This window comes from Jatropha curcas, chromosome 1, assembly GCF_041381405.1.
Source record: "Jatropha curcas cultivar XTBG-Jc1 chromosome 1, XTBG_Jcur_1.0, whole genome shotgun sequence".
NCBI classification, from domain to species: domain Eukaryota; kingdom Viridiplantae; phylum Streptophyta; class Magnoliopsida; order Malpighiales; family Euphorbiaceae; genus Jatropha; species Jatropha curcas.
In genome coordinates this window covers 26,657,940-26,720,834 of record NC_143151.1, presented here as the reverse complement: position 1 = coordinate 26,720,834, position 62,895 = coordinate 26,657,940, and the positions used below count along the sequence as shown (strand labels likewise).

The 62,895-nt window shown below is 32.2% G+C and overlaps 3 protein-coding genes across 7 annotated transcripts; 1 reads left to right on the top strand and 2 right to left on the bottom strand.

Annotated features, from left to right (window-relative positions):
- The first annotated feature begins 10,730 nt into the window (after positions 1 to 10,730).
- LOC105641758 (Pathogenesis-related thaumatin superfamily protein) lies at positions 10,731 to 13,173 on the top strand. The gene is made up of 3 exons (XM_012226354.4): positions 10,731 to 11,159; positions 11,265 to 11,934; positions 12,576 to 13,173. Exons 1-3 carry the CDS (start codon positions 11,102 to 11,104, stop codon positions 12,886 to 12,888), a joined length of 1,041 nt encoding a protein of 346 aa, XP_012081744.1. The 5' UTR covers positions 10,731 to 11,101; the 3' UTR covers positions 12,889 to 13,173.
- A 3,103-nt stretch (positions 13,174 to 16,276) lies between these two features.
- LOC105641759 (Glycosyl hydrolase family 10 protein) lies at positions 16,277 to 19,542 on the bottom strand. Of its 2 annotated transcripts, none has more exons than XM_012226355.4 (8): positions 19,216 to 19,542; positions 19,086 to 19,120; positions 18,805 to 18,964; positions 18,540 to 18,712; positions 18,336 to 18,449; positions 17,872 to 18,018; positions 16,789 to 17,427; positions 16,277 to 16,701 (listed from the first exon to the last, which is right to left on the bottom strand). In XM_012226355.4, the coding sequence occupies exons 1-8, from the start codon at positions 19,316 to 19,318 to the stop codon at positions 16,366 to 16,368; spliced, it is 1,707 nt and encodes a 568-aa protein (XP_012081745.1). In that variant the 5' UTR covers positions 19,319 to 19,542; the 3' UTR covers positions 16,277 to 16,365. The 2 variants fall into 2 exon arrangements, with proteins under 2 accessions (XP_012081745.1, XP_012081746.1); XM_012226356.4 differs by having other exon boundaries at positions 18,336 to 18,437; positions 19,216 to 19,541.
- Positions 19,543 to 29,270: 9,728 nt separating this feature from the next.
- LOC105641760 (protein NUCLEAR FUSION DEFECTIVE 4) lies at positions 29,271 to 39,818 on the bottom strand. 4 transcript variants are annotated; one of them, XM_012226357.4, is made up of 3 exons: positions 39,421 to 39,818; positions 38,444 to 39,309; positions 29,271 to 29,997 (listed from the first exon to the last, which is right to left on the bottom strand). In XM_012226357.4, exons 1-3 carry the CDS (start codon positions 39,760 to 39,762, stop codon positions 29,511 to 29,513), a joined length of 1,695 nt encoding a protein of 564 aa, XP_012081747.1. In that variant the 5' UTR covers positions 39,763 to 39,818; the 3' UTR covers positions 29,271 to 29,510. The 4 variants fall into 4 exon arrangements, with proteins under 4 accessions (XP_012081747.1, XP_089577014.1, XP_089577015.1 ...); XM_089720888.1 differs by lacking the exon at positions 29,271 to 29,997 and adding an exon at positions 30,598 to 35,006; XM_089720889.1 differs by lacking the exon at positions 29,271 to 29,997 and adding an exon at positions 35,047 to 35,763.
- Between the last annotated feature and the right edge of the window lie 23,077 nt (positions 39,819 to 62,895).

The window sequence follows — 62,895 nt, the reverse complement described above, 5'->3', positions numbered from 1 at the left end:
TTTTTTAAATCAAAGACTACTATAATTTTTTATAATGATTGTTTTGTTTTTAAATAATTTTTCTTTCCTAATTTTTGAACTTTTTAAATACTTTTTGTTAGTTAAATATATAAAAAATTATTTTTTATAAATAATTAGGCTTTTGGTTGTTTTGGTGTAAGTTCAAAAGTAAATCACATAAAAAGTTAGTTTTCGGCAAATTAAATATTACTTCCAAACGAAATGAAAATTGTTTTTATTCCTAACGAAATGGTAATATTGAGCTCAAGCTTGATATAAATTGTAATTTTCAAGTTAGAGATGCACTTAGGTTAATGTTTAAAGTATTTAAACTCAATTCGGCTATTACTAGAATAAATAAATAAATTAGTTATTAATAATAAAATATATTTTAATAATAATAAAAAATTGTAAAAACTCAAGAGTGGCTCAAATTGAATGTAATAATAATAGAATTGTACATAACACATTACCTGAAGGGGTAATTACTATATAGACTCTACATTTTTTCAGATACACAATTTTAAAATTACACTATTTAGTCTTTGTATAATAATTTTGTACATTATAAAGTTTAACGGTTAATTTTTTTCATTAAGTAATTGTGAAATATAAAAAACACCCTTAAAAGATAATTCCTATATGGAGATCAAATAGTGCGAAATTGTGGAGGTCGATGTCCTCAATAGTATAACCAAACCATACGGTAGTTATTTTTAAAGGGATTTTTGACATTTCACAGTTACTTAATAAAAAAATTAATGGTCAAACTTTATAGTGTAATGAAATCAAAATGCCATAATTAAATAGTATAATTTCAAAAACTAAGATCTTTACTAGGGAATTTGAACAAATATAGAGACTATATAACAATTAGCCTTATATGAATTGGTCAAATTAGTACTTAGTTCAAATTAAAACTAATTCGAATATTTTCAATGCCATATATGAATAAATTAATTTGCAATTGCACTCTTACTTTGATGATGACTTTACTACTACAATCAATCAATTAGCTTTACTCCCATCAAAATTAGTAAGAAAAAAAAAATTAAAAACTATATTTTTGTTTATTTTCAATGGTTTTTCAGGTGAGGATTAGGTTAAAAATTACAAAAATAACAACTGAATTTTTGAATAAGATCATATTGTTTGATTGTTTTAAATAAAAATGAAAGAAATTTGATCCTTAAATTATAGTTGAATTAACATATAAAGACCTTTATTTTCAAAAATTAATGATAAAGTCCTTAATTTATATTCGATTCAACACTTTTATAAAAAGGGTGTGTGTTTCATTCGGTTAATATATTAAAGGTTGGATAATTAAATAGTTTTTAATTCATGTTTGTACGGCATTGAATTAAAGGTTCCATGTGTTAGTTAAAATTTGATATCATCAACTAGAAGAACATACCTATACTTGGTATAGGGGCGGCCAAAATCCGGTTTTCGGAACCAGAACCATCGGTTCCGAACCGGAATCGGAACTGTTCCAAACCGGTTTGATTTTGATTCTACCAGTTTTGGAACCGTGAACCAGCTGTTCCAGCTTCAGTCGAAATCGACGGTTCTAGTTCCGTCTGAAATCAGCTAGAACCATCCAAAATCGGTCCAAAATCGGCCGAAACCATCGAAAAATCGGCCAGAGAACCGACCAAAACCGTCGATTTTGAAACTGTTTAGGAACTGGAACTGAAATTGGAACCGTTCGGTTTCAAACCATAATCGAAACAGTTAATTTTTGGTTCGGTTTCGGAACCGAAACCGGCAGTTCTGGAACCGTGGCCACCCCTAATCTGGTATATGAATTATATATATACTAAATTAATTAAAAATAATTAAATCAGACGAGAGTATTTTTTTTCTTTTGAAAGAAATTAAATGAGGGTATTCTTTACTGCATATTGAGAAAAAAATAAAATAAAACTTTTAAATTTTTTTTTGAATTGATTTGGTGTACTTGGTTTCATACATCAAGTTCAACAAGTCTCATCCATGAATTACAATGTTTAGACATTTGACCTTATTTGTCAACAAGATATACTACAAAATCCTAAAATGAAAAACTATAAAACTACTAGATACATTTTTGCACTTGGCTATAAATATTTATCAGAATAAATTTATTTTAATATTTTATTTATCATATGTTTAATCCTATTAAAAAGTATATTCTCTTATAATGTGAATTTTTTTTGTGTAAACCACCAACATCCAGACTATATTATTAGGGGATGTCTAATTTGGCCCAGGGCTTAGGTATAGTTAAGGCTATTCATCCATCTCTGTAGGTGTGTTTAGTGGGAATAGAACCCAATAGCTTTTTCCATATGCCCAGCGTGCGTTACCAAATGAGTCACAACTTCATAGGTAAATGAACTCGAATTTTAGCAATGAAATGAATGTATCGTCCTAAAATCTCTTCCGGTGATTGACCCGATAAGAGAAAACCAAGTGAAAATAGATGTTGGAGAAATTCTTTTAGGCTTTTCATAATAGTAGTGTGGGGCTAAGAATTATCATTTCCAACGAAGACGAGATGGGAATTTTGAATTACCCGTTTTCTCTCCCAGGGTAGAGATGGAACAATTTCCTCCCTTCCAAGCCATCTATCTTATACATATACAATGATAAATGAAAATAGTTTAATATAACTTTTAAGAAATTCACTATTTTCTTATATTTTAATTTTAGATGATTTGCTATTAACTATTCATTGAAATGTCTTTTATATATTTTGTTACTATATTCTTTTTATTAAATTGAATTATTAGCATTTAAAAGTTTATGATGTATTTAAAAAAAATCATCATTGAAAAAAAAAAAAAAAAGAGAATGACAATCTTTGCGGGGGTGGAGATCAGAGAAAATTTTCCCCGAGAGGCAAGACGAAAGCAAGTATGAATTTCATCTCAAAAAAAAAAAAAAAAAAAAAAAAAAAAAAGCAAGGATGAATAAAGATTTTGGGGGATTAGGAGATAGAAAATATGACGTAAATCCTAATCGAGCTTTACTGCCTCAAGTGGAGCGAGGCAAGTGATTTCCAATTGAATAGTGTTTTGATAATCTTGGAGGGTAAATTGAACTACGTTTGAAAACACGGTACCATAAACTCAACAATATGGCTAAAAGTCACACACTATAGCATGTTTTTCAACTGAATTGCTATGTTTTGATTGCTAAACTATTTTAAAAAAAAAAAAATCCAAGTTAAACTTAACTCTCTAGACGCTCTAATTTATATTTGGTTACAATAGCATCCTAAATTTAAATTTGGTCAAAATTATTAAATAAAAAGAATAATAAAGAAGGATCCCACATTTGAAAAATGAGTTAGCTAATCCAAGGAAACAAAATGGTGCATTTCATCTTCAATCTTTTTCTCCATGAAGCCAGAGACCTTATTTTCTCTCTTCCCTCCATAGCTCCTCTCTCTTCTCTATTACAATCAACCTTCTTTAATAAATTTGAATTTCAAATTGAGACAATTCATTTCTCTCTTGAAGTATATGTATAGGTTTCTAATTTAAAAGCTAAAGAAGACAACACTCAGACACACCAGTAGAGAAAGCAACAATAAAAATGGAGAAATACAAAAAGTTAAGAGAAAGTAGAAGAAGGCACACACGAGAAAGTATATGAAGCCAAAGATAAAACAACAGACCAAATTGTTGCTTTGAGGATGATCATATTAAAATTGGACGAAGAATAGGAATGTACATTCAGTCGGTTCAATAAGCCGTTTACCAAATTTACATTTATCGAATGAGTATTTACCGTTTATTGATCAATTTACATATTTATCGAAGAAAAAATCACCAACTTATAGATAGATTTTTAACGTTTATTAATCAATTTAATGATTGATTTACCATACAAGGGTTCACTTTTTTAAAAAGGAAAAAATAAATTAAAACGACACAGTTAAAATTCTGAATTTTTTAGGTACTTTTCCAAATCATTTATAATTTACCGACTATTTATCGTTTATTGATTTATCAAACCATCTTTGTCGAATAACCTCAGTTTGATTCAATAAATCAGTAATTACCAAAGATTGTCCACTCCCTAACGATGAAGGCATTCCTCCAATTGTGCCCTAGATGTCTCTTTGCATCAAATCCTCTCTCAATATCTTTATGTAGTTCGCCTCTTTTTTGTTGAACAGATTGATATTATTCTTCTCCTGGTGCTGTTAATGTTGAATTTTTTATGAAAAATATTAAATTTCACTAACCAAATGTTTTATTAAAAAGTAAAATTAAAAAATAAAAAGAAAAAAATGAGATTTAGACTAAAAGTGAGGGACCATGAAGATGAAAAGAGTGATAAATGACTAAAAAGGGTTTTAATTTCCTTTTATCTCAAGTATTTAGAAAATGGGTAAACCATTTAAAAAATCTCTAACTTTGCTTTTTGTAATAATTACACCTCAAATCGAACTTATCCTCGAAACACCCTAATTATTAGGTTTTCATATAATTGTACTTCAAATTTAAATTAAGGCTTCTTAAATGGATGGTGCATTTTGTTGTTGTAACCTTAACCATTATCATTCCCCTTCCATCTCTCTCTTTGTTGATATTGAGATTCAAAGTCGCTCTCATTTTCTTTCTCTCTACCATGTCTCTCTTTTATGCTCTTCTTCCACATTTAACCTTATACTCTCTTCCTTCAACTTCACTTGGAGCTTTCTCTATCACCTTTGAGAATAAAAAATCAAGCTAGACCTTTGTAAATCTTTAACTCTAACACAACCAAACCCACAAATTTTAATAGCATATTGAATATGATATTTACCTCGTATATAAATTTTGCAACAAAATTCAAAAACCATGAATTTATTAGGTTAAAGTAGAAAAGCCGAGATTTTTTTTTTCATTATTAACATTTGATAGAGAGAAAACAAAACCCCTAAATTGGAGATAAATGAGATAAACAATGAATATCCTTTTAAAGAATAAAAACTCAAAAAATTTCAACTTATCTTCTGATCCTGACAATATCCTCAATTTTAAGCACCAAGAAAAACACAACCCGCTGTAGAGAGAGACCAAATAGGATTAAAGAAAGATGAAAAACTCAATGCTTTAATTGCAATTGTGTTACATGGACTTGTAAATTGGATTTATTATAGTACTAAAAGTAGTAAAAATGCTTGGGTATTATAAACATGTCACGCCCGACTTTAATCACCAGAGGAATTGTCCGCTTTGGATCAAACTGAATCCATCCTATACTGAATTGGTAGGATCCGCACGATTTTGTCCCGCAGGTGAAATGGGAAAGTCTCTAGGAGGTCACCCATCCTAGGATTTCTGTTAAGCGAGCACGTTTAACCCTAGAATTCTTACAACTCTCCGGCCATTCCACCAAAAGGCGCCTCTAATGATTAGTTTCCCCCTTTTCGATATATGATTCGATTCATTCCCGTGTCCAGCATTCCACTACCCATTTCTACTACCCACAGCTAGCCTGCCATCCTATAAGCTCGCTAGGACCTTAACTCTACCCGCCCTCTTAGGATTGCTTTGCCGGGTCGGAATGTCACAGGAATGAATCGAATCATATATCGAAAAGGGGAAAACTAATCATTAGAGGCGTTTTTTGGTGGAATGGCTGGAGAGTTTTAAGAATTCCAGGGTTAAGCGTGCTCGCTTAACAGAAATCCCAGGATCGGTAACCTCTTAGAAAGTTTCCCATTTCATCTGCGGGAAATAACCGTGCGGATCCTGCCAATCCAGTATAGGATGGATTCGGCTTGATCCAAAGCAGACAATTTGTGACATCCCGACCCCGACAAAGCGATACTAAGAGGGCGGATAGAGTTAAGGTCCTAGCGAGCTTATAGGATGGAAAGCTAGCTATGGGTAGTGGAATGCGGGACACATGGATGAATTGAATCATATATCGAAAAGGGGGAAACTAATCATTAGATGCGCCTTTTGGTAGAATGACTGGAGAGCTGGAAGAACTCCAGGGTTAATCATGCTCGCTTCAAAGAAATCCTAGGATGGGTGACCTTTTGGGAAGTTTCCCATTTCACCTGCAGGATAAAACCGTGTGGATCCTGCCAATCCAGTATGGGTTGGATTCGGCTTAATCTAAAGCGGACAATTCATCTAGTGATTAGAGTCGGGCGTGACAGGTGGTATCAGAGCCGAACCCCCTCCAATAGATGAATGGTTTGAGGACAAACAACGCAGAAGCTGGTGGGCTTGTAACATCCCGACCTAGCAAAGCGAATCTAGGAGGGCAGGTAGAGTTAAGGTCCTGACGAGCTTCTAGGATGGCAGGCTAGCTATGGGTAGTGGAATGCAGGACACAGGAATAAATCGAATCATATATCGAAAAGGGGGAAACTAATCATTAGAGGCGCATTTTGGTGGAATGGTTAGACAGTTGGAAGAACTCCAAGGTTAAGCATGCTCGCTTAACAGAAATAGTAGAATGGGTGACCTCTTGAGAAGTTTTCCATTTCACATGCGGGACAAAATCATTTGGATCTTGCCAATCCAGTATGAGATGGATTATGCTTGATCCAAAGTGGATAATTCCTCTGGTGATTAGAGTCGGGCGTGACATAGAGAAAGTGACATTCTGACTCGGCAAAGCAATCCTAAAAAGGTGGATAGAGTTAAGGTCCTGGAGAGCTTTTAGGATGGCAGGCTAGCTATGGATAGTGGAATGCGGGACACAGGAATGAATCGAATCATATATCGAAAAAGGGGAAAACTAATCATTAGAAGTGCCTTTTGGTGGAATGGCTGAAGAGTTGCAAGAACTCCAGGGTTAAGCATGCTCGTTTAACAGAAATCCTAAGATGGGTGACCTCCTGAGAAGTTTCCCATTTCACATGCGGGACAAAACCGCGCGGTTCCTACCAATCCAGTATGGGATGGATTCGGGTTGATCCAAAACGGATAATTCCTTTGGTGATTAGAGTCGGGCGTGACAAAACCTTTTTTGAGTTTCGGGATTTTTTTTTCTCAAAAGAGGTTACAAATGATTGTTATAGATGCTTGCAAATTTCAAATGAGGTTGGTGATAATCATTTGAGGTTGGACAGAAGAGAAGTGTCGAATTGTTGATTTACAAATAAGAGGGAAGGATTGAGTGGGATGATCAAGGAGGGGTTAATTTTAGGTTTTTTTTTTTTTTTTTTTTTTTCTAATATCATACTTTTCTTTTGAATTTCTCTAACCTTTTGAGTTAGTCTAATTAGCATATATGGATCCCACATTTAATATTTTTATTAAATTCATATGCATTACTTAAATTTGGAGTGTAATTATAACAAAACACAAAGTTGAGAGTATTTTACATGGTTTATTTTTGAGAAATTTTTTTATCATTTTTAATACGTTACCTTTATTCCATTACAAGTGTTTTTAAGGCTTTTTTTTTTTACCAATTAATTTATCATTTTAGGCCATTTTTAGTATGGTGTAATCAATTATATAATGCATTGGAAATTACATTACATGATTGATTACATTATTTGGTTAGACTTTTTTTTTTTTTTAACAATGTAATGTAATTGAGATTACATATATAATTTTCATTACTTAAATTGATATAATGAATAAACAAATATATTGTCCATTACATCAAGCACGTGTAGTATCAATTACATCAAGTCATCCAATTAAAACTCTTACCACTACTACCACCGCCCACCACTGCCACTACAATAACTCCACCACCGCCACCATTCCTCCACAACCATCGTCATCACCACTACACGACCTCCACCATAACCACTGCTCCACCACTCTACTAATACCACCACCACCATCACCGCTTCACCACTCTACTACCATCTCCACTGCACCACCATTCTACCACCACCATCGCCTCAATTACCACCACAACCACCACCATTCCACCACTCTACCATGACCACCACAACTACCATCCCCCATCATATAATAAAAATTATATTTTAGTATTTAATATGTAACATTCAATAAAAATTATATTTTATTCTTAACACTCAATAAAATTTTCTTTTATTTTATTATAGGAATAAGAAAAATAGAATGAAAAAGCATTAAAAATATCAAAATGCCTATAATTTTATATTGTATTTTAATTTATTCAGAGAAAATAAATAAATAAAAATTTCTAATGACTTTAACTTTTATTCTAATATATTATATTTTTTTGAGATTACCTTCTTTTAATTTTTTAGTTCAAATAAATTTATAAATCTAAATTGTCTTTAATAGCATAATATAATGAATAGCTTTTGGTTCAAATATTTTTTTTTATATTAATAATGATGTGGTGGTGGTGGACTCGTGTTTGACGTGTGGTGGTGGTGGTGTGGCGTGGTAATAATGCTAGTTACATTGCATATTTTCAAATAAATATAAAAAAGAAATGGTAATTAAATTCCATAAATTTTTTGAATTACATTACTAAACATAATAATAAAATCTTGATTATATTTCATTATATCATATTTTTCATCGCGTTACATATTTAATTACATTACATTGCATTACATTTTTAATTACATTACATTGCATTAAATCAAACCAAACATAACCTTAGAATATAAAGTAAATGCTAATTATTTTTTCCAACTATACCCTTATCTTTTAATATATTCATAAGATGAACATTAATTGTTTAAAGAACTTACTAAAAGATAATTTTGTCAATTGTAATTAATTTTTATTAAAAATTGAGATCGTCTATGAAATTATGTTAAAAAAAAAATTACTTGTAGTGGGAAGTAAGTAGTAATAAAATTTTGATTGGTGAAAAATATTTTAGGTCTGAGGTAGGCATGGTCATCGGTTCATTTTGAATCGAAACCGAACTGAAATCAAACCGTATTGTAGATGAATTGGACCCGAATTGGATCCGTCGGTTCAAAATTTTGAACCGGAATCGGAGGTTCAAGGATCGGTTAAGGTTCATGTGAATGTTAAAATATGAACCTGAACGGGCTCTGAACCGGTGGTTCAGGTCCGGTTTGAACCAAAAATTTTATTTTTTTATTTTCAAAATAATAATTACTTAGCCTATTTTATACATCTCTAAAAGTCTCAATAATATTTTACCACATGATATACTTTACTTAATATTTTTTTTTAAAATTACACTTTACTTTAAAAGTTAAAAATCTAATAAGTAAAATGATAAAAAAAGAGAGAAATATTTAGTCTAAACTTATATTGTTTTTAACTTTTTTTTACCCTTTTAAATTGTTTATTAAGTTTAAAATTACATTCTTTTGAAGCATTTTTCAAAATTTTCTTATAATTTATTTAATTAGTAACATTTAAACAAAATCAAGTGATAACTTATTTGATTATTTTGTAAATTAATTAATTTTATTCTTATATGAGTATGAGCATTCTAAAATTTATTTAAAATAAATTTTAGAAATATTTTTTAAACTCATATTAATATTTTCGAAAGAAAGATGTAACGTTAGAATCGATATATATATATATATATATATATCGCCGGAAACCGTGATCAAAACTATCGATTTATCGGAACTGCACCAAAATCGGCCGGAATCGAAACCGGACTGACAATGACTGCTCAAAAGCCAATTCGAATTTAATATTTTAAAATTTTTGTCGTTTATGTGAACCGAACCGGCAGTTCAATGAGGCTAGGCATGGCCTAATTATATTTGGTCTCTCTATTTTTAAAAGTACTTTAACGCTCTTTGAGATTTCCATCCCTCAAACAAAAACGTCATGCCGTAGAAAATGGTGCGATCTTACCATCAAGTCAAAGAAAAAACACAAGTCAAAACAGAGAAATATAAATAAAGAAAAATACAGCCTTGTTTCTCCAAATCTTCAATTTCCACCATCATTAAACCACAAAGACAGCGACCTAAGTCGGGATGTCAAAATCGATGGTGACACTCGTTGTTCGTCTAAATGCGAAATAAATGGATTAGAGTCTAGTTAAAATGATTCGTATTATAAATGGATCGTTTATGAATCAATACGTTTCTTTTAACCTGTTTATAATATTAGGTGGATTACATTTGTCATATTTTTATTAAATGTCTAATTTTTATGTCGTGTTTGTATTGATAAAATAGACATAATTATTAAATAGAATGTATTTATATTGGCTTAATCATATTACTCGTTAGGTGAATCTCTGTCGAATCAGACATGTGAATCCATTTTTGACACCCTTCTAAATGAGGAAGCAAAATAGAGAAGAAAAATAAGGATTGAGGAAAATTTTGCATGTACAATAATTTTGTAAACTTGCACAGGCAGTCCAGAAAATAGAAGTAAATTAGGCTTAAAAAAGTTAAAAGAAATGCACTTTCTCTTTTAATTTACTTCGTCTTTGTTTAGATGGGTGTAAAGTTTGAGTGGATATAAAATAAAGAGTGAAAAATTCTTGAAATTATCAAAATTTCTCATTTGGTTTGAGGTAAAATATCAAGGAGGGTGTAAAAATAAATTTATTTTACACCTATTTTAATCTTATTTTCACTCTATTTTGAGAAAAAATAAATAGTAAAATTTCACCCTCTGTTTTACTATTATCCCTCATTTTACTACCCCTCTTCCCGAACAAAGCATTAACGTCTGTTGCTAATTCCTATGATCGGGGAGGAAGAAATTAAACCAACCAAAAAAACAAAACGTATATTTTTTCATATGTTTTTTTTTTTTTTTTTTTTTTGATAGTAGTATATTTTTTTCATATCTGAACTGAAAAAACTGCAGTGACTTAGACAGAGGGCTAGGTAGGAAGAATAGAGAGAGAAACAGAATTATATCTCAAAGCTAATTTGGATTTCTCTCCAGCTCACTCACTGGCCTCTCTCTCTCTCTCTCTCTCTCTCTCTGGTTCTTCCCAGAACCCATTTGTCTGTTTATGGGTATTGAGCTCCTAATCACATACTCTCCATTCATCATCTCTCAACACTGTTGCCTCCTTTAAGGGCATCAGGCCCTGCATTGTCTTCTCCTCCTTTTCCATTACTACTTCATTGAACCAGCACCATCATTATTATAACATCTAAACCCCATAAATCAAAATACATTCTTTTAAGCAAACAAAAATAAAGAAAACCAGAAAGAGCATAACCATCCAGATGGGTCACTCTTCCACTCTCATTCTCAGCTTTCTTTTTCTTCTTTTCACTTCCAGAGGTAAAATCACCAAATGCAGTCTTTCGAAATGTTTTTAATGGATATCCAACTATTTTTATGTGTTTCCAACTATTCTTGACGGGATCTTGTTGTTTATGTTTGTAGGTGCATCTGGAGCTACATTTACTTTTGTTAACAGATGCGAGTACACAGTCTGGCCTGGCATTCTCGCCAATGCCGGCAGTCCAAGACTCGACAGCACTGGATTCGAGCTCCCGAAGGACACTTCCCGTTCTTTTCAAGCCCCAACTGGTTGGTCCGGTCGTTTCTGGGCACGAACCGGTTGTAACTTTGACGACTCTGGATCCGGATTCTGTCTCACTGGCGACTGTGGTTCGGGTCAAGTAGAGTGTAACGGACTCGGAGCCGCCCCGCCTGCTACTCTAGCTGAGTTCACGCTTGGAACCGGTGGGCAGGACTTTTATGACGTCAGTCTTGTAGATGGGTACAATCTACCCATGGTTGTTGATGGGAGTGGTGGGTCGGGTATGTGCGCTTCTACCGGTTGCTCTGCGGATCTGAACAGACAGTGTCCAGCAGAACTCAAGGTCGGCGATGGTGATGCGTGTAAGAGCGCGTGCGAAGCTTTTGGAAGTCCGGAATACTGTTGCAGCGGCGCGTTTAACACACCCTCCACTTGTAAGCCGTCGGTTTATTCAGAGATGTTTAAGGCCGCCTGCCCTAGATCGTATAGCTATGCGTATGATGATGCTACTAGTACTTTCACGTGCACCGGAGCAGATTATACAGTGACGTTTTGCCCATCTTCCTTAAGGTAAAAAAAACAAATAATCTCTATTTAATTAGTTTAGTTAATCTAGTTTTATTCAACTGTTTTTCATTAAAATTCTAAGCATATATTAGTGTGTAGTTAGAGGTTGATGCTTGGTTCTTGCCTATACAAAATCAATGGATGTTGTCTAAAGATAAAGCTAGTCTCTTTCCTTCAGAACATTGCTTTTGCCATTCTGTTGTTTAATAAATTTTCTTGCTTTGTTATTTTCTTGATTTACATGTATCTCTTTGAAAATGTATCTTTCTTTATTTCTACGACCTACTCAAGTTCCTTTCAAGATTTTTTTCTTTGGTAAGAATTCCTAATCTCTTCATCAAAAAGCTTTTTTTCCCTCCAATTTTGTGTAAGAGTTTATATAAAAAATAATCATGGTTAGAAATGTGTTCAAACTATTTTTTATGCATCTTTGGTGACGAGTTGTGTGGTGGCAAGCAATGCCAAAGATTCCCTTTTGAATGATTAGTTGATAATTATTATAATTAACTAAGCTATAAAGGATTAATTCTGTTGTTGGATTGCTATTAATGCTTGTGTTTTACATTATACCAAAGAATCTGATCAATAATAAAGATTCCTCTTACACAAATTGACAGTATTCTGTTAACATGTGGGTTCTGCAGTCAGAAATCGACAAGCTATTCACCACCAATGACAGGATTAACCACGTCACCAAATGAAGGGTCTGGATCCGGATCTGGGTCTGGGCTAGAGTATTCGGGTACAGGTGCATATTCTGGTTCAGGTTCAGTTGCTGGAACTGCGTTCGGCGCCGGATCGGGGTCTGGTTCTGGTTCTGGTTCAGGAGAAACAATGCTAGCAGATGGATCTTGGTTAGCTGGTTTAGCTATGGGGAACTCACACAAGACAGTTGCTCCTACTGCTCTGCATTTTACTACGGCTATTTTACTAGTGATTTCTTGTTTTTACTTGTAGCAGTGAAGAGTAGAGTAAGAGAGACGTGTATTTTTAATTTTGTTGGTGGCTTTTCTTTCTAGTGTTTAATGTGAATTCTTTGCAGATTTGCAGCCTCTAAATCGGTGGGTGCTTGGATTTTGCCTTTTGTTAGGAAAAGCTGACAGATATTCTCTTTCTCTTCCATCCAGATTGTAAAACACCCACTTTCACTTCCAAGATTCCCTCTTTTCTCTAAAATTTTCAATGTTATATATGTAAAAGAACAGTTGTTTCTATATTATAATTTTGTGTTTTTTACCTCTATTTTTCATTCTTTTGCTTTTTTGTTCAATATTTTTGAGTAGCTCAATTAACAAATCAGAAAGAACCAAGCTTTATATCCTTTCCTTTCACATGTTCAAGAAAGAAATAAAAATGTGATTGGCCCAAGAAAAATAAAGTCCAATTCATCTCCTGAATTTTGCTTACAGAATCTAAGTTGAGGCAGGCTTTTTGCAATGTTTAAATGTTAGTGGTCAGATTGAGTTAAAATTATAAATTCAAGAGCAAATTAAGCCAAAATTACAAGTTCATTGAGTAAATTTAAGTAAAAAGGTAATAATTAATCTTAGTGGTTATGATTCATGAGAATGTTAACTGTAATAGAGTGTGAAGTAACAATAAAAATGCCTGGGATTTTATTATTTTATATTTCATTATGGGTCACCAACACCATCGGACTGTAAAATTGGAAGTTAAGGTTAATCCGTTTAGATTAAAAAGTGACTGCCAATGTGTTTTGTTGGTTGGTCCAGAGTTGCAAAGTGGTTGCGAGCACTTTGCGGATATTGCAAGTTTTAGGGATTGGCTTTTGTCTGCATTTGCCATGGAAGACGAATATTTTTAAAGGCTAATGCGTCATTGTTCTCATTTTTTTATGGGTTCTGTTGTGAAATGTTCTTTCTTTCTCCCTTTTTTTTTTTTTTTTTTGAAATGGTTGATTTTGTATTAAAATTTAAAAATAGAAAAAGAAAAAAGAATGACATAACATAATCATCAACTTGGGCCAAAAGTAGAATGCCAACCTCAACTCATGGCGTAAAAGTCCAGTAGTGGCTCAGTTATCTAATCGTGATCATAACATCACATTTCAGTTTTTGGTTTTTAAGATGTTTAAAATTTTCCATTTTGAAAAATAAGTAAAACATCCTTAGCGGAAATATGTTAATCGGCCATGATATTATGAGCAACCGAAATTATGATTACTGGAAACTTTTAAAAAATGAAAACAAGTAGCTCTCAGCCTCACACCTAACGAGTAACGACCGACATTTTTCTGTTTTTTTTTTTCCTTTGTTTTGTGTGGTATGATGGGATTTAGACGGCTAGTCGTTGCAATAGTTAGCTTTTTAGGTAGCAATTTGTAATTAAGTTGTGAATTACAATCATAATTAGAATTTGTGTTGTAAATTATCAGAATGATTATTTGGAAAATGGGTCCTACACACCACTAGGTATGTTCATGATGTTTTGGTAATCAGATCAGATCAGATGATGGTCACCCGTGTTACCTGCAGAGGTTTTGCAATGACTCCAACTGTGCACTTTGAAATATTTGCAGCCTGTATTTATTTATTTATTTATTTATATATATATTATTAATTGAACGTGAATTTCAAGACTGAAAAATAGAAGATAAAGGCTAAAGAGACGAAGCAAAACAAAGCCAACTGTTGAAGATGACTTTAAATGTGAAAGCTGAGCTGAAAGGCGGCAATAAAGAGAGACAACTGAAAAAGTAGGTTTTGTAAATGTGCTATTCTACTTGCTTACAAGAAATACTCTGTTTGGTTACTGGAATAAACTTGGAAATGAATTGAATTCTGTTTTTAATAAATTTTGAAAATACCTACCTTCTGTAAAACATATTACTTATACAATACTCCATCCGTCAGGGTTTGATCTTTCTTTTTTTTTTTTTTTCATATTTGCACTAAAATAGTTAATTATTCTTTTTCTTTTTTAAATTGAGATGTTTCAATAATTTTTTAAATTCATGTAAAAATCAAAAAGTGAGAAATTTAACAAAACATAAACAATGATAGTTTTATTATTCACAATTAAAATTTTAAATTAAAATGTCGTAGATATTTCTTTTATTCACACACGTATTTCCACGTTTAAATTGAAAGTAAAATTAGAAGAAATTAATTTATCAATTCAATTAATAATAAAGCATTTTTTTCAATTTGATATATAGAATATAGTTTTAATTAAAATTTTGAATTAACACTTTAATTCCTAAAATTTTAAGATTTAACATTTTGTTAATGCGAGAGTTATTTTATTTATAACTTGTTTTATGTCATTTTACTCGTTAAAAAAAATCTTGTACTCTGATTAATTTGGTATTAAACATGGAAATTTTAAAATGGTAAATATTAAAATGCGTATTATAGAAAATCTTTGAGGTACTATAGGGATTTCTTTAAAAAAATAAATGTTTCATTTGGAGATTGGAGGAGCACCGCCTTGTTGGGTTTGAATTTTGAGGCTCATTTTGGGCCCCGATTTAGGTACCTAAAATCTTGAGCCCAACTTATAGATTTAAATATTTTATGTGTCTTTATAACACGTGTATCGCGCACGTATATATTTTTATATTAACACATTATAATATAATATTATTTCAATATTAAATGTCATTGTTGAATCAGAAAAAGAATATTAAGCATAACTGTATGTACAGATTAAAATTGTTAGAGATATAATTTTATCCTATTTTTCTTAGTAAAGTCAAAGTAAAATTCCTTTGTAGAATTTGGTCACTATTTGATGAAAAATGATCAATAAAACTATCGAAAAATGATTTCCACACACGTAATCGATTGAAATGAATATATGATTTGCAAAATATAATTGAAATGAAGTTGTTAGTACTAATTCTATATTAATCAAAGATATCAAATTTAAATTGAGTATGGAAATTTGCCCTTTGTACGGATTTTACAACACTCGAGCCGGATATAGTTTGAGTTAAGTGGACTTTTAAATACCGGTGGTTATAGACCATTATATATATATATATATATATATATATATATATATATATATATATATATATATATATATATATATATATATATATATATATATAGGTAAGCATTTTCTATATATTTTTTTGGCTCATAGTTATGTAGTTTTTCTATATATATATAACTAATGAGCCAAAAAATATATAGAAAATGCTTACCTATATCATTTCTCTAATATACTCGTTTTTGTTTGTATAATACTGAAAATATATATATTATTACTACACGGATTCATTGAAATTAAAAAAAGAATAAATTGAAAAATATATTTAATTAGTAAGTAGTTTATATTAATTAAGAAGCATAATCTATTATGTAACTCTGGATATAGATGATGGCTTCAAATTTTCCTAAACTGGATACTAAAATATGCAAGAACTGAAATCTATAAGACAGATAATAAGTATGCCTATAAATGGGGTTACAATTGAATGTTAAAATGCTTAGTTTCATCACCTCTACTGAGAGAGAATGTTGAATTTGCTGTTCTATTGCCAAATGCAACACTAATTCTGTATTCACCTAAGAATCCAAAAAAACTATGTGAACCCTGTTCATCTGTGTACCCATTCATTTCTCCAGTTCTCCATTCTTGCAGTAGCTTATCAACTACATCTCCTGCTGGAAGGTTTTTAAAATTATTATCAGTAAGGCACATTTGGTAACACCCATTCGGATGGAGTGCAGTCCACAGGATGATTCCATTTACTGCAGGATGTGAGAATCCTTCTCTTAGCACTTGTTCTAAATATATAGCCTGCAAAATTCACACCACAAGAAACATTTTTAAGTAGTTTTTAACTTCTCGGTGCCAAGTAGACTATCGATGGAAGAAATAATGCACCTGAGTTTCGTAATTGAAGTTTTTGCTAATGTCAACTTCTGTAAGCCAAATAGGAAGATCAAGTGTAGCCAATTTGTCTAGGATACCTCTCATTAGAGGAAGATTTGGTGCCGAAAAATGACTCTCTAATCCAATTCCATCCAAGAATACTCCTCCAAGCTCTAGTTCTCTTAGCCTTGAAATATATGTATCGACAGTTGAATTCACATCACTACATGTCTCTACCACATTAAACTCATTCATGAACAATGTTGCTAGAGGGTCAACTTTATGTGCAGTCTCAAAGAAATGCAAAGTAGCATCTGGACCAAGCCTTTGCTCATAAAAATCAAAATGTAACATTTCATTACTAACATCCCAGTGTATAAACTCTTCCTTGTATTTGCTCATTAGGCTTTGGATTCGCGAGTTGACTGCTAATTTCAATGCATCACTTGAAAGATTGCGAACCCATGCGGGTGTGTACTTAGGATCTTCCCAGAATATGTTGTGTCCTCTAACACTTATTTGGTTTGCTCTAATAAGTTCTAACATTTGATCTGGTATGGTATAATTGAGCTTCCCTTGTTCAGGTTCTGTCACATACCATTTTAGTTCGTTTTCAAATACTGCTGCATTGAATCGCTCGACAAACCATTTCTGCAACCACCAAAAGTACTATTTTCTGAATATCTTGAAAAGTATGATACTAATTAACAATGGCTTTGATTCGTTGATAGCAAAGTCATCTCTAGTGCTCTAGTAATATGTATATATTAGAGTCATCTAAAATGCTCTGGTACACACACACACACACACACACACACACACACACATTTATACTTCTTGCTCGAGCATGATATTAAAAATATGCATATACTAGAGTAATCTCCATCTAGATAATAGGAGATATCATTATATTTGAGTCATCACACTCCCATAATTATAAAAATATGAACAATATACAAAAATTTACCATATTGTTCTTATAGGGAATCACACTCCCACTTCGACTAATCCATGTTTGGATCAATTTTGCCTCAACTCCTCTAGTTAAAAGATATGCATATATAGCTAGCAAGCTAGTATATTGACTGAAATTACCTGATACGGCTCATTGCCGAGAATAGTTCTTGCTATAGCTGAACCAAATGGGAAATCATTTGAGATTTGCTCTATTTTAATGGCTGCTCCTTGCAATCTATCACCATGACTATCAGACACATGGATTGTGACAGCACGCTTCCTTACCTGGAATTTTCTGTGTTAGTTTGTGTATTAAGGATACAAAATGGGTATCAAACAAAGTATTAAGATACAATTTATACTATTAAAGAATCCTTAGGCTCAAAATACAAAAACCAAGTCTATGTTTACTACCATGTAAATGGACATATGAACTTTTAGTTTATTGTTTTGAGAATTTGAAAAGGAAAAAAAAAATTCATTTCATTGATTTACAGACCAAACATAGATTAAAAGCTTAAGATTTGGTATTGTGAAAGCAGCAATAAATGCAAATAAGTTAACAAATAGAGGTAGCAAAAACTAGCGTTACCAGTATTTACAGTATTAGTTATATATTGCTGATTTGTTCTCCACTGTTGATAGGTAAATGGTTGCAGTGAACCACTAGCAATTCCAATACTGATATTTTCATCATCTGAACTCTGCATATTAATCTAAATGAATAAATAGGTAAATAAATAAAAGGGTCTCTAACTATGAGCATTTTACATAAGAAAAATGTTAATTGAGAACAAAATCCATACCTTAAAATATATTATTGCTAAATTTGAAGGGGAATCAAGAATAAATCCACCTTTAAGAAATGACCAGCATCCACTTTTTGCCAGAACAGTCCCCACACAATTGTATGTGGCATTTTCTGCGGTTAGGCTTGCAGTTACAAGGCTGGAATCTGCACCTTCTGCTTTGATCCAAACTGTATTTTTTTTTTTTTTTTTGGCATCCAAAAGCCAAATATTAAGCTTTTAATCAAAATAATCAATTCAATAAGAAAATTAGATACTCAACTGGAAAAACAGTAAATGGTATCTTGAGTGAGATTATGCAGTATCAGAGCTGGTGTAGTATAAGTAACTGTGGAGTAACGTTTGCTATTAAGCTTCAAAACTGTATTTACATCTTTCAAAATCCCTCCATTATAAAGTGGCTTTTCTGGTACTGATTTACACTGCCACCACCACCAGAATATCCATAGCCAAATTAATTAATTAATTAGCTTAGTATTTTCTAAGAAATATATATATATTTTTTTATCAGCAACTCAAACAGTAATACCAAATAAATCTTACCTCAGAGTAAGCAGTGTAGTCATATAAGGGCCCATCTGCACTAATTAATTAATTATTAGAACCCACAAAACATGCTTACACCATTACTTAAAAAATCTAAAATAGAGATAGAGAGAGACAGAGAGAATACCGTAAGAAAGAGCCAAGTCATTAGGGCAAATAAGAAGAAAGAAAACATAGAAACCCAAGAAAGAAAAAACTCGTTGGATTCTGTTGTTGCTTAAAAAACCCATGTCGTAAAAAATGGAAATGGGGAGCTTAGCCTCACTGCTTCTGCTATTTTAGGCGGTAAATGTCTTATAAACTACAAAGAAATGGAGATTACAGAGACAGAGCAGTAAAGGGAGAGGCTAAGCTAAGGAGGTTCACAAGAGAAACAGTGGCCTTGCTCACATGTTATGCCATAGCTTTCATCACGTGAACTTGAAGGACATGCTCTGTGATAAAATTGTATGGTTCCTCAACTGCTTTAATATATGTGATATGGGATATTAATTCTGTCATTTGGCTTTATTGATCTTTGCTAATTTTTAGTCTATATTAGCTTTGATTTTTATTTTGGATGTTTGTTGCCTCTATTAGTGCTAAATAATTAGTCTTAACTGGGAAGAGGAACTGCTAATTATGGAATATTGCTAAATAAAAATGGAATAGTGCTAAATAATATTAGTGTAAAGTTTATAGTTTAGTAAAGATAATGGTGCTAAATAGTAAGGGAATGTTTATTTGACATACTAAAGATGGACATAAACAAAAATTTGGAATAATAATCTTCCAATAACAATACCTAAGTCAACACTTTGTATTTCATTAAATAATTATTTTTACCGAACACTCCTGACATAATTCACTGTACAACTGTTAAAATAATTAATGTTGCTAAATATTTTAAATCTATTTAAGATTATACATTTATTATTCTATGAAACATTAATTCTATATTTAATATTTTAAACAAAATAAATATTTATAAGAAACATAATTATCTTATTTTTATATTAGTTTATAAATGAAATGAGAAGCAAACATTTTAATAATATTTTTAGATTTCGGGACCGTCCATCTGACAGATACATTCAATTCTACCACCAAGATCGCTCGCAACATAGCAAGCTGCAGGTCATGGCCGCTATCAACACTAAGCATGGTATGATACGGAATGTCTTCAAACAAATGAAACATAAACAAATTTGATTTGAAATCTTTATTTTTTTTTTCTTAGTATTGAACATTGTAAAAAAAAATATATAAAAAAAATAATGCTCATTTTTTTTAAAGTCCGTTTAGAACAAATAAATTTCATAAAATCTTGTGAAATTCATTTAATAATTCAAAATATTGTGTTTAATATAAAATAAAATAAAAATTGACGTTTTTTACTTTTTTGAAGTCTAGTATATAAAAACAGAGCATCCACAATGGTTTTCAAATGTAATTAAAAATAATAATAACATTCTTAATATTTTTTTTTCAGTTTTCAAATTAATTACTTAAATCAACAAAATGTTTTACACCAATTAAAAATAATTATTATAATAAATGTTACTACTTATATAATTAATTAATTAGCATGGAATACTTATTTATATGAAATTTATTATTTATATTTTAATATAAAGAAAGATAATTTATTATATTGTACATAATAAATATAATTGGTGTTTGTTATTTATTTTTATTAAATTATTATGTCAAGGGTGTTATAAGAAATTAAGATAAATAAATTTTTCAAATATTATTTTGTAAAATTCAATTAAATTTCTTATTTTAAATTATAGCATATCAAACGTGACAAATTCATTTGGAAATGAATTTTACTTGAAATTTATTTACAAATGAATTTTACAACTATAATTCATTTGTTTCAAATCAACTCTAAAATTTATTTCCAATTTATACTTTATCAAAAATTAGACTTATTGAATTAATAACTTTTATCCATATTCTTTTGACTGGTTAACAAGAATGAGAGATAGATAATAAAGAAAATTAGTGATTACTTTACTTTCAGCTCAAATATTTAATATATATATATTATATACCTTATTATATTATATGGTTTTAATTTCAAAACCGCGAGCTACAGTTATAAGAAAAGTGAAATGAAATAGTATTACCATATTTTATATATAACTTATATAACATATAATAATTTATTATTTTACCCAATAGAATTTGAATTTTAACAGAAAATTAATTTGAACAATCAAAATTAAATACCTTTATTTTTTCAACCAATCAAATTAAAATCTTTTATAATATTTTTATCAATTCATAATCTTAGGAGTGTCACTTTTTGTAATTTCAATATTCTCCACCCATTTTCAGTTTTACATATATATAAATAATTATAAATTGTACATAAAAAATTATTTTTTGATTTGGTATTCTTTTAGCTCAAATACATTACACATGTATTCATTCAATGATTTAGTTAGCACACTTGTTTTAGTTAAAAAATGAATTCAATTGGTCTTATCATTGGCAATTCATAATCAATTTAAAAGGTAAATTTTGGGTAAATTGTATGTTAGGATCAAGTTAAGAAAACAAACAGTGCAAGCGATTGCAAATGTTAAATTCAGTATAAGAAAAAAAAAAAAAACTAGTGCAGATGATTACAGATATTAAATTCAATAAGAAATTATATATAGTAGATGTTTAGAGTTTAGATAAGAGAGAAGCTAATTACGTTTGGGTTATGGTTGTTTGGTAACTTAGGTCAACAGGCCTGAAAGAAGGATAAAAAACGAAAAGAAAAGGCTGCAGCACAAATTATGGCATGGGAAGTATCTTGGAAGTAATAATATGGAGCATATGGGAACATGAGGGTTCCTTCCTTCGATGGTAAGCAAAGGTGCAATGCATAGCTAGATAGGCCTGTGTATCCTTAACACTTGTCACAAGTTGTATGAAAAACCTTATACATGTGATGTGACTGTCATTACTCTGACGTTACCCACCATAATTTCTTCGTCTTCTTCAATGTTACTCTTTGAGGTCACGCACGCTCAGTCAAACCCAAGGAAGGGGGAGGGTGACCGTAGATTAATGATCAATGTAATATCAGTCAAACCATGTTATGAATCTTTTGACTATACAGAACACAGTTAGAATGTATTCATCCAGTGCGATGCATCGACATTCATGTATAGTGTCAAATGAGTACGAGCAAAGATTCCCACACCAAGGACGATTGTGGGTAAAGAAACTAGCTCCAACACATCTACATCTACGCTTATAGATATGGTGTTACATAGAAAATGATTCACATATCTTAATTAATAGATGCGATGAAAAAGCTAATACAAGAGAGTCGCTTTCAGATGAGAAATTGGAATGTAGGTATATGAACCGGTAAGTCAATGGAGTTTCCGAGAAATCAAGTAGAAAGGGGAAAAAGGCTCAAAAACTCGCTAATACAAGAATAAAGTGAAATCATTATATAACCAACACTCAAGATTGAAGTGGTGGATGTGAAGAGGATTGAAGATAGGTTATCTCCTTAAAAATAGTGTTGGGTCTAAAACGATTAGAGGAAGTGATAATCTATTCACATACAAGTGTAATTTAAATACATGATTACAGACTCTTCTAATCCTTGTTTCAAGGAACTTGTATATATCTAAATATAACAGAATAGAATTTGAATAAGTCTTTGTAACAACTACGTTGTTATCTTATCTAATACGCCCTCGCAAGATGGTGTACAGTCTATAACACCAATCTTGTTTCTGAAATTGCTGAATGCTGTGAAAGATAAGGGCTTTGTTAGCATATCAGCAAGTTGGTCTTTTGCCGAGATATGAGTGACTTGAAGAGTTCCATTTTGCACTTGTTGCCGTACAAAATGATAATCTATGGCAATGTGTTTCATGCGGGAGTGAAAGACCGGGTTTGCTGCAACATAAGTAGCTCCCAAATTATCACAGTAGATCACCGGAGATTTGGGTCTTGGAAACTGCAATTCATCTAATAAATTTCTGACCCATGCCAAATCAGCTGCTGTGGAGGCTACGGATTTATATTCAGCTTCAGTTGAGCTTCTTGCTACAGTTTTCTGCTTCTTTGAAGACCAAGCAACTGGGTTCTTTCCTAGAAAAATTATGTAGGCATTAGTAGAGGTCCTATCATCGTGATTTCCCGCCCAATCCGCATCGGACAATGCATGTAAATCATCATCAGTTTGTCTACAAAGATTCAATCCAAAATCAAATGTACCAACCAAATACCGCAAAAGCCGTTTAAGAGCAGTCCAATGTTTTTCAGTCGGCTTTGATGTGTATTGCGCTAGTTTATTAACAACAAATGCCACATCTAGTCTTGTAAGCAATAGGTATTGTAAACTTCCTATTAGAGCTCGATAGACAGTAACATCCTGTAAACAAGCAGAATCTGAAGAATTGAGGGTCATGGTCGAAGACATTGGTGTAGATGCAGATTTGGCTTCATGCATGTGAGCTTTCTCTAGAAGGTCACGTATATAATTATGTTGTGAGAGAAACAGACCCGTGGCTGTTCTCTTGACCTCAACACCCAGAAAATAGTGAAGGTTCCCCAAATCTTTAATAGAGAATGCCTTACCCAATTGATTAATGAATGCTTCAATTCGCATAACACTACTCCCAGTAATAATTATATCATCAACATAAACTAGTAAATAAAGAACAATCCCTTGTCGATGATATATAAATAGGCAAGAATCTGATTTGGATTGCTGAAAACCAGCAGCTATCAGAAACGATGTTAAAGCAGAGTACCACACCCTTGGAGCTTGTTTTAATCCGTAGAGAGACTTCTCCAATTTGCACACAAATTTCAAATTGTGATGTTGAATAAAACCAGGTGGCTGCTCCATAAACACATCTTCATTTAATTTGCCATGAAGGAAGGCATTATTGACATCCACCTATCGAAGAGGCCAATTTTTACTAACAGCAATAGATAGTATAACCCGAACTGTGGGATGTTTTACAACAGGAGAGAAGGTCTGATCAAAATCAAGTCCTGGTCTTTGAGTAAATCCTCGTGCCACCAGACGTGCTTTATACCGAACTAGAATTCCCTTGGAATCATGCTTTATGCGAAACAGCCATTTACAGCTAATAACATTATTTGCTTTTTCCAAAGGAACCAAACTCCAAGTTTTCTGCTTCATAAGGGCTTGATATTCTTCTTCCATGGCAGATCACCACTTCGGATCCTTCAATGCCTGAGCAACAGTCTTGGAAACAAATTGACTATTAGATTGAACTTCAGTGGATAGACACAGTCTATTAATTGGCTTTTGAATTTGATTTTTGCTGCGTGTCACCATTGGATGTACATTCTGATTGAGATTAGAGGCCAACGGCAAGCTGCTCACAACATCACTTTGAGTAGGTAATAAACTAGGTGAATTAGAAATTTCAGTACCTGAACCAGAATCTGAGATGTTACTGTGTTCGGGTTGCTGCTGAACTAGCGAAGGAGAAGCCGAGGAATCAGGGTTCACATAATTTGGTTGCCCACTACTATCAAGACCTGCAGACATTGGTAAAATAAAATGTATGGGTGACCAGGTATCTAATGTATGAGAATCAGGTTGTTCTAAAGCTGTGGCTAGAGAACTAAACGGAAAGTCAGATTCTATAAAGTCAACATGACGAGAAAGATAGATTTTGGATGAATGAGGATCATAGCACTTGTAAGCACTTTGAGTAGTTGAATACCCAATAAAAACACAAGGAAGAGAACGTTTTTCTAGTTTATGTTTATTAAATGGACGAATCCAAGGATAACATAAACACCCAAAAACCTTTAATTTAGCATAATTGGGTTCTTTGCCATGAAGACAGTAGAAAGGTGATTTATTGTCCAAAATAGAGGTTGGCATTCTATTGATTAAATATACGGCTGTCTGAAAAGCATATGTCCAAAAAGATAGGGGTAGATCGGCTTGATGAAGTAATGTGAGCCCAGTTTCGACAATGTGTTGATGTCAACGCTCAGCTGTGGCGTTATGTTCTGGTGTGTAGGGTAGAGTAAGAAAATGAGAAATCCCTTTTTCTTGCAAGTAAGCTTTCAGGTGTATAAATTCCCCCCCATTATCCGAATAGATTGATTTAATTTTCCTATTGAAGTAGTTTTCAACAAGATTCTGAAATACCGAAAAAATTGAAGACACGTCAGATTTTCTTTTCAAAGGAAACAACCACACAAATTTGGTAAAATGATCGGCAAAAATGATATAATACCGAAATTCATCAATAGAAGTGACCAGTGACGGTCCCCAAACGTCACTATAAATTAACTCCAATGGAGCAGAGCTTGTCATAGTGGACTCAAAAAATGGAGACTTGTGCATTTTGTTGCTCTTACATGAATCACAAAAGAAATTATTGTTTGAAACTGATAAATCAAATGACTGCAAAATAAGACGCAAGATAGGTGTTGAAGGGTGGCCTAGCCGATGATGCCATAGGGGCTGTGAAGAAGCAACAATATGATTAATGTTCAAAGAAGAACCTCTTGACAGATTGGGCGGCCATTCATAAATGCCATTAGTGGGCTTCCCTTCCGCTAGCAGCTCCCTCGTGCTCAAATCCTTCACAGTAAATAGAAAGGGATTAAATGTCACCCCAACATTATTATCAGTGCACAATTTATAAACATAAATAAGATTCTTGTCAAGAGCAGGAAAACATAAAACATTCTTTAAACTCAAAGGCTTGGCGGCAGAATTTAAGGTAACAGTCCCTATATGAGAAATTGGATAGGATTTACCATCACCAAGGAAAACATTATCACTGCCTTCATAATCTGAATGAATAGCCAGATTCTTTAAATCTTCTACCACATGCTGATTTGCACCTGAATCGACAACCCAATGAGGATCATTTGTCTGCCGATTGCTAGTAACACAATTAACTTGAGCTTGAGTCTTTGAACCAGCAGCAGTGGAGTTTTCATTAAACAGCCATGGGAGCAATTTCTTAAGTTTAAAACATTGTTTGGTGACATGCCCAGGCCTGTCACAAAATTGACATTTAACCCTATTTTTGTAGGTCGAGGAAGTAGGAGTACCTGAAAAATTTCCAGAATTAACAAAAGCGGAAGATTGAGGAGCAGCAGTTGACGATCCAGCTTTGTTTTTCGCAGTATAGTTCACCGTTGTGGGAGTAACAACCAAATTCGACTCACGATTCAATTGACTCTCAAAGTCAGTCAATTTATCATGAAGATAGTCAAAAGAAATCTCAAAGTCACGTGCTCGAATGGCAGCCGAAACCTCCTTATATTCAGCAGGTAGACCATGAAGAACATGGAGAACAGTTTCATTCATCGTAATAACAACACCAGCAGCAGCAAGTGTAGTGGTGATCGATTTAATTTTCTGGAGAAACTCAGTAACTGATGAGATCCCTTTCTTAGTTGTAAATAGAGACTCTCTCAAGCTCATAATGCGAGCTTGAGATGGCTTAGCATAGGTTTTCTCCAGAGTAACCCAAAGATCGTGAGAAGTTTTCTCACCAACAACATAAGAGACAACATCGGGAGAAAGAGAAGCGATCAGAGCGCTTCGAAGGAGCTGATCTTGACGAAACAGATAGGAACTGGTTGTCAGATTACTAGTAATAGGGTTCTCAACAAACTTAAGAAAATCATAACCAACCAATAGAGAGTACCACTGAGTATGCCACGATTGGTAGTTTGTGGCAGTCAGTTTAAAAGGAGCTTGAGCGGAGGCATTAATGGAAACTAATTGAGTTTCAGAGGGGTTTAGGGTTGGCATTTCAAGAACGGTAGGAGTGGTGGAACTGGTTTCTTCTAGAGGATTAGTCATTGAAAAGGAATAGAAGAATCACAGATAGGATCGAAAAAAAAAATGTTGTTTGAGCAAAAGGCTCTGATCCCATAAAACGATTAGAGGAAGTGATAATCTATTCACATACAAGTGTAATTTAAATACATGATTACAGACTCTTCTAATCCTTGTTTCAAGGAACTTGTATATATCTAAATATAACAGAATAGAATTTGAATAAGTCTTTGTAACAACTACGTTGTTATCTTATCTAATAGGGACATCATTAGTGTTTATGCTCCTTAAGTGGGATTGGATGGAGTATCTAAAACTGTATTTTTGGAAGATATTTATACTTTACTGCAAGAAATCCTAAGTGAATAATAAATTTTCATTGGAGGAGACTTAAATAGACATGTAGCTAGGTACAGATAGTAGTGGCTTTGACAGAGTACACTGGGTTATGGCTTCGCTAACAGAAATAAAGAATGGAAGCCTATCTTGGATTTTGCATTAGCCTCTGATTAACACTTGCTTCAGAAAGAGGTACTCTTTATTTAATCACTTTTAAGAGCAGGGGTTCATATTACTCAAAGAAAGGATAAGGCTATGTGTAAAGATTGTAAACTATACCAGGAGATGCTTTAACAGCTCTACATTGAATATCGGCTTTAGATGTAAAGAGTAAGAGTGGTATGAAAAGGGAGAAGATTTTAAGAGAACTATGAAATAGGGGTAAATATTGAAACTCATAAACCAAATAGCTTTTAAGGACAATCTGTTGAAGGAGAATGTATGGAACCTAGAAGCGAAAGCAGAAGACCTATGGAAAGAAATGGCAAAGTTACATTACGAAAGTGGCAAATGAAGTGCTTGATGTGTCTACAGGGTTATGGCCTTGATCACATGATTCCTAGTGGTAGATCATTTAAAGTTAAATGAAAATGGTAGAGAAAGAAACCGAAAGCATCAAACTAGGAGGCTTTTGATCCCAGAGGAGTTTTATATAACTGTTGGGCTACATAAGGACTCTACTTTGATCCCATACTTATTTATCCTAACAATGGATGAAATGAGCTAATCAGTAATATATAGAAGGAAACAAAATATATGCACTGTGAATTTTGCTTAAGAAATAAGTAGGAAAATGAGATTAGACTGGACAGGAGCCCAGATGCAATTAATTCACATACTTAGGATTTTTCTCCAAAAGGATCTAAAATATAAATGTTACTCATAGAATTAAGTAAGATGGATGAAATGGAGGAGTGCTACATAATATATAATAGGAAGATATCTAACAAGGTTAAAGGTAAATTCTACGGAAAAATGGGGAGACTAGATATGGTACGATTGGACATCAAGTGCCTAACATGTTCATAGAATGAATATTTTACATATGAGAATGCTACAATAGATATGTGATTACACAAAGTCGGACATAATTATAAATAACTACATTAGACAAAAGGTACAAGTCGCAGAAGTTGGAGATAAAATAAACTAATAATAACTACGACGATATGACCATATATTACATAAACTCACATGCCCTAGTTCATAAATGTGATACTTTGACGGTGAGTGATATTAAAAAGGAAAGAGGTAGATATAAAATCATATAGAAGAAAGTTGTCACGAACGATCTGTGGTCTTTGGATATTATTAAGGATTTAGTTTATTTTTTGGCTTATACTTTGCTTTATTCATTAATGTAGCAACTAATTTAAGAATTTCTCTTTTCAAAATTTTTTCCGTAAAAAGTATTTTCAAATTATTTTTCAATTTATACTTGGTTGTTTATTGCTGATATTTTGAATACATCAGATGTTGGAACTAAAAGATTGATATATTTGACCTCTATTACTTTAAAATTAAAGCTTAATTATTGTTGTTTTGGTTTGACATTACAAATTGAATTTGTTACAATTTCAAGACAAACTTCTAAAATTATCAAAAAAAAAAAAATGTTCCTTGGACCATTTTTATTAAATAAAAAGGTTTAATTAACTCATATAAGATTCTTCTTTGTATCGTTATGGTTAATTTCTTTTGATCATCATACACCTTTAAAATGATAAGTCATCAAATAGAAGTTCTCACTGCCCTGCAATCCAATGGTTAAATCAATAGTTGCCAAAATAAAAGACTAAGCAGAGGCATAATAAATTTTTCTTTTTTTAATGCAAAGGCAGGAAAAGCCCCAACGGAAGAACAGAACTTAAATCAGTCTTACAACACGTGGCCACTCCACTCCTTTGGAAATCCCGTTGCAAGAACTTCCATCACCTCAACAGAAACAGCAAGTTTAGCAAGGCAATCTCCTACCTGGTTGCCAAAAATAATCTCCCACACACGGATTTTTTACAAAGTCTCACTGTTCCTCCCAAATCATCTAGTTGAACTGAAAAACGACTCGATCCATTTAATTAAACATAATCAGATGGAATGGTATTACAAATGTTACAAACAAAAATGATACATTCTTTTTGGTTTATTGAAGGCTAAATGATCAAAATAATACTTTAAGCTACGTGTCAAGAATAGCATTATCAAAAAGTGACAAATATACTGATTTCAGGATATCATCGAGCAGTAGCCCGTCAATCCCAAAATTACCTTTCTCTTCTCTCAACCATTTAATGTAATTGACTGTCATGAACCGCGGCAGCCAATTTCTTTGATCTCTTACTGGAATGAATCTTGTAATACACATTCTTTGTTCTAATTGCCAACAGAACATCCAAACCCAATCCAACACCACATGCAATGGCCATGATAAGGAACACGAGCCTATAGCAATGGGCACCAACACAAGTGTTGCCGCCTCCTGCCGTTGGAGTAGCTTCAGCGTCGTACAGAAATCCGGCGAGTAGACCAGAGAAGAGAAACGAACCAAGTGGAAGATTGAGAATTAAAATGTTGTAAATTAAACCGTAATATTTTAGTCCAAACAATTCAGAGGCTGTTGGAACTGTGACGGCTAGACGAACTCCATAGCATATGCCAACAACAATTGAACCAATGTATAGCGAACCAGGCAGAGCTATTGCCATTAGAATGTACCCAACAGCCATTACTATTTGAGATGCTGCGTTCCAGAGAGGCCTTGGTGTTCCATTTTTCCTGCAAAAAAAAGGAAAATGGACGGGATTTTGAATTGAAAAGTCAGTAATTGAGTTGCAATTAAACTAAAATAATTTAGAAATGATAGAAAGTGATCCAGTAACTTCATCTTTTGTTTCAGATTGAAGTTGAATTCGCTCTTTTGAAAAAACACAATTTTAAACTTTGAACCGAAAAAACAAATTGAGAACACTATTTCGCGTTTTTGCACTTTTACAATTAAAATGTGTGATGAACATATTAAGAACAAACTTTAATATGCTCAAATTAATTAATTTTTTAATTTCTTAACAATGTTTTTTTTTTTAAATAATAGCTGAAGCAGTAATGATATGTAAGATGGTGATGTTAAATAAGATTCACATTGTTGGGATTCTAACTGATCCCGAGTGGGGCCCGCGGAAAAATACCGGTGGTAAAAATAAAATAAAATTACTATTACCACATATACCTCCAATAATTAAATATTGGATATTGACGAATCCACCAGAAATAATAACCACGATAAAAAATTAAATAATTATCGTAAATGCCAGATGAAAAATAAGAACACCCAGATTTACGTGGTTCACCCTTCAACTGTTATGGGCTACGTCCACGGGATAAAAAACTCCGAATAATTCTTCTACTAAAAATAGTAGGTACAAAAGAGATTATAAAAAATAGTGGCCCACAAAGTGTTTTCCAAAAACACCCCAAAAATTACAATCCTCACTATTTTCTCTCTTTCCCAATTTTAGGACACTCTTCCTAAAATATATTCTCTCCAACAGATTTATTAATCTGTGAGCTCTCTCTACTTCTTCTCATATAAAACTGAAGCAAAACACCTCAATTTATAGGAAAAATTGAACGCATATTTGTCTATAATCTCGGTGCAATTTGCACATTATTCAGTAATGGTTGTTCAACAACCTTGACTTTTTCTTTGTTTGTTAGGCAGTCTCTCTTTGACTGCCAAAACAAAAAAAAACGTGTTATTATTTTTTTTCTTTTCAAACTTGTGCGGGTCCCACATGTAAGAGGGACCCCACAACAATTCTCCCCCTCCTGACTACATGGTGAGACTCTCCATCCCTGCTGCTTTGACACATAGCTCGAACTTCTCCTTCGGAACGACCTTTGTTAATATATCTGCAGCATTTCTGTCTATGTGGATCTTTCGCAACTGAAACTGCTTCTCTTCAATGGCAAGTCTGAGCCAATGATATCTTACATCAATGTGCTTCGTCCGTGCATGATACATAGTATTTTTGCTCAAGTCTAATGCACTTTGACTATCACAATAAACTATATATTCTTCCTGCTGCACACCCAATTCTTGAAAGAATCGTTTTAACCAAAACATTTCCTTTCCTGCTTCCGTTGCTGCAACGTACTCTGCTTCAGTTGTTGATAATGAAACACATTTCTGTAATCTTGACTGCCATGAAATAGCTCCCCCTGTGAATGTAAATAGGTATCCTGATGTAGATTTTCTTTCATCAAGATCACCGGCCATATCTGCATCTGTGTAACCAACAAGTGCAGCCTTTTCACCTCCAAAAGTTAAACATAACTTTGAAGTTCCTCTTAGGTATCTGAAAATCCACTTTACTGCTTCCCAATGTGTCTTTTGGGGATTTGACAGAAATCGGCTCACAACGCCTACTGCATGAGCGATATCTGGTCTCGTACACACCATTGCGTACATTAAACTTCCGACCGCTGAAGAATATGGAACATTTGACATATCTCCTTTTTCTTTCTCTGTTGATGAGTAGGATTTCTTACTCAAATTGAAGTGAGCGGCAAGCGGAGTGCTAACTGGTTTAGCATTCTTCATATTGAACCTCTCTTGAACTCGTTCAATATATTTTTCCTGCGATAACCATAACCTGCAGGACTTTCTGTCTCGAATAATCTCCATTCCGAGAATTTGCCTTGCCGATCCCAAATCCTTCATGTCAAATGCTTTTGACAAATCACTCTTTAACTTGCTAATCATATGTGCATCTGATCCAACAATTAGCATATCATCAACATATAAGAGAAGGATGATAAATTTACCATCAGGGAATTTTTGAACATATACACAAGGATCTGCATCTGTCCTTTTGGAGCCTTGATTCACCATGAAAGAATCAAACTTTTTATATCATTGTCGCGGTGCTTGTTTCAACCCGTATAAGCTCTTCTTCAAGCGACAAACCATATCCTCTTTTCCCTTGACCTTGAAACCTTCTGGTTGTTCCATATAAATTTCTTCCTCTAGATCCCCATGCAAGAATGCGGTCTTTACATCAAGCTGCTTCAACTCAAGATTCAAATTGGCTACTAAATATAGTACAACTCGAATAGAACTCATTTTCACAACTGGTGAAAAAATCTCATCAAAGTCGATACCTTTCTTTTGAGTAAAGCCTTTGACGACCAATCGAGCTTTGTAACTCACTAGGTTGCCATCATCTTTCTTTAGTTTGTACACCCATTTGTTCTTGAGTGTTCTCTTCCCTTTTGGAATTTTCACCAGCTCATACGTGTCATTCTTTTTCAAAGAATTCATCTCTTCTTGCATGGACTTTCTCCAGCAATCTCTATCTTTGCAAGATTGCACATCTTGGAAGCTCTCTGGCTCCCCCTCATCAGAGATTAAAATATAATCAGAACTAGGGTACCTTGTAGATGGTTGGCGTTCTCTGGTTGACCTTCTTAACTGAGGTTCAACTCCTTCTAGTGTAATGGGGTTCTCTGGCTCCCCCTGCTCAACACCCTCTGCATCACTGTTATCATCTATAATTATCTCTTGATCCCCTACGACTGGCTCTTCTTCTTCTTCTTGTTCTGATTATGGCATTCCTCCTCCTGTGGCATCTTCTGTAGGAATGCTTCCTGGTGTAATATCAATAACACCATCACTTGTGGATTCTTCACAAGTTATATCTGCCACGATCTCATTCTCGTGGAATACTACGTCTCGACTCCGGACAACTTTCTTTTTCACTGGGTCCCACAACCTATAGCTAAACTCTTCATCTCCATAACCAACAAAAGTACAAGGAACTGACTTGTCATCAAGTTTTGATCTCTGCTCTTTCGGAACATGCATGAATGCCTTGCAGCCAAATACCCTCAGGTGAGAGTATGAAATATTTCTACCTGTCCATACCTTCTCCGGGATATCAAAATCCAATGGTGCTGAAGGTAGTCGGTTGATTAGGTAAACAGCAGTATTGACAGCTTCTCCCCAAAATGGCTTAGGTAAGTTGGCCATTTTGAGCATGGATCTGACTTTCTTAATAATGGTGCGATTCATCCGTTCAGCACCGCCGTTGTGTTGAGGCGTACCAGGAACTGTCTTTTCATGCTTGATACCGTGCTGACTACAATAATCTCTAACTCCTTAGAGATATATTCACCACCATTATCCGTGCACAAACACTTCAAGGCCACTCCAGTCTCCCTTTCCACCATAGCATGGAATTGCTGAAAGTGCTTGAATACTTAATCTTTTGTGCGCAACAAATATATCCATGTTTTCCGTGAGAAATCATCAATGAAGGTAAGAAAATACCTACTTCCTCCAAGTGATTCTACCTCCATGGGACCACATACATCAGAGTGTACCAACTCCAACTTGTTGTCTCTCCTTCTAGAGCTTTTTAAAAAAGAGACCCGATGTTGCTTTCCAAACAAACAATAATCACAATAATCACAAGGGTTTATTTTACCTTTGACTAATGGTATGAGGGACTTCTTAGCCAACATATTCAACCCTTTCTCACTAACGTACGCCAGCTGCCTATGCCACAAATTTGGTGAAGCATCATCTTCAACTGTATTTAGTTGACCTGCACAAATTATTGCGCGCGCTTTATACAGCAAGCAACATAATTTTCCTCTCGCCACCACCAAAGATCCTTTGGTGAGTTTCCAATTACCGCCACCTATATGATAGTGATAGCCTTCCTTGTCCAGTACACTCACAGACAAGAGGTTCAACCGAAGATCAGGAATATGTCACACATTTTTAAGTGTTAATGTGCACCCAACACTTGACTTTATGCAGATATCACCGATTCCCACTACTTGCGAGACACTATTATTTCCCATTTTAATAGTGCCAAACTCTCCTGCTTTATAAGTGGAAAAATATTCTCTTTTTGGAACACAGTGGTATGAAGCACCGGAGTCTACTATCCACTCGGTATCTGCATCTCCAACATCACAACCATCTGCATCATGAGTGACTAAAGTCACCTCACCATCTTCTCCTGAGACTGTAGCAGATGTATTTCTGTCATTCTCTTGTCTTCGGTCTGCATTATCCTGTTTGAGTAAACGACAATTTCTTTTGAGACGACCCTCCTTACCGCAATGGTAACATTTTCTCATCTCTCTGGACTTGGATCTACCACTTGACTTTACATGCCTTGGACTTCTACTCTTGCTCCGACCCCTATTCTCTATGACAAGGGCTTGTAAACTGGTACTGGCAACATCTCTTCTTCGTAGTTCTTCATTAAGTAGTCTATTCTTTACCATAGACATCGTTACCACACCATTTGGAGCTGAGTTACTCAATGATACCACAAGAATATCCCAGCTATCCGGTAGAGATCCCAACAGTAGGCATGCTTGCATCTCATCTTCTAAGGACATACCGCTAACTGCTAACTCAGTTACGAGTCCTTCAAAATCGTTCAGGTGTTGTGTAATTGATCGTCCCTCTGACAGCTTCAAGTTCATGACTTTACGCATCATGAAAACTTTTCCTTGAGCATTTGTAGCCTCGTACATATTCTCCAATTTCTTCCAGAGAACTTGGGGATCTTTTCCATTTCTCACATGGTTGTACAGGCTAGCATCTATCCATTGACGTATTGTACCCAATGTCTGCTTTTTTAATTTCTCCCACTGCCTTTCTTTCATATCTTCCGGCTTTACACTGTCACCTTCAATTGGATCGTACAGATATTTGTAATTGAGGTAGTCTTCCATTCTGGATTTCCACATTGAATAATTCGAATCTGTCAATTTGATCATTGCCCCGTCATTAGCCATGTTGAATTCTGAATCTGACAAAATTTCACTATTCACGAAATTCACTATTCTAATCTGACAAAATTTCACTATTCACGAAATTCACTATTCACGTGAATAGTAACTTTGACAGAATTTACCAACCTAAGGCTCTGATACCAATTGTTGGGATTCTAACTGATCCCGAGTGGGGCCCACGGAAAAATACCGGTGGTAAAAATAAAATAAAATTACTATTACCACATATACCTCCGATAATTAAATATTGGATATTGACGATCGAATCCACCAGAAATAATAACCACGATAAAAAATTAAATAATTATCGTAAATGCAGATAAAAAATAAAAACACCCAAATTTACGTGGTTCACCCTTCAACTGTTATGGGCTACGTCAACGGGACAAAAAACTCCAAATAATTCTTCTACTAAAAATAGTAGGTACAAAAGAAATTACAAAAAACAGTGGCACACAAAGTGTTTCCCAAAAATTACAATCCTCACTATTTTCTCTCTTTCCCAATTTTAGGACCCTCTTCCTAAAATATATTCTCTCCAACAGATTTATTAATCTGTGAGCTCTCTCTACTTCTTCTTATATAAAACTGAAGCAAAACACCTCAATTTATAAGAAAAATTGAACGCATCTTTGCCTATAATCTCCGTGCAATTTGCACATTATTCAATAATGGTTGTTCAACAACCTTGACTTTTTCTTTGTTTGTTAAGCAGTCTCTCTTTGACTGCCAAAACAAATAAAACGTGTTATTATTTTTTTTCTTTTCAAACTTGTGCGGGTCCCACATGTAGAGGGACCCGCAACACACATATGGGCAAGGTCTCTCAGATATGGCATAGCACCATAATAAGAAATTAAGCGTGGACTAGCTACGATCCAAAAAACAAAATAAGGAAAATGCCCATTTACTTCATTCTTTGACTGCTCTGCTCCCCCCCAAAAAAAGAGAGACTGAATCTTATCTTACTATTTCAGAAAATCACTTGGGTTCTTAAATTAGCTATGGTCATTCATCAATTTCCACTTATTCAAAAAAGAAAATGCTAAAATCAATTGACTAATCAAAAACCAAGAAATCAAATAATTGCACAAAAAAGAAAAATTTTTTATATTCAAACAACTATCTTACGACTTCAATATTATAACCAGTAAGATATAACCCCCTAGTGTGAAAGGAAACATTTACTTTTTTTCGAACATTACTATTATTCAGTAAAATACACTGCTCCTGTCAGCATGTAGAACAAGGTAACCCAGCGTGCCAGGGAAGGCAATACAAGTGAACACAATTCTTTTTCTTTTTTTTTTTTTTTCCTGTTCGGAGGTCCAATGGGCATGACACTTTGAGGTGACCATCCTTTAACTTGTTTGTCAAGTTAGTAAAAACTCTCGTAATTAAAAATTTGTTATATCAGTGAGAATACCGATCAGATTATACTTAATCAAGTGAACACAATTCTAATTACTCCTATAAGCATTTTCTTCTTGTCAACCAGCTCATTTAAACCATTAAGTTATTTTGAAGGGTGAATATATAAATTTACTCTTGATTTTTGTTATTTTAATTTTTTAGCACCCTCAATTTTTACTTAAACACTACAATTTAAAAATTTAGATAAATTAAACACTCATTAAAAAGTTAAAATTTATAAAAATTATGGTTCCATGGTTATGCTAATTACATATTATTATTGATTCTAGTGTTGAAAAGTTTATAATAATATCAAAATTTATAAATTTAAGTGTACAGTATATCATTCGTAAAATTTAGAATGCCACAAAGTTAAAATTTTCAAATTTGAGAGTGAATTTATATTTTCACCTGTAATTTCACTATGCCAGCAAGTTACCAAAGACCAACTGTCCAAACCATATGTATGTCTCTATTTTTTTAGAGAGAGGAATCCAGCATCTAGGTCAACCGATGACCTGATCACCATGTGACATGTAATCTAGAAATCCCATCCAGCAAATGTATAAATTCATCCTTAATATTCACAAAAATACTTATGGTATTTTTAATTTTAATTTGATCTATTAAATATTTTAGCTTATAGAATTATTCTATTAAATATTTTAATTATGAAATTAAATTGATTATATACTTATTATATAATTTAAAAATTATGTTCTAAAAATTATTAAATCAATATTTTGTATATAGAAGCTAAAAAAAAATATAAGTCATTTAAGATTTTTGCACAAAAATTAAAGAAACAATTAATTTTTCTAAGTTATAACAAACTCAAGGGTAATCTGACTAAATTATCATTTATTACAAAACCAATAATTACTTGTGAAAGTATTTATTTATTGAAAAAATATCATTTATTACTTTTTAAAATACATAAAACGACTTACATTTTAAGATAAAATAATCATACAAAATAATTTACATTTTGAGACAAAAATGTCCAAAATAACTTATATTCTGGGACAAAAGGAGTAGTAACTAATATTATTTGAACAGTAAATTTTACCCACAGCTTTCCCAATATGTCCCTCATATTAATATTGCCTATCCCTTAAAAATAAAGAATCAAATGCTTCCTAAAAAAAGAATCAAATTAAAAAGATAACAAAACTATATTAAACAGGTATTAGATAATTAAACATTAATTATATTTTTAAAAAGCAAAGTGATCTGTAATGTAGAATAAATCACAAAAGGGATATAAAACAATTTAATACCCTTTTGTGGAAAAGAGATATACTCTCGGAAAGAACAAGTCCTAACGGGAATTCTAACTCCCAACCACCGTATGGAATGTTAGCTAGAAAATTTTATGCGTTTAGTCTAAATAATAAATGGCAATTAAGACGTTTAATTACAGTTATGCTGTCAACTTTACTTTAAAGAAGAATTTATTGGAAAAGTATTTATTGGAAAAGAAAATTCTACTTTGGAAAAGGATTTATTGGAAAAGTAAATTTACTTTTCTTTAGTCACGACAAAAATCTTCCAAACGCCAACTGATTTTCTTTAGACTTGTAAATTTGATCTAAAAGCAAACAGAAAGAAAAAGAAAACACCAACCCCACTTCAAACCATGACGTCAAAATCTTAAGAAAGGCATACTAATTTTTATTTCTTTAATCTTGTACGGAATCGAAAGCCACCCCATTTTGTCAATAAAAAATTTGACATAAATAGCGTAATTAATTGTAATTATTAAAAATAATATTTTCTATTTCTTTAAATTTAACGGTTTTTGATTTTTTTTTCCATTTAGATGATATTTTTAAAATATTAATTATTTTATTTTTACTTTACACTTAGTTAAATATTTCAATTAAATAAATATTAAATAATTTAATATATTTTAGTTCTTCTGAAGGGAAATTTAACGAAAAGAATTAATAACCTACTAAAATTTAATTAATTAAGCAGTAATTGAACTTACTTGATGAAGTACTCAGAGACAGTACCAGAAGCAATCCTTCCAAAAAATCCCCAAATGCTTGTAAGCGAGACAAATATTGAAACGTCGGCGTATCCAAGAGCTAATCCTATCTGTCCCATATTGTTTATCACCGCCAAACCTGTACCCACACCGCAAAGAAACGACACGAACAAAATCCAGAAATCCACGGTTCCTAGCGCCTCAAAAATCGTGTGCTCTTCACCAATAACCGGTTTCTGCTTTATCTCCGGCACTTCCTCCACCGGTGGTTGACTTACCACTTCCGCCGCCTCCACCTCAGGATCCTCCTCTGGTTTTTGTTGAATCTCACCCTCAGTTTCTCCATCCAAAAACGGTTCTTCAATGTCGGTCGGTTTATTCTTCAAACGGTTTAGGTTCCAACTTTTTATGAAAGAGTAAACCGGAACTGCTAATGGAGAAGCTAGAAGAAATAGTAACATGATAGCAAACCCCAACGATAAACCTCTGCTGGGATTTGCAATAAATCCATATATTAACAGATAAACAGCGACAACCATAGCTACGAAGTTAAAAATTGAGAAATATTTGAACTCTTCTTTCTCTTCTTCGACGGTGGCTGCTGGCGGAATTTCACGCAGGAAGAGGACAGCGGTGAGACAGACGGCTAATGGTACGATAGAAAGCATGAGGAGAAAGCTAGCAGGGTCATCGGAAAACAGAGCAGAACAAAGGTCAGTGAAAATAGCCGTACTTAATCCCACGTAACCTTTTAAGATACCGGAAACAGGGCCTCTGTTTCGCCGGAAATTGCGGATGCAAGTTACTAAAACCGCCGTGTTCATCCATGTTGTACTGTTGCCTCCCAAGCAGAGGAATACACACATCTACAACAAAAAAAAAAAAAAAAAAAAAAAAAAAAAAAAAAAACAAACTAACAATGTCAACACAATGACTGTGATATAAATAATGAAGAAATTGGGTTTGAAAATAATTACCTGCCAGTAAGGAAGAGGTTGAATCCGCCGGCTAACTACAAGCCATTGAGCGCCATAACCAACAAGTCCTTCAAAAGAACCGATAAGAAGAATGACCGGAGTAGACAAACGGTCAGAGGCAAGACCCGCAAGCAGACCAAAGGCTTTACCAACATCTTTAGCGACTGATAAATTGTTGAGTTGGAGTTGGTTCAAGTTCATAAGAGTTTTAAGAGCATCTGAATAGTTAGAGAAAGTGTAATTGTTGCCTGAAATGGCTTGGACCCAAACGGCGGTGACAAAACCAAGCCATTTTGCAGCAGCGAAAGAATTGGAAAAGGTTCGATTGGAAGAAATGCCCATAATGAATGAATCTATCAACCAATCTATTGAAAGTAATGGAATGGAAGGTATGGCATGGTTTGATGCACTTATATAATATAGATTTTTTTTTTTTAATTAAGGTTTTATTACGGTTGCTTGGGCCGCGACACGTACGATTGTAAGCTTGCACTTTTTTATTTTAATTTTAATTTTTTTAATATGTTGTGATGGGTTTAAGTTGACGTGAATGGTTTTTCCAGCGGTGGCTTTTCAGTAATATGCAATAGTCGAAATTGTGGAATCGTGAATCGTGAACCGTTGTTTTGTGTGTATTTACGGTTACGTTATGTTCTGGAATGGGATGGGATGCACGCCATACCTGCATAACGTGTACTAGATTTTGCAGAATTAGAGTCGAACACTATAATTCAGTTATAATGTAGTATTTCTTTTCCTTATTTTAATAAAATAAATTTTCATCTTTTAATTTCAAAGTCCAAATTTTAATAAAAATATTTTTTATTTTTTAATTTCAAAGTACAAACGTGAGATTGAATTGATGTTTGATAATATTTAATATTTAAAATTAAAACTTTGTTGTTTATTGTTTTTAAATAATTTCATACTTCTTATCTATATATCATCTTAAACAGTTTAATTAAATTAACTTTTATTTGTAATTATAACTCATAAAATGTAAATTAAACTTTGCCGTTAATATAAGAATAAGAAGTATACTTAAAAAAAAAAAAAAAAAAAAAGAGTCAGCAATATCGAACAGTATTTCACAACAACTTTTTGAATTTTTGCATTAAATGTTTTTTTTTTAATATTTAGTAACATAGCATTTGAATCGACTTTCAGATATTAAGATAATATTTTATAAAAAATTAACTCATATCATATTTAATTTATAGTGTTTCATGAAAAAATTATTTAAATAGTTAACAATTAAATAATACTAAAACGGTTAATATTGTCGAACATACACTTGAAAAACTTTACAATTTCAAATTTAATACACGGAGGTTATTTATTTATATTATTGATTATTTCACATCGTTTCATAAGTTTTATCTAGATTGATATTGAAGAAGGTGCATTGGATAACTTGATGCGTTATTCATTATTTATTTTTATAATATTTTTTATATATTTTATCGTGTTTATTTTTAATAGATAATAAGTACTCTATTTATTCCAAAATATAAGTCATTTAAGATTTTTGTACAAAAATTAAGAAAACAATTAATTCTCCTAGATTATAACAAATTCAAGGGTAATTGACGAAATTATCGTTTATCTCAAAATCAATAATTGCTTATGAAGCATTTATCATATTTAGTACAAACAAGTGCAACATTGTAAAAACATCGTTTTTTATTTCTTGAAATATACAAAATGACTTATATTTTGGGAAAATAACATATAAAAAATGATTTGTATTTTGGAATAGAGAGAGTATTTTCTATGTACTTTAATAACAACATTTTATCTTTTTCAAGAATTAAGAAAACGATTAGAACACATTAATTTTCTAAAAATACATATAGAAGGCCTAAATTGCCTTATTAAAATGAAAAATTTTCCATTTAACTTTACTACAAAAAGAATACTAATTTTATCTCATATTAAAGCACCACCATTGGATTAATACTTTCATTTTATTTTGTCATGCCTTGATACAGTGAAAAACTTTTAGTTATGAGTGTAGTCAAAATTTTAATTTAACTACAAGTAAAATAATGATAGAGAAAAATAAATGTAACATAGAAATAAAGAATAAGGCTCAATTTGCCCTCTGAATTTAGGCACAACATATAATTTGCCCAAAAATTAATTTTTTATACAATTTGCCCTTAAAGTTGTAACAAAAGAACAAAATGCTCAATTTTTTAAGAAAAATTTTTTTTTATAGTTTTAATTTATAAAAATTTTTAAAAAATTTAAAATTGGAAAATAAAAAATATTTAAAATATAATAATAATTATAAAAATTTATGGTATTTGATTTAAATAATAATTTAGCAAATATTTGATTTTATAAAAATTATAGAATTAGAAAAAGATTTGATTGTATTGAAATATTTGGTTAGAAAAATATTTATTATTTTTTTCATTATTTATTAATTATATTTGATTTAGATCAAATATTTAATTACTTTTTAATCATATAGGATTTATATCAAATAATTTATTTTTTGGAATAAAAATTGGACATTTTGTTGGTGCAAATTTAAGGGCCAAATTGTATAAAAAGTGAAGTTTTGGGCAAATTATATATTGTGTCCAAATTCAGGGAACAAATTGAGCATTGTTTCTAGAAATAATCACGTCAAATAAATATGGATAAAATTTAAAAAAATTATAAATATATTTTCAAAATCCAAAATGAGTACTTAAAGTGGAACCTTTAAAATGCTCATTTGTTGCCATCAATCGTTCTTCACACTTTTGTTATAACTATGAATATAAATTTATTACTTCGAACCTATTTAAATACTTTCTCTGTCCCACAATATAAGTCGTTTAAAATTTTTAAACGGAGATTAAGGAAGCTATTAATTCTCTTAAATTGTACTCCTTCTGTTCTCTTTATTTAGAGAAAACCAAAAAAAGCTCTTCGATTAAGAACATTAATTAAATACAGTTTTCTCCCTAAAATACTCATAAAGTTAGTTAAATGAAGTTCTCTCTAAAATACTCTTCATTTCTTCATTAATTATGGGAACAATAGCTTACATAAAAGGATGCCCCAAGAAATGCATTTATTGCCCACTTGCATCATTTGGGCGTTACTCTCAACCTTCTTTATTAGAATGGAGACGTTTTATATAATATATGCCCAAAAAAAAAAATTTGGAGCCAAATTAAAGGCCGAATTTTTGTACTTATTCATTAAAGGCCATAAATTTCCAAAATTTTCGGTGAAAATAAAGGAGGGAAGACCTAAACTTTGGCTCTAACTTATTTAAACTTAAATAGTTTTTCAATTCAAATTTAAAATTAAAAGTAAATTTTGGTTTCTCCAAATTTAAATGAAATTCAGAAAGTAGTTCTTAAATGCAATACATTACGACCAAAATGAAATAAAATTTGGAGCTAAATTTTTTGAGTTTATAATCAGACTCCTCGACTTCTAAACTTTTCCGACATATAAATAAAATCACAGTTAATGATCTGATTCAAGTAAAATCTATTTCCTTCTTGATGTGTGCATACATATTAATGCCTTTTACCTTTTAATTTAATCTAATTTTAAGGAATCTTAATAAGTTGTGGTTCGTTTTGCATGCATTGTGCATATTTTGCATTTATCTTGTCTTATAGTGCATGTCTCACCCTTTTTGAGGAGGAAAACCCTAAGACATGGGTTATTTCAGTCATTTTGGACCATCCCACAAGAAAAAATCTACATAGGTTGAGCGCCAGCCGTACTTTATGCGCTGAAGAGTCATTCTCGTATTGTGCCACATGCACGGCTGCTACACTAGCCGTAGAAAGTGTTTCAGCAAGTCAGGAAGGTCATGGCTACAAGGCATGCCCGGCGCACCAGCCGTGCAGGGTTTTTTTACCCGTATGTCGAGCCGTGAATTTTTTATAGTGAAGGGAAGATTCAAGATTGTATAGCCAGTGTATTAGCTGTAACTTTTGCTCAACTGGCAAACTGAAAGCGGAAAAATAGGTCATAAACTTATTCAAAATTATATTAGAAAAAAGATATTGCAAGATCTCTTCCAAGGCCATAAAAGGAGGATGAAGCGGTGTAGAGGGCATGAAGCAATAGCTAGGGAACATTTCTGTTTTAGAGAGGATTAGTTGTGTGACATCCCAGGTTTAGGGCACAACACCTTAGGCGAATCCCACATCGGCTACGCACAAGGTGGAAGTCCTATACATAAAGGGTGGCAACCTTGAACTAATGTGACGCGTTTTGGGCTGGCAGAGCGGAGGTTTCCCTGGCCCAAAAACAAAACCGTGAGGGTTCATGTACCATCCTACTGAATCGAATCGTTGCATAGAGTCGAGTCGAGTTGGGCCGAACAAGAACCCGGTTCGAGCCATTTAAATCCAGAGTGGGGTAGAATGGGATGTAACGTAAATAAGTAAAAGAAGTGGACTTACTTGAATGAAACAAAAAGATCAAAGTATAAGTAGTAGGACTTACTTGCACTAAAATATAAAGTTTAGTTATTAAAATGTAATATATGGAAAATATAGGTACTATTTGGTAATTTTTAACACACAATCAAAGATAAATTTGGACTACACGAGACTTCTGTCGATCACTTGCTTCCTTCAGCCGTTTTCTGATGATTTCCACTTTCTCTTTTGTTTCTCTAACCAAATCTGGACCCAAAATCTTCTTCTCACTAAGTTCTGTCCAACACACAGGTGTCCTGCATTTTCTGCCATACAACGCTTCATATGGTGCCATCTTGATGCTCGATTGATAGCTGTTGTTGTAGGCAAATTCCATGAGATGTACATATCTGTCCCAACTGCCTTCAAATTCTATAACACATGATCTCATCATGTCTTCCAGGATTTGAATTACTCTCTCTGACTGGCCATCTGTCTGAGGATGAAAGGCAGTGCTGAAATGTAGTTTCGTTCCTAATGCGTCTTGCAGTTTACCCCAGAACTTCGATGTAAACCTTGGATCACGATCCGATATAATGGATGATGGAACTCCATGTAGTCGAATGATTTCTCTAACATAGATTTCTGCTAACTTGTCCAGAGAATAGTTCATCCTGACTGGTAGAAAGTGCGCAGACTTGGTTAATTTGTCAACAATTACCCATACTGCATCATGCTTCCGCTGCGTCTGAGGTAATCCGGTAACAAAATCCATCGTGATCTGATCCCATTTCCATGTTGGAACTGTTATTGGATGAAGCAACCCAGCTGGCAATTGATGTTCTGTTTTTACTTGTTGACATGTCAAACATCTTGTTACGAAGTTTCCAATGTCTTTCTTCATACCGGGCCACCAATAGCCTTTCTTCAAATCTTGATACATCTTAGTACTGCCTGGATGCATTGTATATGGACTGTTGTGAGCTTCATGCAAAATCTTCTGTCTGATTTCCCCTTGTGGTACAACAACTCTGTCTTCATAGAACAATACTCCACTGTTATCCAATTTGAATTTCCCACCATGGTCTTCCTGTACTTGTTTAACCCATAGTGCTATGTGCTCATCTTTCTTCTGTGCTTCTGCAACTTCCTGAACCCAAGATGGTTGTACTTGCATTTGTGCTAGAATAGCTCCCTGCTGTTGCAACTCCATGTTGATTCTCATTGCTCTCAAAGCATACAATGCTTTTCGACTAAGGGCATCAGCTACCACATTAGCTTTACCCGGATGGTAATTAATGACATAATCATAATTAGCCAGAATCTACATCCACTTCCGTTGTCTTGAATTCAAGTCTTTCTGTGTCGGTAAATACTTTAAACTCTGATGATCAGTGTAAATGTAACACTTTTCACCGTATAGATAATGCCTCCATACTTTGAACGCTAGAATAATGGCTGCCAGTTCTAAATCATGGGTTGGATAATTCAATTCATGTGGCTTCAATTGTCTGGAGACATAAGCTACCACTTTACTGTCTTGCATGAGTACACATCCTAACCCAGTATGAGAGGCATCACTGTAAATCTCAAATTCTTTACCTGACACTGGTTGGGTCAACACTGGTGCTTCAGTCAACTTTTTCTTCAAAGTTTCAAAACTCTGCTGACACCTATCATCCCATTGGAATACAACCTCTTTCTTCAATAATCTTGTTAAAGGTGATGCAATGATGGAGAATCCCTTTACGAACTTTCTGTAATAGCCGGCTAAACCCAGAAAACTTCGAACTTCTGTAACATTCCTGGGTGGTCTCCAATCAATAATAGCTTCAATCTTCTTAGGATCCACTCTGATACCCTCTGATGACACCACATGTCCTAAGAAAGAAACTTCTTCCAGCCAAAACTCACACTTACTGAGCTTGGCATACAGCTGTTTATCCCTCAGTGTCTGAAGTACAATCCGCAAATGTTTATCATGTTCAACCCTGTCTCGGGAGTAGACCAAAATGTCATCTATAAACACCACCACGAACTAATCTAGATATGAATGAAACACGCGGTTCATAAGATCCATGAAAACCGCCGGTGCATTAGTGAGACCGAATGGCATTACTAAAAATTCATAGTGACCATATCGGGTCCTGAATGCCGTCTTGGAGATATCTTCTTCCTTTATCCGCAACTGATGGTATCCCGACCTGAGATCGATCTTAGAAAACATGCCTGCACCCTTTAGCTGATCAAACAAATCGTCGATTCGAGGCAATGGATACTTATTCTTGATTGTCAGCTTGTTCAGCTGTCTATAATCAATACACAGTCTGAGTGATCCATCTTTCTTCTTTACGAATAACACTGGTGCTCCCCAAGGTGATACACTGGGGCGAATAAAGCCTTTGTCTAATAACTCCTGTAGCTGAAGCTTTAACTCTTTTAGCTCTACTGGTGCCATTCTGTAAGGTGCAATTGATACTGGTGCTGCTCCAGGATAGACATCTATGGTAAACTCCACTTCCCTCCTTGGTGGTAACCCTGGTAACTCTTCTGGAAATACGTCTGGATAATCACATACTGTTGGTATGTCTTGCACTTTTAACTTTTCTTTCTCTGCTTTCAATGCACAAACTAAGTATGCTTCACAACCCTTCTGAATTAATCTCTTTGCTGCCATGGCTGATATCACATTACCCAGAAAATCTCGTCGCTTCCCGACGACTGTAATCTCTTCCCCTGCTGCTGTATATAATGTCACCCTTTTCTTTGCACAATCAACTATAGCCTGATGTCTAGATAGCCAATCCATACCCAGAATAACATCAAATTCTCTGACTGGTAACTCCATAAGATCTCCTGGAAACTCCTTTCCATGAAGAACAATTGGACACCCTTTGACTACTATATGAGTTTTTACTGTATCTCCTAATGGATTAGTAACCAAAATACCCTGACTCACATGCTCAATTGCTAACCCTTTAACCCAGTGTTTAGGTACGCTAATGTATGAATGTGATGATCCAGGATCAATTAAAGCATAAACTGTATGATCAAATAAAGAAAACGCACCAACTATGACATCTGGAGCTTCCTCATCTTCCTTGGCTCGCATAGCATAGACCCTGGCTGGAACTTTGGTATCAGGTATGTCCATAGTCTCTGACTGCTGTCTCTGCCCTCCGGAGCTCTCACCTCTACTCCGACCTCTACCTCTGCCTGCTATGAACTGTGTAGAAACTTCTGCCCTCTTAGGACAGTCCCTCCTCTGATGGTCTGATGCTCCACATATCATGCATCTACCTGTCACCATCCAACAATCTCCACCATGCCGTCTGCCACAATGCTCACAAGGTGGAAAAGTATAACCATCGGACCCTGTGCCTCTACTAGCTCCTCTGCCTGAACCTCGACCACCACCGGCAGAACTAGCCACAACTGATGCCGCTGGCGCATGAGCACCCCTAGCTGTGTCGTGGCTAAAAGGATGCGGATAACACGTGTGATGGGTCGGATCTGTATCTCCTTAACATTGATACATGAAAGACATTATGAATTCGATCTAATGTCGAAAGTAACGCTAGGCGATAGGCTAATGGTCCTACACGTTCAAGAATCTCGTATGGACCAATGAACCTAGGACTAAGCTTACCCTTTCTTCCAAACCTTAGGATCTTTTTCCATGGTGACACTTTTAGAAATACTTTATCACCGACTGTATACTCAATGTCCTTTCTCTTTAAATCAGATCTCACTTATGAAGAAGAACCAGTTCAGATCCTAGCCAGAGAAATTAAAGAATTGCGAAACAAGAAAATAGCATTGGTCAAAGTTCTTTGGAGGAATCATAAAACAAAAGAAGCAACTTGGGAATCTGAAGAAATCATGCGACAACAGTATCCGCATTTGTTCACAACAGGTAAACTTCGGGACGAAGTTTTTTATTTAGAAGGGTAGAACTGTAACATCCTACTGAATCGAATCGTTGCATAGAGTCGAGTCGAGTTGGGCCGAACAAGAACCCGGTTCGAGCCATTTAAATCCAGAGTGGGGTAGAATGGGATGTAACTTAAATAAGTAAAAGAAGTGGACTTACTTGAATGAAACAAAAAGATCAAAGTATAAGTAGTAGGACTTACTTGCACTAAAATATAAAGTTTAGGTATTAAAATGTAATATATGGAAAATATAGGTACTATTTGGTAATTTTTAACACACAATCAAAGATAAATTTGGACTACACGAGACTTCCATTTCAGTTTGCCTTCTTCATTTTCTTCATCTTCATCTTCAACGTCTTCTTCATCTTCATCTTCCTCTTCATCTCCTTTCATCTTTCTCTTCATCTCCTTCCTTTCTCCATCCATTTTCATGTGATTTAAACACTAAATTCAACCTAGAACTCTATCCAAGTAAGTAGCCCTTCTTGATTTTCATACTTTTGTGATTTTTTAGATGATTTCTAAGAGTTATTATGTATAGGAGAGGGGAACTCAAAGTTGGAAGAAAAGGAAGCTAAGAAGAGGATTTAAAGCTCTTTTGGTTGAAGGTTTGATATCTCTTTTAGTTTTTCACATTTTCTTGCATGAAAACTTGTGTAGTGTGTTGATAATGAAAACATATATTGCTGAATGTTGAATTAGAGGTCTGTAAATGGTGATAAAGCATGGGATGAATTGAATGAATGAAGTAGATATTGATTTCATGCTGAATCCAGTTTGTTGGACCATTGACCAGAAACTTCACCCTGATTTTGACTCTATTTAACGATGGAATTAGGAAGTGGTATAGAAGCGTTATTTGTTCCTCTATGTTTTATCTGTCCATGAGTTTTTGAATCACCTAATTTGGAGTTATAAATTGAGAGATATGACCAAAATAGTACAGACTGTGCAGGCTGGAAATCAACAGTCTGGACGGACTGGAAGTTGCTCATTTCGGTAAATATTTGCCTACCTTACCAACGTAATTAAGAGATGTGGTAGAAGACAAATTTTTATCCTAATGTGTTAGCTAACCATAGAAGGCAGAATCACCTAAATTGGAGTTATATATTGAGATCTGTGACCAAAATAGTATAACTTGTGCAGGCTGGAACCCAACAGCAGGGCAGACTGACAGTTGCTACTTGAGCTCAATGTTTGACTACCTTACCAACGTAATTAAGAGATGTGGTAGAAGACAAATTTGTAGCCTAATGTGTTATCTAACCATATAATGTAGAATCACCTAAATTGGAGTTATAAATTGAGAGATATGACCAAAATAGTATAAACTGGGCAGGCTGGAAACCAACAGCAGGGCAGACTGGCAGTTGCTACTTGAGCTCAATATGTGACTACCTTGCCAACGTAATTAAGAGATGTGATAGAAGAAAACTTTGTACCTTAAGATGTTAGCTAACCATAGAATTTAGAATAACCTAAATTGGACGTATACAGAAAGAGTTATGATAGGATTTGTGAAACATGTACAGGCTGTCTGGCAGATTTCAAGAACACATTAGAAATGATGTTGGAATGCATATGTAGATTCATTCACCCGAAAATTATTACTGCATTTTACCTTCTAAGTGAACTTAATTCAAACTAAGAATTTCCTTAATCTGAATGGTAAAATTTAGTTACATAAATATTAGTAAGAATTGCATCGCGGGTGCAATAGCTAGAGTATTTCCATGCAAGTTACTTTATACATTATCAATGGTATGCATTATTCCTCATTAGCTATTTTCTAAATAATTCTTGTATTATCACAATACACATAATATGCTCCATTAAGGTTAGGCAGAAACCACGTAGATAAGACTATGTCGCGACATAGGATAGCAGATCTGCGCCCTATACAGTTTGGTACTCCAGCTACAGGCTGTTGAGTGGATATGATTTATATACGGGCCATAACAGCCCAGCCATACAGTATTCATCCAGTTTCATACAGTTCATACAGTTTTTCTTATCACTTTGGTTTCACTATAACCTTATGGAGCCATGCAGTTATGTGATTTATTATTTATAAAGTATACGATGGTTAATAAAAGTTGCAAAATTTATACAGCATCATGAACAGCAGGTAAAATCATGAAAGTATAATGATATGTGTGCTTATATGTTTATTGTTTTATTTCTTATTAAATTGAGATATTCACTGAGCATTATTTGCTCAGCGAGTTATTTATTTAACTCGTAGGTTTCGCGACTGGACCGTAGAGAATCAGCTTACAACTGCTGCAGTTCATCTGTGGAAGACTCAGTCTTCAGGGTAGCTACTCATTTGGATATTTTGATTCTGTCTATCCTTATCATGGCATGTACAGGGCACACAGTTGGGTCCATTTCATTTTGAAAATTAGTATCATGTCTTGTAAAAATATTAAGTACATATCTATATTTTCCTAATGTAAAAAGCAACAGCTTGACATCATAATCAGCATACAACATGATATTAGCATGAAAGGACATAGGTTCAACCAGATTGTAGCGTCTCAGCTCGGTTCATTTGAGTTAACGGGTGGACCGGGAAGGGATGTTACAGTTCAGGCCAGGTTTGGCACCCAAAGCGGACAATATCACACTAGGGCTGGGCTGTTGCAACAAAGGAGCATAACCATTATAAGGATTTGAAAAGTGCATAACCAATAATAACAATGCCACAAAATAACTTACAGAAGTACACAACTAATAATAAAATGTCATAAAGTAGCTTACAGAAGTTCACAACAGTTAACTAATACAAAGAAATAAAAACTATTGAAAAAGTGCACAAGTACTAAAAATAAAAGGTAACTTAGTGTGCAACCATTATAAGTAGTTATAAACGAGTACAACCATTATAATGATTTGAAAAAGTGCATAACTAATAATAGCAAGGCCACAAAATGGCTTACATATACAACTAATAATAACAAAGCCTCAAAATATGGTTACAGGAGAGATGGCGAATGACGATTATTTTGGAAAGACATCATTTATTACTCCTTAAAATATATAAAACAACTTATATTTTGGGACAAAGAATCACCCAAAAATAACTTAATTTTGGGACAAAAAAGTAAAATTTTATTATTAGGTTGTCTTTGCGAGAGCGATGCCTTCTTATTAGGGGTTAACAAACTTTTGAAAATAACCGAAAATCGAACCAAACCAATATAGTTTTGATTTTTGGTTTGATTATTTAGTTTTCGATTTTGGGTTCAGTTTCAAATCTTTTATAGTTTTGGTCTTTGGATTGGTTATTACAGAACACATATTTTCTAAGTAAAATTGAACGTTTGACTGAATCGAGACGTATCAAACTGAATCGACTAATTTGATTCGATTTCTGAACTTATTCGATTTTAAAAAAAATCTATTTTTGATTTTTGCAGTTGAACCGCAAGTTTGTACACCCCTACTTTTTATAGACCATACTCAATTCATCATTATCCATTAGAGAATTTTCAAAATTGGTATTCAAAATAACTATAAAATCAGATAATTAAAAAAATAATAATTTAAATTAATAAAGAAAAGATTTAAAAAATAGTAATATATATTTGCTAATTTTGTAACATGATGAAAATGGTCATATTTATCATCTTGTTGGATACATATCAAGTCTTTGTTTGTTTCTATAAAATAACTTGCAGGAAAATATTTTTTATAATTTCCTATTATTTTGGGCCTCAAGAAAATAAGTAAACGGAAAATATTTTCTCGATCAAAGGAAAATTAAGTCATTTTTGAAGAAAACAACTTTTCATTTTCAAGAAAGTAAAACATTTTTTGTACATTGGCAAATCTTGTAAATTCATTTTTTAATTTATTAAGCATCACAATTACTACCACCAGTCATGATTTACCACCGACCATCACCACTGGTTACCACCACAGCCACCACCTTGGGCCACTGGCAGCTTTCATAATTTATATTTTTTTTTTGCATTCTTTTCATATTTAACAATAAAATTTTTAAATTATAAAATTTCTATTATTATTAATATTTTTTATAGTCTTATGAGATAAAGACTTTAATATTTTAAACTAATTTTCAATATTACAATCAAGTAACGGAAAATAAGTCAGTTGAAAAATATTTTTGAAGGAAAATGTTTTCTACGAAAATATTTCTCAACAAATTATTTTTTTGCAAGTTATTTTATGGAAATAAATGGAGCCAAAGTTATACTTAATTCTCATCAAATTTAAGGTAAGATAGATAGAGAAAAATTCAAGTCTGAAACCCAAACTCATCATAACATTATAGGTAGAGTTTAATTTATTTTTTTTCTCACTATTTTAATGGAAGGAACATGTGGTTTGTATTTTCAAACTTTTGCACTTTGATGGCTTTTTATGTTTTATTAGGTAATAAAAAATGACAATCGCATATTCAATTTGCAATTGAAACAAAAGTAATTTGGACAATATAAAATAACGAAGATGATTAGTTAATTTTAGAACAATTGTTAAGTAAAATTATTTTAAAAAATTGAAATTATTAATAATGTGTGTTAAGGTAATTTGGGTATTCCAATTGATGCCAAAGCATTTATTTTATGTTAAAAATGCCAGGTATTTTTTGAATTTATTATTCTTCGAATAATGACCTTTATGATATTGTATAATAAACCAAGTTGCCTGTGCTTTCCAATGCAAAACAAAGCTCATAAATCATGAATGATAAGGACTTTGAGAAGTGCATGATAAGTAGGTTCCTCATCATATGCTTTGATACCAGCTGGTGGCTATAAAACATGAGATGAAAACAAATTCACGTGATACGCACCCGTTTTAATATAATATTGCCTATATCCTAAAATTATAATTCCAATTTCCTTTTTAAAAGTCCTAATTATATTTTTAAAAATATTTTTTTTTTCACTTTCTCATGATATTTTTATACAATAATTCGTGTAAATAATCGAAATTAGTTGAATTTATTAGATAATGTAAAAAAGATAAAATAATTAATTTTTAAAATTTTGATTATTAACTATTCTTTCTATTTGAAAGTTTTGAGGAATAATTAAGATATATATTTTAGGGTTTTTAAGTGTATATGTGAAAAAATAAGAAAAAAAATTATACTACAGTTGAGACTATAGTTTTTGGGCGGAGGAACTCAAATTAATTTAATTTGTATCTTTAATGAATTGATTTTTTTTTTTCCTTTAAACAGTCTGTTATTGTTTTTAGTCATGTTCTCATTCAACATGGTGCTTTAATGATGATAGTTCTCTCTTACCTTCATACAACATGTAGCAAGAGAGAAAGAAGTGTATCAGTTGAGGAAAAATAAAATTATATTTAACATGCAGTAGAAGTCAGTTTATCATTATATAAATAAATATTAAATTAATTTTTCTCCGCCCAAGCATACTCTTGTGCTGAATCCATGAGTTTCCAATTGCTGTGGTTGAGAACCTCATCATGCCACACCCCAAAATCATAAGTTCTATTCTCCAAAAAAAATAAAAAAATTTCAGAGAACACAAATCAAAGAATAAAACAAATTTAAAAAATAAGCTATATTTTTAACGATCTCAGCAAACAAAAAGCCTAGAGTGCAAATTGATTTCAATGTCAAAGCATTTATGCAAGGTACGACCTAACCACTCCACTCTCTTCAATACAAATACACAGGGCCTTCCACAAAGACAAAGAATGACGCATTTCTTCTTACCAAAGTTTGGTACATCGGAGGATGATATCTTAATAATGCGCTAAACGTTAAAGAAAGAAATATGGTTGTGTAAGAGAAATTGCTTCTAGGGTTATGGAGGATGAGTTTTTTGTTTGCTGATGGAAGGACAATAGCCCGATTTAGGGCTATATTAAGTTCATCTTGAGAAAACCGTGTTAATGGAGGGGGATGAGGTTTCTAAATGAAACGGAATCGTTTTATCATTCACTAGGGCAAGCAAACAATATATCATACAACGCCATTTTGATGGATAACGGACACTTATCGCCTAACGTGCTCTTTTGGTTATGCTAATGCACTCTCCATCAAACTTTCATCAAAAGGGGGTACGTGTGCTCCACGGACAAAGTTTGAGGTCTCGATAGGATAATATGTTAAAAAAAAAAAAAAAAAAAAAAGAGTCCAATTGGCAAATATACTAAAATATAAGGGCGAAATTATGTGTTTAGCTAGATATCCTTTAGCTTGTCCATGCACATTTCAATGATAACCATAATTTCCTTCACAAAAAGAACTTGGAATAGCAAGAGGAACAGGTGCAGAGGTTGTGACGCCACGGATTGGCATACGAAAATAACTATCATTTCCCCCGGGAGATGGCTAAGTTTTTTCTCCCAAATTTTGAGAAATGTCTCCAATAAACTGCAGTTGCAACTTCTGTTTAGTAGAGGTTCTTTCATAGATGGATATAATTAAACGAGAGAGATTGAATTAACAAGATGGAAGAAAAGAAACTAATGACAGCTTTAACATCGTAACCTATTAGATTAGTAAGGACAATTAAGTCCTAATGGTAATATAAAAATTTCGCTCTTTAATTAACAAAATTTGCTCAGCAAATAATGCTTTTCTTTTTTTTTTTTTCACAATTTCAACTTCGGGAATCATAAAATATGTAAGTGTTTGTTCGAAAAAATAACGTTGAAATTAGTTCACTAATTTTAGTATTTATTGTTTGATAGCCCATGATATAGATTAAATGCATTATATATTTTTTAGAATAAAATTTACTTAGATTCGGTCTCCGACTTATTTATAGACTAAATTAATAAAACATAACTTTTTATTGAAATAATAATATTTTTACCATTTAATAAAAAAAAGCAGGATAAAATGGAATAATTTTTAAAAATCCATATTTTTAATGATTTGATCCATAAATGTCTCCATAACTAAATATAGGCAAATCAAATAATAGAGGGATACAATATTAGCTTTAAAAAAATTATTATCTTTTTTTTTTTTCTCTGTATATAGTAAAAAATTTTCTTATTTGAAAACAAAATATTATATGAAAGTACTTGGTGTACTATGGGTATATTAGATAAATCTTTAATAATAAATGTGGCGAAAAACAGTATCGTACACATAGACAGGAGAAACTTCTTGAAATTGCAACTCAAATATTAAAATAATAAACAATTAATGGTCTCCATCGTCATATCAAGAATAAATTACCCTGCTTATCTTGACTAACTGATAACATCTTGGTATATACGATATATTTTATTATTTATTAAATATGAAGACAAATTTGTCCTAATCTCACTTTGGACTACTTAGAATATAGCACATGGTATTGTCTATAACAAAAAAAAGAAACGTCTCGAAACTATATTTTGGTCCCCCATCCACAATGTGAAATACAAATTGGACTAAAACTTCTATACGTAATCAATATTATTGTCATTTAATTAGGTTAGTAATTTAGTCAATTTATAATTAAAAAATTACTAGTAGTATTATTAATTCTTTTTAGCAATTTTCAAAGTATATATTAGAAAGAATAGAAAATGTTGTCACTATTTTTGAATGGCAATAAAATAATCAAATATATATGCTAATGACTCTTATCTTAGAAAGGGCTAATGAGTCGCTTTCATTCATTATTTTCTCTTCAAATTATAAAATGTGTGGTCTCAAAGTAGAAAATAAGTGAAAAATTACTTCTTTTAATATTTTTTTCGTCTTTACTAAATAAAGAAAAATACATTTTCTTAGATACTTCTCAAAATTATTTTCCTTTCTTTAACAAAAAAAAAAAAAAAAAAAAAAAAACTTTCATCCAAACAAAGGATTAATGCGCTTGTTAAAGGTAATTTCTACACTTAATGGACTTGGCACCTTATGGACTTAGCATTATAATTTACACTATATCTGCCCCTAATGAGCTTCATAATTTACAATATCTTTTGTTAAACAAATCAAATATCTATAATCAAAAAACACAAGTTTTTTAGAAAAAAATATATATTTATGCTCCATTTGTTTTCATAAAATAATTTACAAGTAAATAACTTGCTAAAAAATATTTTTCTTGAAAAATATTTTCCAAATGACTTATTTTCCGTTGTTTGCTTATAATATTGAAAATCAGTTAAAAATACTAACGTCTTTATCTCATAGGACATAAAAATATTAATAATAATCATATAAATTTTATAATTTAAAAATTTTATTGTTAAATATGAAAAGAATGTAAAAAAAAAAAAATGTAATTTATGAAAGCCAGTGGTGCCCCCTGGTGGTGGTCGGTGGCAAATGATGACTGGTGGTAGTGACTACGATGATTAATAAATTAAAAAAAATATAGATTTATAAAGTTTATCAATATCCAGAAAATATTTTACTCTCTCGAAAACGGAAAGTTATTTTCCTTAAAAAATGACTTAATTTTCCTTTGATTAAAAAAATATTCTTCATTGACTTATTTTTCTGAACTTTCCAAATTACGGAAAATTATGAAAAATATTTTTTTGAAAATTATTTTATAGAAATAAGCGGAGCCTTAATTTTTAAAAATTTTAATAAAAAAAATATTATTATGATAGTGGGAGCTACTAGTGAGAAAGTAAAACCATGAACCATAAATCTATATGATAAAAGAAAAAAATGTACTCCGCAAGTGGGAATATTTGATAACATAATTCAACCTTGTGTTTTACACGCTCCGTTTTAACCAACGGTCTCAATTGATCACAGGCCGTCTAAATTTGGACATTGTAAGATACGACCAACATGTACCGAGGTGGACCTCCATTATAGATTTGTCTTTATTGAACTAAATAGCCACAAGTTGCATTCAAAAAATATTTTTAATTTATCTTTAAACTTTTATTAAATGTCCAATTTGATGCTAAATTAACTTTTGAATCAATTTAGAATAGAAGATTCGAATTTGTGATCAAACTTTCTTTTTCGTAAAATAAATAAATATTGAATTTTTAATTTTAAAATAATAAAAATTTTAAATAGTTGTTGAAAATAGGAAAGAAAAACTTGAACAAATAATGGTGGATACCCTTGCTAGAACTCTTTTAGAGAGGGGATTTTTAGAGTATGGAATATCATTCCTGAACGTATGTATCACTTTTATTCTAATGGTTAATGCATTCGTATTTCCTTTTTTTTTAAAAAAAAAAAAAAACAAATATCCAATTTGGCCACCAGGTGAAAAATAATTTTAAACTTAGATTGATAAAATGGTCAAAATATGTGGGGTTTTGACGAAAATAATACTCCTCAAACAATTATTTTTCAATCTAATGCTAAATCAAAATTATTTATCAATCTAATTTTTATCTTACGATGGATAGAGAGTGTTGCACTAAACTCACAAACTCAATTGGTAGTTTCAGTGAAATATAAAAAGTAATACGTACTGATAAGCAGTCAACAAAAATTAATTATATGAATAAATAATAATTTTTATTTTGTATCGATACCACCAATTCAACTGGTGGTTTCAATACAAAATAAAAATTTTAAGTTGTCAAATTACATTTTCACTAAAACACACAATCCATATGGTAGTTTTAGTGCAACTATAAGATGTGATAACTAGTCAGCAAAAAATATACACGAGAATAGTATTTTGTTAAGAGTCCTTCAGGTTAACTAATGGTGGACTCTTAACAAAACACTATTCTCGTGTATACTTTTTTGCTAACTTGTTGTCACATCTTATAGTTGCACTAAAACCATCAGATAGATTGTGTGTTTTAGTAAAAAAGCAATTTGACAACTTGAATTTTTTATTTTGTATTGAAACCACCGGTTAAATTGGTGGTTTCAATTATAAAATAAAAATTATTCTTTATTTGTATGATTACTTTTTGCTGACTACTTGTCAGCGTCGGTCACATTTTCTATTGCACTGGAACCACCAATTGATTTTAACGCAACACTTTCTCTACATAACAAGACAAACACTAGATTAGTAAACATTTTTATTTGGCATTAGATTGGAAAATAGTTTTTTGAAGAGTATTATTTTTGTCAAAAACCCTCTTGTTATTTAGTTCTATCACGTCCCTTGTTATTTAATAACCAATTATTTTTTTATCTTATATGGATTGTTCTTAATGGGTCTTTCAGTGAATTGATTGATAAATTTGAGCTTAAAGTTTACTGAAATTACAGTATTGTAAAATATAAAATTGTTGACGGGGCAAATTAACAAGTGTACGAGATCGCAATAAGTAATAAAGAATAAGTAGAGTATCATTTCCACGTGGATTATATACTAAATATCAAAATTATGTTAACCTATTATTATCTAAATGACAATAAAAATAAAAATTGTAAAAATAAAAGAAATAAAATAAAGCAATGAATAAGAAATCAAGCAAATAATTATTGAAAAGAAATCAAGGATTAAAGGTTACTAGGAATTTTGACTTCACTTAATTTTATCCAATTTATCTCATTAGTTTGATAATCAATTTTAATTATTCAAGAAAGAATAATAACTCTAAAATTACTAATAAGTTCTCTCGATGTTTTATTAGCTATTTTAATCAAATTTAATTACCTATCTCTCAATGGTGCAACCAAACATAGATTCAATTATTAAGTTCTTGTTATTATTCAAGAATCCACAAATTAAAGCCTTTAATTTTATAAAAACCTCCCACGAGTCAAACCATCTAGCTCTTACATCAAGTTATTATTTATTATCCTGTTCACATAAAAAAACCCTTCTCTCGACAGTGATTAATAAAATAAATCAATCTAGGGAAGAAACTAAGTCGGAAAGCATTAAAATTAATAATAAATTTTACTTGAATAAAAAAAATCAAATCTAATATTATAAACTAGGGTTGAATTAAAGCTATATCATATCCCTAGTAAAAAGATTTTACTTTGACATAGTAAATAAATTAAACTCAATTAAATTTGTAAATAATCTCATAATGAAAAATAATCAAGAAAACAGCGGCTTCCTTGAATCTGGATCTCCAACTTGGATACTTAAAATCATAAAGAGAGAAACTAAATAGAGTAGAGAATAAAAGAACAAAAGATAACATAAAATGAATCTCCTTGATTATGGCTAATCTCTCTCTTTATATAAACTTTTTGGAATATCTTTGATTTCATTTAGGAAAATGAATCTCTATTGAGCAAGATGTTTTGAAGATAAAAAATTATTTAGAATTTGTATTTCTTCCTAATTAAAACTCCCTAAACGTCTAAATAGGAATCAAGCTTTAATAAAGCACGTCTCATAATATCTTCATACAGGCAGCACGGGCTTAATCTGAATTTTCGATTCAAGTTGAACTCTGTAGAGTATTACGGGAGTGCTGCATAGTACGGTTTGGGTATGCTTCTTGCTGGATGTGCTTTTAATCTTCTTTTGTACTTTTAGCTGCTTTTCTATAAAAAATCTATAAAATCCCTCAAGTTAAAGTGAAATATAATTCAGGTAAGTTTTATCGAAAAACATAGATAACTCTATCTAAAATAAAATAAATAAAAATTAAAAGAAATCTCAGAGAAAACTTAATAAAAATATCTGGAAAAAAAACCTATCAATTGTACCATAATATCTGGAAAAAAAAAAAAAAAGGAAAAAAGAAAAAGACTTTGAGCTGCAGATTTTGATTACTTGTTGTCCGCTTTTGCTCTCTCATTGATGATATCGATGGCAATTGATAGCGAACTTATTGCTGAAAGTCAAAAAATGTCATTAGCAATAATCAAAGAGGTATAAAAAGTGTTCGTAAAGATAGAAATTGGAGGTCAGGGGTAGGGATGTAAATTAGTTAAATCGACTTGCAAGCTGTTTGAGATTGGTTTGAAAATTTTGAATTCGAACAGTTTATTAGCAAAATGAGTCAAATTAGAACCTAATAATATTTAGTTAGAAAGTTTCTAATAATATTTAGTTAGAAAACTCGTCGAGTCTTATCAAACTTTTATATATATATATATATATATATATATATATATATATTAAATTTATTCGAGCATAGAGCCTCAAATTAAATTCTAGTTTAAAATTTTTTAAATTGAACTCCAATATCAAATTAAATTTAAGCCTAAAATTTTTATTAATTGAATTTTAAGTAAAGTTTAAGCTTGGTAAGTTTGAATTTAGATCACTCATTTACATCGGATGGAATGGAAGTACAGACACAGACACCACATCAAATATTAAAAAATCAACTACTACAATCATCGATCACTTTGCTTATCTTGATAACAACTTGGTATGTACGGTGGGTGGGCTCTCCTTTTTCTTTACTTATCTTTATTGTTTAGGAAGACAAACTTTGTCATAATAATATCCCAAGCTGTCCTATTCCCACTTTGGAGTAAACCATACGTGTTATTGTCTTGACAATATGATACGTGTACAGAATAAATACATATTTTGTGTAGGTTAATAATTTTGTCAATTTTATAATTAAAAAAAATTATAGTAGAAATATTAATAATCTAACTATAGGTGTAAAAATATTATAAAAGCAATATATATAATTGTAATGGATCAATTAAAGATGATGTTTGATATCATAATGTGTATATTAAACAAAGTGATATTAATGGAAGACACAGGTTTGTATAGGGGATTTTCTAACTATTGGGAAGAGATAATTACTGAGAGAAAGAGTAGTCTATGACTAACAATTTTTGAAGTATCTGTCAAAAAGGATAGAAAAAATTATTATTGTAGGATAAAAAAATATATATGTTAACATAATTGCAAGCTATAAGTTAATGGAAAAAAATTTGTGCAAAAAAAAAAAAAAGTTAGAGGAAAACCATGTACTATTATTTTATTTAACAATATTATAAACCATGTGCGTTTTTCAGGCTTCACTTTAAGCTACGGTCCTCATTGATTACAGGCTGTCTGAATTTGGACATTGTAAGCTATGAGCATTTTGGATTTGTCTTCATTGAAATAAATAACCACAATTGCGTTCAAATCACATTTTCAAAACAAGCATTGGTGCATTACTAATCAATTAAAGAGGAAAATAATTGTTGTTAATTTTCTTTCTTCTTCTCATATAAGGAAAAATAACTTTTTCCCATTGTTTTCTTTAATTTTTCTTCCTTTATTTTCCCGTCATCCAAACATAGCCAAAACTAAAGCCTGCCCATGGATAAGGATAACCCTAATCTTCCATTCTTCAATTGTTTCCTGCCAACTCTGCTAATTACTTTGTAATCCATCTGTCCTGTCTTGTCTTTATCACCATTAATTCTTATCAATCAAACATGTCCTGGTCTGACTGATAGGATGCAGGAAAAGTAATGCACCGTAGCCGTTGATAGGGGACCTTCTTTATCCAAGGACTATTCAGTATCACACGTCCATAATATATCATCTATGTGAATGTGATTGTCCATTCTTCAATACTGCTTTTGTATTAATAAATTATCAGATAATAATGATTTTTTTTTTTTTTGAGAAAAGAAACAAAAATGATTTTTGCAAACTAGATAGTTGAATGAAATTATTATTGTATGATTTCGGAAAAATGAAAAAAAAAAATATATATATATATATATATATCACGATAAAATTATATGAAAAGAATATTTTATTTGAACGAAAGTGGGGTTTTAACTTACTATTTGGGTGATAATTTATTAATTAAAATTTGAAAAATATAGCTCTTCTTTTACAACCAATTAGAGAAATAATTTTATTTCATCCTAACCACATTTCTAAAAAAAATACGGTTCTTCCTACGGACACGATTTATTGACTTGTCCGAGTGGATTTTCACAATTTAGCTACTTATTCAGTATTAATTAATTTTTTTAACATATTATTTTAAAAGGAAATTTCTTACCTTTATTCATCCTGTGCATAGATGATTTTATACATCAAGTTAATTAAAAAAAATTTAACAATATTAATATTGTATCATTTTCTCTTTAGTATATGGTCAAAAATATTTTTATCTGAATTAAAATATTATTTATAATTAATTTTCTATATAAATGAGTCATACACAGAGCGTAAATAAATCTTTTTACATATTAAAAATTAAATTTTAATCATATAAAATAAAATAAAATATAATTGAATTTACCAACAGATTGAATCATTGAATTTGACACTTAAAAGAAAGAAAAAACGCGTGTGGACGTCTAAGAATTTTATTGTTTGCTTCCAAATTTCTCCAAAAAGACATTTCCAATCTCATCCATTATTTGTTGGATAGTCAATTTGTATCTCTATCATCAAATCTAACCTTCGACTACTGTTTAAAAGTGACATATGGTGTTGTCAATTCCGTTGTTTTTGATTAATATCTATTTAAAGTAAAGAGAAATTTGTTTTTAAATTTAATAAAAATAATACCTTTGGAAAATATCTTTACATCACTCAATGTCTTTGAAAGATTTTTATGTATCTTGTTTTTTTTTTCCACTGGAAAAAGATATATCACACCGTCAGCGATTTTCCGGCCACATGGAGACTCAAAAAGTTAAGGATATTCAAATTTGTCACGACAAGCAAATAGAAATTTGTTGATGAAAAAAAAGTGTTTAATCATTTTTAATTTATTTTTTAAAAAAACCTTTCTATATATTTATTGGAAATTAGTATTTACCTGCGCGATGTTCGGAGTAATATTAAAAGATAAAATAATTTTTTATAACTTAGACACAAACACAATACGAAATTTAAACGGTTAACACGAATATGACATGTTTGAAAGGATAACTCTTTTGTCTTCTAAAACGTTACAATATCATAAAAGTAAAAAAATATAAATATATCCATATAGGATTAATTCAAGTAGGCATAAAACCTTTAACTAGAGAATGATTAAACACTAGTATTCTTGCAGTAGTAAGAGATGCTAGATTTTTAAATTTTCAAGATTCTTTGTTAGGATCTGTTGAAACTAGTTTTAGTGAAGGGCCTATTTCTTTTGAAGTATACCCAGATATGACAATTTCATTAAATGATTTAAATATTCTAGAAAGTATAATTTTAGAAATTAAAACCCATAATTATAAAATGAAGCAAGGATCAATTCCTATCGCTCTAATTTATAAAATTCATTATAAAGCCATGAATTCAGCTTTTGGTACTAAATATAAATTACAACCTAAAATTGGGGAAACTAGATTTCTTCAAACAGACTTAACT

Bases quoted from the DNA above. Each gene is read 5' to 3' on its own strand.
- LOC105641760 (XM_012226357.4), bottom strand. From the start codon at position 39,762: ATGGGCATTTCTTCCAATCGAACCTTTTCCAATTCTTTCGCTGCTGCA. The intron at 39,310-39,420 runs GTAATTATTTTC...TTTTTGTTGTAG, and splicing joins AACCTCTTCCTTACTGGCAG to ATGTGTGTATTCCTCTGCTT. The intron at 29,998-38,443 runs GTAAGTTCAATT...TTTTTTTTGCAG, and splicing joins GTCTCTGAGTACTTCATCAA to GAAAAATGGAACACCAAGGC.
- LOC105641758 (XM_012226354.4), top strand. From the start codon at position 11,102: ATGGGTCACTCTTCCACTCTCATTCTCAGCTTTCTTTTTCTTCTTTTC. The intron at 11,160-11,264 runs GTAAAATCACCA...TTATGTTTGTAG, and splicing joins TCTTCTTTTCACTTCCAGAG to GTGCATCTGGAGCTACATTT. The intron at 11,935-12,575 runs GTAAAAAAAACA...TGGGTTCTGCAG, and splicing joins TTTTGCCCATCTTCCTTAAG to TCAGAAATCGACAAGCTATT.
- LOC105641759 (XM_012226355.4), bottom strand. From the start codon at position 19,318: ATGGGTTTTTTAAGCAACAACAGAATCCAACGAGTTTTTTCTTTCTTG. The intron at 18,450-18,539 runs GTATGGATTTTG...TTATTCATTTAG, and splicing joins TAGCAATAATATATTTTAAG to ATTAATATGCAGAGTTCAGA. The intron at 16,702-16,788 runs GTGCATTATTTC...TGAATTTTGCAG, and splicing joins ACTTCAATTACGAAACTCAG to GCTATATATTTAGAACAAGT.